The following is a 72,089-nucleotide window of genomic DNA, read 5'->3' on the forward strand; positions in this document are numbered from 1 at the left end:
CTAGCTAGGATTTGCACTTGAAATTTTCTTCTTCTTTTCTTATGTTGGATGAAAATACCCAAGAGAGGAAGAGAGAAAAGTTTACTTGGAAATTATGTGTGTTATGAAAGAATGAAAGAGAAAGACTTGGTTTTATTTAAAGACATCTTTCTCTCCACCAATAATAACCATTGCATGTCTCCACTCACCTTGCATGTCTCCACTCAAACATATAATAATATTACATTTGAAAGAGTTATTATCTTTTTCTTTTATAAAACTTTAAACATATATATATATATATATCCATACATATATACTTTTATAAGTTTATAACTTATAACTTATAAAACCTATTATATGTTAAGAGACATGCTTGGTTATTATTATTCACATATTGTTATTTATCCAACTTAAATAACACTATGTAATGTTCTTTCATAAAACATAAATCATCCATATGATTTGTTTATTACACAAGTACATTTTATTTAGAAACCCCTTTCCAAATAACTCAAGTGTTAATATTCATTTGTTATGATCACATCATATATGAACGAATATTATCGGTGTTTGTCTAGCTTGTTATTGGGTATGACCCGACTTGGATCATAACGTACTAGCCACATCAATTTAATATGTCTCTTGGGCAGACTGAGTCCACAATCTCCCACTTGCACAAGATACATAGAAGATTGATGCAAGTAGCAAATACCGCCTAACTACGGTTTACTACCCCTAATACGTATGACGAAGTGCCATTCAATAACATCATCCCTTTCAAGTCCCATACTTGAAAATTATTTAGGTGAAACTATCATTTATCCTTTTGCCACAAATGTCATGTTAAATCCAGATACACAGAGTGATCATTCTCTGTTGATTTAACTTGTCAGGCCTTAGACATTTAACTCTCAACGAATAAGAGGGACAAATCCCATATTGACTACATACGTCTCTCACTATCACCTTGTACTATACTTGAGCTTAGCCTTATGTATTGACATATTTCAGAGCAGCGAAGAACTAAGTCAAAGCATAATAGTCGATGAATATCAAGACCCAATATGTATCTCAGGTCGGAGGATACTATGAAGTTTGCCTTTACTCAAATTTACTTATGATCACAAATCCCAAGGATTCCATGCAGTAAAATTGAGAGCGGGTCAGTCCAATATTTATCCCATAAATATCTATGAACCTTGGCAGCAACCCTTTGCTATATTCATACTTCATGAATATCTACCAATCCAAGTTCATAATAGTCTTACTTTAACATTTGTTCCCACAAAGATGAACGACTACGGACGTTTAGAATAATTCAAATTATTATCGGATTTAAACATACTAAAATGGAACATAACTCAAGAACATGACCATAACCAAAACCATATGATTGAGTTAAAATAAAATTGTTCCAATATCCAAATACAAATTTTGATCAAATCCAATCACTAGAATATCGAAGTCCTAAGGCGCAAGTATGACTCTCATGCTTCGGCCTTTCAAGGAGTTTCGTGAGTGGGTCCGCAATGTTTTGATCAGTGTGAACTTTGCGAATACATATCTTTCCCTTTTCAACTTCATCCCTTATGTAGTTGAATCTCCGCTCAATGTGCCTAGTCTTTTGATGTGCGCGGGGTTCCTTGATTTGAGAAATCGCACCCTCGTTGTCACAAAAGATCTCTAGAGGGTCCTGAATGGTACGAACCACTCCTAGATCGGCAATGAACTTTCTAATCCATGCAGCTTCTTGAGCTGCCAGGGAGGCGGCGATGTATTCAGATTCAGTGGTGAATAAAGCTACCACGTCTTGTTTTGCACTCTTCCATGAGACAGCACCACCATTGAGAACGAAAACGTATCCCGATTGTGATCGAGAATCATCTCGATCAGTTTGGAAACTCGCATCAGTGTAACCCTTTACAACGAGTTCCTCCTCACCAGAGCCATATATTAGAAACATATCCTTAGTCCTTCTAAGGTATTTCAATATGCTCTTAACAGCCATCCAATGGCTAGTTCCTGGATTTTGTTGGTATCGACTTGTCATGCTCAAGGCGCATGACACATCCGGTCTAGTGCAAATCATGGCATACATGATGGATCCTATAGCAGATGCATATGGGATACCACTCATTTTGTCTTGCTCATCCTTTGAGCTTGGACATTGAGAAGCACTCAACATCGTTCCTCTTTGAATAGGTACCAAACCTTTCTTAGAGTTTTCCATCTTGAACCTTTTCAAGATCTTGTCAATGTATGCACTTTGATTCAAACCTATCAACCGCCTTGATAGCCCTATAGATTCTTATTCCCAGAATATAGGCGGCTTCACCAAGATCCTTTATGGAAAAACAGCTTCCAAGCCAGGCTTTCACACCTTCCAAGGTTGGAATGTCATTTCCAAACAGTAATATGTCATCGACATATAATACCAGAAAGGTTATGATGCTCCCACTAGCTTTCTTATACACACAAGCTTCATCAGCGTTTTTTATGAATCCAAATTTCTTAACTTCATCATCAAAACGGTGATCCCAACTTCTGGATGCTTGTTTCAATCCATAGATTGATTTCTTTAACTTGCATACTTTGTTAGGATGTTGTGGATCGACAAAACCTTCAGGCTGAACCATATAAACATCTTCATTAAGATGCCCATTTAGAAAAGCAGTTTTGACATCCATTTGCCATATTTCATAGTCATAATATGCGGCTATGGCAAACAATATCCTTATAGACTTTAGCATCGCCACGGGCGAGAAAGTTTCATCATAATCAACCCCTTGAGTTTGAGTGAAACCCTTTGCTACAAGTCTAGCTTTATAAGTATCCAAGTTTCCATGCATATTAGTTTTCTTCTTGAAAGCCCACTTACTTCCAACCAGCTTGGAATTTAGAGGTGGAGCAACCAAGTCCCATACTTGATTGTCATGCATGGATTGCATCTCAACATTCATGGCTTCTAGCCATTTGTCACAATCAGATTGCGACATTGCATCTCGGTATGTGGTGGGTTCATCCGAATCAACCACGTAGCATCCATCCATGAAAAATCCATACTCTCAGGTGGGGTGCTAACTCTACCAGATTTGCGAATGTTTTGTGTGTTTTGATCAACCATTTGATCATCCTCAACAACCTCTTGTTGATTGCTAGTGTCAACCAAACGTGTATCGGCTTGTAGTTCTCGATCCTCTTCGAGTTCTACAGTTCTATCAGTTCCTTCCATAAGGAACATTCTTTCCAAGAACTTAGCCTTTCGAGCTATAAACACTTTATGCTCGCTTGGATTGTAGAAATAATATCGCATCGAATCCGTGGGATATCCTACAAATATACACTTAGTGGATCGACATTCAAGTTTGTCAGGGGTGTAGATCTTAACATAAGCCTCACAACCCCATACCTTTAAATATGAAAATTTTGGAGCCTTTCCATGCTATATTTCAAAAGGTTTCCTATCCACTTTCTTGGTTGGTGCCATATTTAAAATACGGGCAGCAGAGATCACAGCGAAACCCTAAAATGATAGAGGTAATGAGCATCTAGCCATCATGGATCGAACCATGTCCAATAAAGTTCGATTCCTCCTTTCCGACACACCATTATGTTGTGGTGTTCCAGGTGGAGTAAGTTGTGAGACAATCCCACAACTCCTAAGATGTTCTAGAAACGCATCATTGAGGTATTCACCTCCTCTATCGGAACGTAGTACTTTGATTGTTTTGTTGAGTTGATTTTGTACTTCATTTTGGAAGACTTTGAACATTTCAAAGGCCTCATTTTTGTGTCTTAACAAGAACACATACCCATAGCGACTATAATCGTTGGTAAAGGTAATGAAGTATCTTTCACCATTTCTTGTCATTGTCCTAAAAGGTCCACATACATCCGAATGTATGATACCTAATAAGTCTTTCGCCCTTTCATTTGTTCCATTAAAGGGTTCTTTGGTCATCTTTCCCAATAAACAAGATTCACATTCATCAAATGAATCAACATTTGATTTCAAAAGACCATTCTTTCGAAGTGTATGAATACGATTCTTGTTTATGTGACCAAGACGACAATGCCAAAGAAAAGTATTACTCAAATCCATTTTGAGTCTTTTGGTGTTAGCTTGGTACAACAAGTTATCAATGTATGAGTCATCATGAATTAATTCATAAATGCCATAAAACGGCATCGCTTTAAAATAAAAGACATTATCCATGAAAACATAAATACCATTATCAACAAACTTAAAGTCATAACCAGATTGTCTTAATACAGAAACAGAGATAATATTCCTAGTCAAACTAAGGGAATATAAAATGTTTTTCAAAACAATTTCCAAACCATTTGGAAGCTTTAAAACATAATCTCCTCGGGCTTGGACGTCAACCTTTGCTCCATCGCCCATGAAGAGACTTATATCTCCTTTCTTCACCTCATTTCTTCTTTTGAACCCCTGCAATGAATTGCATATGTGAGTTCCACATCCGGTATCCAATACCCATGTGTTAGAAGAAATAATATTAAGATCAATGTGAATCATGAAAGTTGTACCTGAGGTTTGCCCCGCATCCCTCTTAGCTTTCAACTCCTTGAGATAGGTCGGACAGTTTCTCATCCAATGACCTATCTCACCACAACCAAAGCACGGATCCTCAGCGCTAACCTTTAGCTTCTTTGGCTTTGGCTCCGCCTTTTTCTTTCCCTTGAACCCCTTCTTGACTTGCCCCTTACCAACGGCAACCTTTGCTTTTGGTTCCGGGTGATGCCTTTTCTTTGAGCCACCCTCATTGATCGCAAGAATGGGTAAAACCTTTTTACCCATGCCGGCCTCGGCTGTCTTAAGCATTGCGTGAAGCTCACCAATGCTTTTGTCCCATCCATTCATGTTGTAGTTCATGACGAATGTCTCAAACCTTTTAATTAAGCCATTTAGGATTAAAATCCGTGGCTAACTCTTTTGAGACGGGCGAGTTAAGCCGTTCAAGCCGATCAATGTGGCTCTTCATCTTAAGTACATAAGATGTAACAGATTGGGTTTCTTCAATATGACATGCATGAAGCGCTGGAACCGTTTCGAATCGCTCAACCTGAGCTTGAGTAAGGAACATTTCTTTAAGTTGGGTTATCATGTCATACGCCCCATGATTCTCGAAATCCTTTTGGATCTCGGGAATCATTGTTCTCAACATGAGGCAAGAAACTTGCACCAAATCCTCGGTGTATTTTAACAAATCCACATAGGCATCCAAGTTATTGACATCGGGTTCATCGGGAATAGGATCGTCTAAAATATAAGACTTATTTTCTTGCTTGAGAACAATTCTCAAGTTTCGATACCAATCCATGAAGTTGTTAAAGTTTAGACGATCCTTATCCAGAATGGATCTTAGTGATAGATTATGCACGTGTGGGATAATTGCGTTCGGTGCGTTGTTTGCGGCCATCTAAAAGAATTTTAACAAAGTTCAAATTAGTATTTTCGATATTAATAAAATTTCAATCTTTAATACCCTTTAAATGTCTCCAAGACAATTATTGATTAAAATCTAGAACCCAACGTTTCATTCAAATAGTAGTTAGGTGACCTTTATCCTACTATTCGAATTAACATGGTAGTCAACGTTTGACAATTGCAACCCTTTGCAACTTCTAGTTTTATGGGATCGGTTAAACATCATATGTTTAGTTGGTATGTTAAATCCCATCAACACCTTTGAACGCCATGTTAAGGTGATCCTATAGTCATGGTTTCAAATCAAGTCGTCCTACTTATACACACGTGTGAGTTTACTCATACAAGTGGTTAGGTGATCCTAATGCCAAAAGTACTTGTAAAATCACCTTAAGATCACAAGTTTTCTTAAAAGTGCTTAGGTGATCCTAACTCACTTTCAAGTCTACAAGTGACTTAAGTGTCGTATAAAAGGATGGTGTTTAACTTGTTTTTAAAAAGGGATTTTAGTTTTCTAAATTCTAGATTGGAAAACTATTTATTGTACCTTTCATTTGCATGCATTCAAATGTATGGTACTTAGTTGAAAAACCCATTTTCAAAGTTCTAATTAATAAAACCCATTTTTATTATGAAATCATTAGTTATTAATAAAACCAGTTTTTATTACCTAACGATTTCTAAGGAACCAATTTTATGCTAGTTGATTTTAAGTTGTTAAGCAAACCATATTGCAAATAATAAGTAAATCAACCATGCAAGCACAAAATATACACAACCACAAGTTCATAACCACAGCCTCCTAATATTGACCACACTTGTTGACCGAAGACAAGTGTGTCAAAAAGTCTCTCCTAAGGGACCCAAAAGAACATGCACTTGTGTCGGTGAACTCCCACTTGATTCCGCATCCATATGCTCCAAGTGTTTACTCCCGATGTGGTCTTCATCATTTTATTTGGGCTTCCATCCATGCATCTTCTTTTACAAAATATATCCTAATACATTTTTCTAGTAAAAGAAATACATATAATCTACTTATTATTACAAGCCATATGAATGAATAAATAGATTACAAACCCAAATAAATATTACAACCAAATCGAATGAACAAACAACCAACACAATCATTCAACCAAACACAAGGCCATGGCTAGGTTATGAACATCTATTACACATCCAAATATGCAATAATACAAGACCAAAATGGTTCCCCTTTTTGCCTCAAAACTTTCGGCCAAAGCTTAAGCAAACCGAAAGTTTCGGGTTTTGTCCAAACAAACTAAACAATCATCCAAATGACTTGGTTTTTCAAGATTACCACATGCATGTAAAGTATAACCTTGAAAAACCATGGGGTAACCAAAACCCCAAAAAGTTTCAGCCAAATGGTGAAACCCACCATAAACCCGAAAAATTTTGGGTCTAATGAAGCATGCATTCGTATAAGCGGCTCTTGATGCCATTGTTGGGTTTTAACAAGATTATCAAAGTGATAAAATCCCTATTTTACCAAAAACGCAGCGGATATAAAAGTTTTAATTCTTGTTAATATGATATGTATAAAACCAATTTTAAACATGCAAAACCCAAACCCGGATCCAAATACGAATTACACACTATCAAATACATGCATGTCACTATAAATCCATGCATGTTACTACTCCCTTTCAATATGACAAAACCGGGTGAAAGAGATGATGATTGAAAGGTAAGAACTTGAATATGGAAGCTCCTCAAGCTAGCATACCCCAAGCTTCAACAACACACCACTTCTAGCTAGGATTTGCAGCGACATCTGTTTGGGCGGTTCCTAAACCGCTGAAAACAAGCAATTTACCGCTGAAAATAACTTCATTTTTGTACTAGTGAAGGTTTGGCTGTTGATGTGGCTGCTTACGATAGTGGTAGTGAAGGCTTGTGGTGATGGTGAAGGCAGTAGAGGCTGGCGGTGGCAGAATCCGGTGGTGGTGGAGGCCGATGTGGTGGTGCAAACAATGGTGTAGGAATGATGTCGGTATATGTAATGGTGTATATATGTTTGTGTGTGTGTGTGTGTATATATATATTATTTGTTTTTTTAGTTAGGTTTTTCTTTTTTTTTTGACAATGTATTTTCTACATGGCATGCCACAAAAGCAAAAAAATGCCACGTCAGCAAAAAAGCTAACGGGGTTATGGTCCGTTAAGTTCGGGAGTGATAAAAGAAAATAAGTTACAAGTTGGGAGTGGTGGGAGACAAATCGTTAGTTAGGAGTGTTATCTACCAACGAGTGAAAGTTAGGAATATTAAAAACCACTATCCCTTAATTTTTCAAACAAAGTATATTAACAAAACATGTCGGACTATTCTAATCTACATGCTACATACAACAACTCTTATAGTTAGTAATGTCTACACAAAAGATAAGTATCCAAGTATGTGACATATTTTTAAAAAGTCGATCTGAACTCGAATCCAATGAGAAAAAAAAATCTAGGACATACACTTAATTTTAGAAAGTCTCATCTAAAAAATTATAAAAAATGAGAAGGTTAAAAATAAGTTGTCAAAAAAAAAATTGAGATACATAAAATTGAAGTTTTAAAAAACTATGAGTAAATGGTCGATCCTTGAATTATTTTATAGAAATGAATCCATTTGATATTTTAACTCGTTTCTAAGGACGTATACTATATTTTAAATTTGGATTCAGCTTATATAACTTCACAAGTTTTTAAGGGCATATGTGAACTTTCATTGTAGGGGCTTGGTCGGTTATATGCTTTGGTTTATGGTTCGGCCGAAGGTTATAAACTTTATAAGTCTCGTTTAACTTAATACTCATCTATGTTTCATTTCTATATTATCCGGTTATTACACTGTATAATATTGATTGCACATTTTCTTATCTTTCTTATCGGTTTCAAAAAGTTAATACATCATCATCATCATCATCATTGTACTCAGTATATCCCACCAATAGCAAAGCTATAGTAGAGTCTGAGGAGGGTAAGATGTAGACAGCCTTACCTCTACCCCGTAGGAATAGAGAGGCTACTTCCGGTGAGACCCCTGGCTCGAACAAAAAATTAATACAAACTAAAACAAATCGGGTAAAACTAGCTAACGGTTTTGAACTTTCAATCGTATTTGGTTAATGCTATTTTAAAAAGTTTGGACTTTATTGGCAAAAGTCATCATGTTTGAATTTTCTATTTTGTATATATTTTCTCTTGACTTTATTATATCAAATCATTGTTTAAAAAGTTATTATACTATTTTCTTTCTGGTTCAATCACATGGGGTGATGGTTAATTTAAAATTAAACTCTAACTTAAAAGAATTTTCTTACAGTGGTGAGTTTCCTTCTTAGTGGTGGCCTCGAGTGAGTCAAAATTAAGATGAAGATTAACATCCCGTCTTATGAAGACACGCTCGGGTATTTGAGGTAGTTTCAAACCCTGTTTAGAAAAGACATTCGAAGATTCTGAATGAATATAAGATGTGTAACAAAAATGCCTTGAAAGATACATAGGTTTCACAAATTGATATTAGAGTATGATTTAAAAGATCTTGAATGATCTTATACCTTTGTTGTGGATTAACGCTAGGGGCGCTACCACCCGCCATATCTTCATTGTTCTACCCCCTTCACTCCTTCGACCGTTAACTCCTCGCCGCCCTCGCCTTTACATCCTCTTTGGCATGGTGTTTGGTGCCCCTCCATCCACAAAAAAGTTGTTGACTCAGACTCATGGTGCCACTATCGTTACCCAGGCCCGACCAGGGGGGGATTGGGCTACGGCTTTGGGACCAACCTTTCGAAGGGACCAAATCTTTTTTTTTTTAATTATATATGTTTATCATAATATATTTGGATTATATATCCAGTTGGTGTACATCAAAGTTTCCTTAGTTCAGTTAGAAAACCATTCTAAGAATTTGTAAAGATCACAAGCTCAAGTCTTGAAACCAACACAACGTATTTTTTATGTGTTTTATTCTTCTTTTCTCTTTTTAAAAGATTGTTCCACAAAAGCTAATAATTGTTTAAACTATTAAACAAAATCTAAAAAAGACACAAAAATCTATATTAGTTGTCCTGCATTTATATTACTTGTCCCAAGCCCAAAACATTTTGAGGATTCTCAAAGCCGGCCATGTGGTTACCCCACAACTATCATTGTTCAAATTGTTTAGAATTAGATGTTGGCGTGCGATCTAGTGCACACTTACAAAAATTACAAAGGGTAAAGAGTAATGAAGCTAGAATAAGGTATGAGTCATGTATATACCGACTTTATAAGTATATATAACCTGAAGTTTTGAGATTTGAAATATGTGACGATGGTTAAAAGTGTGCATGTGTATATTGCATAGGCAACGACATTTTGTATTGAATAGGACAATCAATAGGTATTACGTGGTAGTATCGTATGAATAAGCAAGTTGAACTTATTAAGGCTATACGTAGTGGAGGGGCTATAAATTAGGGGCGAATTGTGACACGTGGCGCCCGGCCAGCAAGGGATGAAAATTTAATTTTGGGGTGTAATGGTGTAGGGTTACAAATAGTAATATTTATATATATATATATATGTGTGTGTGTGTGTATAATACACATAATAATATAATAATAATAAAATCAATCCTCTTCTGGCGACAAAACCCACCCGCCCCCGCCCCTTATCACCCTAAAATCGCCCCGGGGTGGGTGGGGTGTTCCCCTAAAATCGCCCCAATCGGCCATTGAATATCACCCACTACGCTTGACCTAATCGACTTCTCATGCTAAATAAATAATTTTGTTGCTAAAGTGGTTTATGAATTTGATGGGAAGTGTAAAAGAGTGATTAATAAAATAACTACACATATTTTTTATTTTCTTTTATTTTGATGAAGATTACATATAAAACAATAAAAAAATAGCGTTTAGAGGTGGGTTTCACGAGTTCTCAAGTATATTAGTGTTTTTATTTCAACTATCAAGTTAATACAATAACGTTTAAAAGTTATTATTTACGAATTTAAAAAAAATCACTTCAATGTAAACGAGGTTAAAATGGGTATGTGCTAACCACTCATAGCCTAGACATTCAATTATGAATAGATCCTTGTTCTTAATGTTAGGGGCCAGTTTCAAATTAATTATTTTTTCAAGTAATCATATAGAATTGAAGGTATAGATAGCCAGTTAGAATCTATAGTTTCTTATAGCTAATAGGGTGAACACCGTCGTAAAACATAAAGTTAAGAGATTTAATGTGTACCTAAAGATAATTGTTCGTGTGCTAGAAACAATTATGTGTTTCCACATTGACATTGATGGTATGGCCATATGGGCTCGGGTTTGTGGCGATTGACTAAAAATTAAGAAGGAAAATTCTCTAAATAGGCCTTGAGAAGAAAGAGTCTTGAAATAGGCCACAAGTTTCAAAACTTTCCAAAATAGGCCATCGAAATCCATCTCCGCCGTGACATTTGGTTTCCCGCCAAATTCGAGAGATTTCAAAGGAAGTCCATCTGACCTGTGAGATTTCAAACAAAAACAGTCTCCTATGTAAGTTTTAAAAAAAATTGAATCCACCTCATTCCACCATTGATTCACCACCACCACCACTCGTCGGAAATCGGAGAAGATGACAGAACCACTGATTCACCACCACCGCCACTTGCCGTAAACCGTAGAATATGGATGCATATATGTTGATTTTGGAAGATGATGAAATTGATTCACCACGAAATAGAGGCGGTGGTCGGATATGCTGATGTTGGATGGTGAAGGCGGGTGGCTGAATATGGTGATGTTGGATGGTAAAGGCGATGGTGAGAGGATATAGTGATGTTGGATGGTGAATACGACGGTGGCCGGAGATGGTGAGTGCGACGGGGGCCGGAGATAGTGTAGCCAACGGTGGCTGGAGATGGTGATGTTGGATGTTGAAGGACGGAGATGGTGACAAAGATTAATCGGGATTATTTCAAAGAAATGAGGTGGTGGTGGTGAAGGTGAATCAAAAGAAGATGAATTCAAACTTTTTTCAAATCTAACGGAGGAGATGGTTTTCAAGAAAAAGGATTTTGCTTGAAATCTTACGGCTCAAACGGATTTGGCTTGAAATCTCATGGGTTAGACGGAAATCCCACAGGTCAGAGGGATTTGGCTTAAAATCTCACGAATTTGGCACAAACCAAATGTTACGGCGGGAAACCAAATGTCACGACGGAGATGAATTTCGATGGCTTATTGTAAAAAGTTTTGAAACTTGTGACCTATTTTAAGACTCACTCTCCTCAAATGACTATTTTGAGATATGAATAATATGGTACAACTTATATCGACAAAGTATATAGAACTATGTTGATGCATATAACTCTACTCATAAATAATTATACCATATTAACTATTAAATATATCTAATCTATAAAGTGTGTTAGTGTAATTTACCTATGTAATAATTTAAAAGTTGAGTGAAACTAAATTTAATAAAGTACTTGCAAAAATATTACAAATTAGGAAAGTAAATATAGTCAACTTTCCATTTGATAAGTTACGAAACATTCAAAAAATTTAGGGCTGTAAACGAGTCAAGTCGAGTCGAGTTAGGGCGTGCTTAAGCTCGAGCTCGTTTAAAGCTTGAGCTGATCTCTTTAATTTTTTTTTCATTTTTACAAATTTTGATATATAAAAAACAAAAATTATAATTTTAACATACATATTATATAAAATTTATAAACTAAAGTATTTATAACTTAATATGTTTATTTTAGTTATTCTTTTATAATGTTTTATTTATCGAGTGGTATAATATATGTATAATTTTTATTTATTATTACATATAGATATTAAAATTTAAGGTTTAATCTAAACGAGTCGAGCTAACGAGTCAAGCCAAGACATAGCCATGAGCCGAGCTAACCCTGGCTTGTTTAGAAATCGAGCCGAGTCAAGCTGTGCTCATTTAGAATCGAACATTTTCAAGTCGAGGTTTTTTCGAGTGAGCTTTAAGCGAGCGTGGGCTTTAAACAGACCTAAAAGCATCGTTTTCTCAACCAAAATTATAGATAAACCTGCAAGAAAGTAGAAACATTGTGGGTATGTTTGGCGAAGAACTTTTAGGAGCTTTAAGCTACAAGCTTTTAAGAAAAAGCTCATATTTATTGAAAAGTCTTGTTTGGTTAGAGTAGCTTGAAGCTTTTAGATTAGGAAAAAAAGCTTAAAGCTAAAAGCTCCAACTAGTAGCATTTAGAAAAAGCTACAAGCTTTTAATATTTCACATTCTACAATTTTGATACTTGAATTTTCATCATCTTTTGTTAATTCATACAATAATTATATATTTAACCCATATTGAAAACAAACTACCCTCATGAGTTTTTAAAAGACCATAACGTTTTCACATGTTAATATTTTTTTTTAAAAATTGCATCATAAAAACGAGCATTTTATTCTCTTTAATTTGAGTATCATATTGTTATACTTCTTTAACTTTAAAAAATTAACATATTATGTAAATATTGGTTAGGATTGACAACAAGTCGAGTCAGGCAAGTCCGGGTCATGTGTAAGACCAAATTAGGGTCGGAACGAGTCGATGCAAAAAAGGCTAATTTAGTTCGGTTCATGTTGGTACAATTTTGAGTCGAAAGTGTTCAAGTCAGAATAGGTTTCAAATTACAATGGTGCACCGCGCGAACCCCAACTAGTTTTATTAAAAGCTCCAGCTACTCTATCAAACACCTAAATATTTCTAAAAAGCTACAGCTTCTAGCCACCAGCTTACAGCTACCGGCTAACAGCTTCCAGCTACAGCTATCAGCTAGTTTTGCCAAACATACCCTGTGTATTTTCTTTGACAATAATTGTAAAAAATGTAAAATGTTATTTTTCTTTTTAGAACGACTTTTATGTATTTAGGCTACCGCGCTCTTCAAATTTGGAGAGCCCCGCCCAGGGCTGGTCCATAGGGGTGGCAGGGTCGTCGACGGCCACAGGCCCGACACCCTGTTAGGCCCGAAATTTTTTTTTTTAAATTTATATTTATTTTTATTAAAAACAATATGTATATTTAATGTATAAACTTAATTACATGACCACTAGCTTGGTCTAGTAGCAAATGATTATTTCTCTCAAACAAAAGGTTGTGGGTTCAAGTCTCATTTGAGACAAATTAAATTTTTATATAGGTTTACTTGGTTATAATTTGGAACTTGGGTTGTTTAAAATTTTTTGTATAAAATGGGATTAAACAGTTTAAACCAACAAAATATTCCTTTTTAATTAAAGGCCAAAAATAATTTCGCCTTCGGCCGAATTTTATTTTTTTGCTTTTTGGAGCCGGCCTGCTCTGGCTAGACTATGTTGTCTTAACCGGGTCTAAGCCGACGTCAGAGTTTGACTTGGACGCTCCCTCGCGTAACACACGATGGAACAAAAATCCGGGTAAGCTCAGGGTTCAAATAACCCGTCTTTACGTAAGACCTAACTCAAATAATTAATTGCCTATACTCACCCTAATAAACACACAAAAAGTAGTCAACAGTATACGTAACTAACTAATTAACTAACTATATACAAAAAAGTAGAAAAATAGTATGAATTATTAAATGAGGGGACGACAGTTTTGACCAAAACGTCGGCAAGTCTTCGTCAACGGTTAGTCGTCGTCTGACCGGTGGCTCCGGTTAACCATCACCTCTCTCTCTGTACCTACCATTTATATTTATTAATCAACAAACAAACACTCACTCAAATTCATTCTCTTATCTCTAAATAATACATACATATATCCTCCAGCATGGCGGTAAGTTAAACTTTCTTTCTTTTTATTAATTCCATCATACGTTTTCAATGGCAATTTCATAATCAAGGTGATGATGTTCCATACACAGAATTTCAAAGTTCAACCATTGCAGGCTCCAGAGGAAGCTCAGATCAAATACGGTGAATCTGAACCAGAGGGACCAAAGGCTGTTCAAGGTACTTCACCTAGAGCAAAACTGGAGACTCGTGTCAGCCGAGAAGAAGTTGACTTGAGAAAGTCAAGTGATCCTTCTTCGCAGCAGCCTAGAAGAGTCTCGAGGCCGAGCGCTCGTGGTTCCGTTCAGAGTTTTGATAACTCACCGATGCATCCACGTCGAGGCGGGAACAGGGGTAGTGTTTCCTCCGAAAGTAGCTATGGTGCAGATTCTTCGACTCCCAGTAGAACGAAACTGGGACAGGTTACTCGCGGTGATGAAAATGTAAGTTAATTATATAAAAGGTGCATAGTTCATAACATAGAAGAAACACAAAGACATTCACAATAAGATTAACCAAAAACATTTGAAATCGTGTCTAGTCTTGAAGAAACACTAAGTGACCCGGTACAGATTATAGATAATCTGGGGGTTAAGTAATGTTTCCCACGGATGAGGTCTAACTGAGAAGGCTGTTCTTCAGGAGACCTGCAAAACAAACACCGTAAGCTCGTCACTGAGAAGGGGGGAGTTCCTCCTTGTGACCACCCTCCGGCGTGAGAATCAGACTAGGTTGCTCTGAATATAAGTGTATATTAAGAGATTGCTAGATAACTGGATAGCAGATGATCTTACCATTCCAAGATATTGGAGTATTTATAGCCGAAGGTAGGTTTCCAAGAAGGTACAGCCGGCTGAATAGTATTCCTGTTCAACCAACAGTGGACTATGCACAGGCCATACTGGTTGGTGGGTAGGTTACGGCCAACAGTAACAAAGTCGGCTGCACTATTCCACCAACTGTAGATTATGCACGTCCCACTTACTGTGGATTGTACGCAGGCCATGCTGGTTGGTGAATAGGTTACGGCCAACAGTAACACTATTCCACCAACTGTAGGCCGCGCATGCTCCTCAGTAAGGGTTGGTGAGTAGGCAGCGGCTAATAGTGACAAACAGTACTAGAGGGTGCTCCTCGCCCTGTTGTCGATGAGCTGTCACCCTGTGATTGGCTCATGGGCTGTTCTGGTCAGATCGTCTGTCCTGTCCATACCTTGGTAGGCATGGTACAAAAGATCTTTCAGAATCAGACTGGCTCATTTAGGCGGGATTGTTCCCGCCTTGCTCATTCCTTCATGTGACTACTGAAGTAGCTAATGTCTTGTGCGTGTAGCCCTGCTGTCTGCGGGTAGCCTTCCCTGATGGCTTGTATCCGCAACTGCGGGAACAGGCGGGGTACTTCACCATTGGGAGGCTTTCCCTGCGTGTTCAGCTTGTGTATTGCGCGTAAGATCCTATGAGCATGGTGGGTCCTGCGGGAGCAGATGGCCTTTGCGCAGACGTCCCTGTTCAAGGTGAGTCTTGCGGGACCAACTGGTCTCTGCTGGGACCTACCTCTTCAAGTCCCCCCAGTCCAATGTTCTTCTCCTGAATGTTTAATAAAGTGAGGTGAACTTTTGGACTTTAAGCAAGGGGTTTTGAAAAGGGTTTCTAGTTTTAAGGTTCTCCGTGGGGATTCTTCCCGCGGGTTTCCTAATGTCACTTGCAAAAATTCCCGATTTTTTTTTGCTTGATCTTTGGGTATGATGCGGGTAGGTATGTAACCTTCTCGCAAGTCAGGAGCGTTGAGTCTCACTTGTGTGGATTCTCCTTGAGGTTTTAGTGGTTTTGAACATAGTGATCAATTATGTTTAAACCACCAATTCCATCCTGGAGCCTCAAACAATGTATTTCTCGACGTTCCCGCTATGCGGGGATGTTATTTCCGTTTCCACAAGCATTGCCCAGAAGATCCTTCCTGGTTTCAATTCCCTGCCGGGCGCTAGGTATGTGAAGGGTTTTGCCTTAACACTGTACCCGCGCTCGTCTTACGGTTACTTTACTTTCAAGGTACTCCTGGCGTCAATTCCCTGCGGGTGCTAGGTACGTGAAGGGTTTTGCCTTAACACTGTATCCGCACCCGTCTTATAGTTACTTTGTTGCCGGGGTATTCTTGGCTTCAATTCCCTGCGGGTGCTAGGTATGTGGAAGGTTTTGCCTTAACACTGTACCCGCATCCGTCTTATGGTTACTTGGTTGCCAAGGTAAGGGGTATTTTCCCGCTTACCTTTGAATCTTTTTGAATTTTGAAATTCGAAAGGTTGGTGAGGATAAGAACAGTCCAAACATCTGAAACGTCGTGTGACGGTTTCTTCTGACTGTGTCAGGACGTGCAGGAAGTTATGGTGACGTGACAGAACATGGTCATTCCAGTTGCTTTTTCAGGCGCGTGGGCATGATTTTTCGGGCGCGTGGCCGCGAAATTACTGGCACACGTCCTTTCAACAGCTGTTGCCAGCTTGCTTTTTGCCACGTGTCATAGTTTCATTGCACCTTTGATTTCTCTCTCCTCCGCATTAAATTCACCGCATTAATTGCGATTACTATATAAAGGGGGAGAGGGTTATTTGCAATTCACACTTTTCACTCTTCTTCTTCTTCTTAGTGATTTCCGGCAAATACTCCCCTTTTTCAGGCAAGCATTTTCCCGAAATCACTCTTCTTTCTGCAATAATGTCCTCTCGTGATGCTGAAGCTATAGCTGACGACAGGGGTACTGCTGGTGAGTGCCAGTGTGCTCTGCCCGGCGATCAGTACCGGTATGTTGTCAGGAAGTTCATGCTCGATCATCTCGAGCCTGAGTTTCCTGAATCCCACCAGACCGTGTACGATGCCCCCAGTGGCAAGATCGGGGTTTATGCTGCATTTTTTGTCTATGGGAATCTTAGATTCCCATTGACAAAATTTGTTTACCGTGTCCTTGAGAGGCACGGTGTCCATTTGACCGAGCTGCATCCCATGGCGATCGCCAAGATTCGCCATTTTGAGTGGGTGTGCCGGATTTTGGGCATCGAGCCCCATGTGGACCGCCTGATGACCTTCTATACCTGGAGGTGCATCCAAGGGTGGTACACCCTGACGACCCGTATTAAGGGTCTGAAGATTTGCGACACCGAGCGCAGTCTTCGCGCGTGGAAGCAGGAATTCTTCTACATTTCTGCCCGCGCCATCCCCCTTGCCATGAAGTTTAAAAATGGCCAAGCGATACCGAGCCTTCACGCCCCCAACTACCAGGAGGCGGAATGGTTTTCGAAGATATCTCTGATCCAATCTCCGGTTTACCGGTTTGCGGAGTCCGGGATGGTCATGTTAGGGATGAGCCGGGTGTGGAAAGATGCATCTCTGGTTCCCATCCTCCTCGAATACGGTTTGAACTCTATTCCCTATGGTATGTCTTGTTTTTCTTTTTTGATACAAGTTTGTCTTCTAACTGTTTCTTTTCTTTCAGAGGGAAATGATTTGGAGTCGCTTCTGTTTCCGCGGGAAGCCGACGGTCCCGCGCGGATGGGTACTCGTGCTTTGGACGAGGGCGAGTTGCCCATCCTGGAGCAAACAGCGGATCGGTTTGTGGAGGTCTATCCGCTGGGCCACGAGATCCTGAGCCAACGGCGGCCAGGTAAGGCGATATTCCTTCCTCAACCCCTTAATGCTGTACCCGCTGTTGGAATTCTTGACCTGTCTTCTTCTGAGGAATCCTCAGATGCTCCTCCATTGGTGCGGAAGAAGAAAGCTGCTGCCGGCGGGAAAGGGAAGGAGAAGGCCTCCACGGCTGGTCCGGTGGTTCTATCTGACTCGGAGTCAGATAGTGAAGAGGTGGCGGGGAAGCCCGGTGGTGAGAAGACCACTGTTCCGGAGGCTACGACCGTTACCTCCGGAGAACCAACGAAGACGACGGTGACCGGTACCAAGAGGCCGGCTCCATCGGGTTCCTCCCCGCCCGTCCGTACGTTCAGGGTCAAGAAAACCCGTAAGTACAATCATAATATCTTAGCAGATTTATTACTTCTTAAATTTAACACTCTTTGTGCAGGCGTGTATGTTGACGCATTCCGGGGTGAAGCGCAGGGGAGTACCTCCCCGCCAATGACGGTAGGCTCGGTCAGCCTTCCTGAGGCGTCGACCCAGGCGCCTGCGTCTGCATCCACTGGTCCAGTTGCTCGTTCCTTTGAGCCAACTGTTCCGGCCGAGATGACGTCGCCGCCGGCCGTGAGTGCGATTTTTACAGCATCCTTCACGGAGCCGGCGGTTACTGCTGCTGCTGAGGAGGCGGCGACCACGGCGGCGACAACAACGGCGACCACGGCGGCTGCCACCATGCCCGCGCCACCGGCACCTACGGCCGGACCATCAGGTACGCGCAGGGCTTCCCACCGATCTTTGCCCTCTTCCCGTCTGCCTGACCTGTTGGATGGATTTCCTTTAGGTTCAGGTGATGGGTTTGGCGGCTATCGGCCTGTCATTGACCCTACAGGTGCGTAGGGTTCTTTTCTTTTTCCCTTATGTTTTTTATCTTTTCCTTACTGCCTTTGTTTCTTTTGCAGTGTCGGATTCCAATGAAGTGTATGTTCCGCGATGGAACATACGCCGAGGAACAACCCTTCGTACCCCTGTGGAGTGCGTGGACTGGGCTCGCCACGCTGCTCCTCATGGTGCGTTGGGGGAAGCCATGGCTAGCTACCAGGAGGGTAGGCTAACCAATGAGCTTCGGGTTCTCCAAGCCCGGATGCAGCCGCGCGTCGAGCTGCTTTGTCATGAAAACGACAAGTTGAAAGCAGCTCGCGCCAAGGACGTATCTGAGGCGCGTGCTCTTCGGGAGGAGAACCAACAGCTGGCGGCAGCTGCCGCCGACAAGGAGAAGGCCTTCAAGGCCCTCGAGGTTGAAGTTCAGGCGCGACTCGAGGCCCGCTCCAAGGCTGCCCAAGCTGTGAATGAACAGCTTCGGCTGGCCAGGGAGACTGCGCGAAACGCAACCGAGAGGGCTGCCAAGGCTGAAGCCGTTGCTGAGCCTTTGCGTGTGGAGAATGAGGAGCTCAAGGCCAAATTAGAGGCTCTCCAACGCGCTCATGATGCCTTGGCAATGGAAGATGCCAAGAAACTCCAGGAAATCCTGGACCAGAGGGGGGTGCTTGACCACACCGAGCGGAAGCTTAAGGGCGTCGAAGAGGCTGCCGCAAAGGAAGTTTTACTTGCCAACCCTAACAAGAGCGAAGCCGAACGCGCCCATAACGAAGCTCAAGCTGCCCTCCAATGGCTTCTTCGAGAAGGGTTGCCTCAGGTATGTTTAGCTTTATCTTCTCGCTTTTCTTTTGTAAGAAAAGGTTTTAATACTTGTATTTTTTCTTTGTAGGTTGTGCGTCGGGTCTTTTCAGAGACCTCTTACGATGATGCTATGACCGCAGCCCTCAACGCTTCTCATGAGGATGGGGAAAAGGCCGGCTTCCTGCTTGGTCTAGGGTTTGTTGAGAAAGGCGTCCCGCCTTCCAACTTCCCTTTGTTCGATGTGGATACCGAAGCCATTTATGACCAAGCATTGAACCAATACGCCGCCTTCCCGCATCCAGTGGTGGAAAAGGTGGACGAAGTAGCTGCTGCTGATGATGGGTTAGCTGTCCTCAAAGCGTTCCTCGAACCACCCCGTTCTTCTGACGGAGCGGGTCCAAGTGGAAGCGGCCCTGAAGCTTGATCCTGAAGACCCCTTTCCATTGCTAAGATAGACTTGTATAGATTTACTCTTTCAGGCGGGTAGTAACCCGGCCATTCTTGTAATATATCATTGAAATATAAATCTTTTTGCGGATAAGATTGTTATTTCCTTTGGATTCCTTGCTTTATAAGCTCATGACTTAGTTTAAGTTAGCAATTTTCCAAGTTTTTTAGAATAAGTTAACCTGTTGAACGTGGTTGATGATGGGTTAAAGTTTCGCTTCCTCCTTCGTGATTGTGCGGGTAGAACCGTCACTTGCACTTGGTAGAATGGCTAAATTTTAACCGTCATCTGACCTGCGTGTAGGTTTTCCTCATTTTTCCTCGAAATTTCTAAGTATTTAGGATAAGTTAACCTTTGAACGCGGTTGATAGTGGGTTAAAGTTTTGCTTCCTCTTTCGTGATTGTGCGGGTTGAACCGTCACTTGCACTTGGTAGGATGGCTAAACTTTACCCATACCTGACCTGCGTGTAGGTTTTCCTTATCCTTATTTCTAAGTATATATATATATATATATATTTTTTTTTTTTTTTTAGGATAACCTTTGAACGTGGTAGATGATAGTTTGAAGTTTTGCTTCCTTATTTGTGATTGTGCGGATAAGACCGTCACTTGCACTTACAAAGATGGCTAAACTTTACTTACATCATACCTGCGTGTAGGTTTCCCTTATTTTTAACGTTGTGTTTATGCGGGTTTTGCCGCCTTCCACACGCAATGACTTACTTCTCCTCATTTATGCGGTAAATACCGGCACCAGTGGGGAGTTCATAAGGATAAAGGTAAACACATTATGAAAGGAGAATCATTTCCATTAGAAGTGGCTCTTGGCCTTTTCTTTACAAGTTTTGGAATTGATCTACATATAACATTTGCGTAATTGAGCTCCATTCCATGTTCTTGGGATGGGAGTGCCATCGAGCCTTTCGAGCCGGTATGCGCCCTTTCCCAGAACCTGTTTGATAACGTATGGCCCTTCCCAGATCGGGGCCAACTTTCCTGGGCGTTCTTGGTTCGAAGCCTCGTTGTTACGCAGTATGTAGTCTCCTTCCTTGAAGTTGCAGAGTTTTACCCGCGTGTTGTAGTACTTTTGCATTTGTCGTTTGTAGTTCTCTTCACGCACTGCGGCTAAGTTTCTGCGTTCCTCGGTTAGCATAAGATCCAACCGTCTTTCCGCATCATTGTCTTCTGGCTGACTCAAGACCCTTGGTGAGGGTAGACCAATTTCGACCGGGACCATGGCTTCAGTGCCATAAGTGAGGCTGAACGGGGTTTCTCCCGTACTGGCCTTCTTCAACGTTCTGTTTGCCCAAAGGACGTGCGGAAGCTCGTCCACCCAGCCGGATCTGTGTTTCAAGAGTCTTTTCTTTATGCCTTCGACGATGCTTTTATTTGCTCTTTCCACCTCACCATTTCCTTGCGGGTGTGCCACTGAGGTAAAGGTGTGGGTGATTTGAAGTTCTTTTAGCCATTGTTGTAGCTTTTTGTCAGCAAAGTTGGTGCCGTTATCGCTCACCAAATTCTGTGGAAGTCCAAAACGACAAATTATAAATTCCCAAATAAATTTTTTGATATGCTTTGCGGTTGTTTGGGCTAAAGGTTTTGCTTCTATCCACTTGGTGAAGTAGTCGATGGCTACCACTAGGAACTGAACATTTCCTGCTGCTGTAGGAAATGGGCCTGTCACATCGATGGCCCACTTCTGAAATGGCCACGAAGAAGTGACTGGAACCAGTTCGTTTTTCGGGCGATGCGTGTTAGGTGCGTAAAGCTGGCAAGACCTGCATTTTCTGATGTATGCCAGTGCATCCGTATGCATCCCTGGCCAAAAGTATCCCGCGTTGTTTAGCTTGGCTACAACAGCGCGGGGACCTGCGTGTACCCCACAGATGCCTTCGTGTACTTCCCTTAGGAGGTAGTTGGCATCTTGGTTGTCCACGCATCTCAAGAGTGGGCCAAGAAAGTTACGTCTGTAAAGGATGTCATTGACGAGTTGATAATTCAGTGCTTTACAGCGTAGTTTTCTTGCCTGTGTTTTTGACTCTGGTAGTATTCCTGCTGCAAGGTAATTTATTATTGGTGTCATCCACGTTTCTGTACTGGTTTGGATGACACAAATTTCCTTGTGCGGGACTGATGGCGCTTCGAGGAGTTCAATGCGGATGTCCTTTCCCAGGTGGGTGAAGGCTAGTGATGCAAGCTTGCTTAACGCATCCGCAGATTTGTTTTCGCTGCGCTTGACATGTATGACTTTACAATCACTAAAATCACGCATAAGGGTTTTTGCCTGGGCGAGGTACAGGGCCATGGTGTCGTTCACAGCCGTGTATGTTCCATTTATTTGATTGGCCACCAGCATGGAATCCACATGGGCTTCCAAGTTTTTCACTCCCATCTTACGCGCAATTCTCAAACCGGCCAAGAATGCTTCATATTCGGCTTCGTTATTCGTACTTGGAAAGTCCAGCCGAATAGCGTAAGTATATTCTTGGCCCGCTGGGTTGGTTAATTTTAACCCTGCGCCTGAACCCTCGTTACTGGCTGCTCCATCAGTATAGAGTCGCCAGACATCATTGACGTCCTGTGCTGGGGAGGGTTGAGTCTCCTCCTGGCACTCTTTCTCCTGCGAAGCGGGGACTTCTGCAATAAAATCGGCCAGGACCTGGCCTTTTATGGCTGGTCTTGGCTTGTACTTAATTGCATATTCTCCCAATTCAATTGCCCATTTGGCTAGACGTCCCGATAATTCGGGTTTGCCTAGAACGTTTGAGAGTTTGAAGTTGGTGAGAATGGTGATTGGGTGACCCTGGAAATATCGTCTTTACCTGCGTGAAGCATGTATAAGTGCTAAGACTAATTTTTCGAGGGTAGAGTACCGGGTTTCTACGTCTGTTAGTACACGGCTAACATAATAGATTGGCATCTGGACGCCCTTTCGTTCTACTAGCAGGACTGCCCCGGTTGCTCTATCTGTTGCGGAAAGGTATAGGATTAACTCCTCTCCCGCTTGTGGTGCTGTAAGTGTTGGGAGTTCGATCAGGCGTGACCGAATCTCCTGAAAAGCTGCTTCCGCTTCTGGTGTCCAGCGGAAGTGCGTTTTCTTCAAGCAGTTTCTCAATGTTGACACGAAAGGAAACGACTTATCTGCATGGTTTGCCAAGAAGCGATTAAGTGCGACTAGTCGTCCATTCAGTGTCTGAGCCTGTTTGATGGTGGTAGGTGATTCCATTTTAACAATGGCTTCGACCTTTTCAGGGTTCGCTCTAAAGCCATCTTTAGTAACAATGACTCCCAAGAACTTCCCTTCTTCCATCCCAAATGAACACTTGCTCGGGTTGAGCTTCATGTTTATCTTTCGGAGCGTGTTGAAAGTTTCTTCAATGTCTTTCAACATCGCCTCAGGCTCGAGGCTTTTGATGACCAAATCATCCATATAGACTTCCAAGTTTCTCCCGATTTGGGCATGAAACTCTTTGTCCATTAGTCGTTGGTACGTGGACCCTGCATTCTTAAGTCCGAATGGCATCATTTTATAACAAAATGTACCATCGGGCGTCCGAAATGCGGTTTTGTCCTGGTCATCAATGGCCATGTGGATTTGGTGGTACCCCTTATACGCATCCAAGAAGCATTTAAGGCGGAATGGTGCCAACGAATCCACTTTGAGATCAATTTCTGGTAACGGATAACAATCTTTGGGGCATGCTTTGTTCAAATCTTTGAAATCTATGCACATGCGCCATTGTTTGTCATTCTTCGGTACCATTACGGGATTTGCAACCCATGTTTGATATCTACTAACGCGTACGATGCCTGCGTCAAGGAGTTCCTTGACTTGGGTTCTACACGCGTTAGTTTGTTCAGGCCCCATCACTCTGCGCTTTTGTACGATCGGCGTAACAGCCGGATCGCATTTGAGTTTATGCTCCGCCTTACTTCGGAGTACACCAGTCATGTCAGCTGGTGCCCACGCAAAGATGTCAGCGTTTTTCTGCAGTAAGCGTTTGAGTAAGGTGCGGGTGGGATCAACGATTGTTGGTCCAATGGTAACGGCCTGGTCGGGGTATTTGCCATTGAAGGCCCATTTTTCTGGTTCAGTGATGGTTGGTTTAGCCTTTTTCGGTTTGGGTTTAGATGAAACAGATGCAATGCATACCTGGGGAATGCCAGAGATCATTGCTACACCCTCAGCTGTTGGCCATCCCATCATGCCATAGACTGAAGATACCACGGCGTTGAATCTTGCCATCCCGTCTCTTCCGAATAGGATGTCGTACGTATGATGTGGCTTTTTCATTACGACAAAATCCACGTCTTCTGTGCGTGAATGATTCCCATCAGTAAGAGTAACGGGGAAAGATAGGATACCCAGGGGTGTTTCTGTACTTCCGTCAAACCCTTCCATTGAAGCGTAGACCGTTTCCAAGCGTTCTTTGTCTTCATCATCCAGCTTATCAAAGAACTGTCTGTACATCACTGTCGACGAAGCGCCGTTGTCGGCAAGAGTGCGTGAAGTGATGTAGTGCCCCAGCTGGCTTCTGATGACGATGGGGCCTTCTTTGCTGGGGCCTCCTGGCACTCGCGGGAAGCGCACCTCAGCTTCTTTCCACGCGCATGGTTCTGCCACCCGTCTTTTTCTTCCTCTGACCTTGCCATGAACCATGTTGATGCTGATATCGACGGGCTTTCGTCCGTTACCTCTGTACCGGTTGTCATTCCTTCCTCCCTTCCTGATCGATGCCACAAGATGTGCAAGCCTTCCGTCCTTGACAAATGTCTCAATAATATCCTTCAAGGATGTGCACTCTTCAGTACCATGACCCTTTGTCCCGTGGAAATCACAGGATTTGCTTTGATCCGCATTAGGTTTCTGCCGGATCAATGGGGCTTTAGGCCATGGCAATTTTTCCGTGGCAAATATCTCCGTGACGCTCTTCGTGAGTGGCGTCCACCGGTGTTTTCGGTTTGAAGGGTGTGTGTTGTCCCTTCCGCCAACAAGAGGGCGAGAGCTGGATGAGGTGTCAAAGTTTACCCTTGACTGCCAAATACCTAGCCTCCTCTTTTTGTTCTGCCGGGCGATCCGGACATTGTTCTCTCTGGTCCTCTGCGTGTAGAGGTGTGTACTCTGGGGAAGATCTCTTCCCAGTTGCTTTTCCGTCTTGGCAAAGCGCTTTGACGCCGTCATGATGGCATCCCAAGTTGATGGCATGCCATCCTTACCCGTCAATGTGCGGATAAGTTCTGGGTATTCGGCGTCTTGGATGAAGGCGGCGCGAACCAGATCTTCACTTATGTTGCCGAGACTAAGCTTTTTGGAGTTGAAGCGAGTGATGAAGTCTAGTAGAGATTCATCCTCCTCTCTTACGCAGTTAAGGATCGTCCACTGCTCTTCAGTGTACTTCCTCTGTTGGCTGAAATGCTGGCTGAACTTGTTCTGAAAGTCCGCCCAGTCATATATGTGGTGGATCGGTAAACGATCGAACCATGCCCTGGCCGCTCCGACCAGAGTCATCTGGAACATGTAGCACCACGTGGGTTCCGTCCAGTTGCTGACGGTAGCCCCCGCAATGAACCTGTTCAAATGGTCGTCTGGGTCGGATAGACCATCGTAAATGCCAATGTTGGACATTTGTTTGGCACTTCTCGGGGCGATTGCTTCCGCAATGTCCCTTGCGAACTTTGACTTCCCTGCATTTGTAGCAGTTGGTCTAAAGGTTTTGGAAAAGTCACGCGGGTTTCTCTCCACGATTGGTTTAAAGGCTTCCCCAAAATTCCTTTTTGGTTGGACGTCCGTTTCCTTACGCTTCCCTTTCGCCTTATGGCGAGGGTTCGCGTCGGTGTCGGACTCCAACTTGTCGTCTGAGTACTCGCAGTCACTGCTCATATTGAGGTGTTGGCGAGTACTGGCGAATTCGTCAGCCTGTTGAACTGAACGCAAGCGTTCGTCCAATTCGGCTTGGAATTCTCTTTGCCGTGCTTCGGCCCATGCCTTCACTTGATCTAGTGTTTGGCGAGGAACCTTCGTTCGTTTTTCCAGTTGGGTATCGGAGAACCCCAATGGAATATTTACTCCACTTGCCCCGGCTTGGGTAGTCGGGGTAGTGTTCGTAAGGATTGTATAACCGCCGGTGTTTCCCCCAGTTGCTGGGGTTGTTACCGGGGTTTCTTGGTCGGTTACTGGCCTTTGAACCGGAGTAACGTTAACCATTTCTTCAGAAATTGTGAAAAAACTAAAGTAGTTCTAGCTTTTATACACGGATGGCGCCAATGAAGAAACACTAAGTGACCCGGTACAGATTATAGATAATCTGGGGGTTAAGTAATGTTTCCCACGGATGAGGTCTAACTGAGAAGGCTGTTCTTCAGGAGACCTGCAAAACAAACACCGTAAGCTCGTCACTGAGAAGGGGGGAGTTCCTCCTTGTGACCACCCTCCGGCGTGAGAATCAGACTAGGTTGCTCTGAATATAAGTGTATATTAAGAGATTGCTAGATAACTGGATAGCAGATGATCTTACCATTCCAAGATATTGGAGTATTTATAGCCGAAGGTAGGTTTCCAAGAAGGTACAGCCGGCTGAATAGTATTCCTGTTCAACCAACAGTGGACTATGCACAGGCCATACTGGTTGGTGGGTAGGTTACGGCCAACAGTAACAAAGTCGGCTGCACTATTCCACCAACTGTAGATTATGCACGTCCCACTTACTGTGGATTGTACGCAGGCCATGCTGGTTGGTGAATAGGTTACGGCCAACAGTAACACTATTCCACCAACTGTAGGCCGCGCATGCTCCTCAGTAAGGGTTGGTGAGTAGGCAGCGGCTAATAGTGACAAACAGTACTAGAGGGTGCTCCTCGCCCTGTTGTCGATGAGCTGTCACCCTGTGATTGGCTCATGGGCTGTTCTGGTCAGATCGTCTGTCCTGTCCATACCTTGGTAGGCATGGTACAAAAGATCTTTCAGAATCAGACTGGCTCATTTAGGCGGGATTGTTCCCGCCTTGCTCATTCCTTCATGTGACTACTGAAGTAGCTAATGTCTTGTGCGTGTAGCCCTGCTGTCTGCGGGTAGCCTTCCCTGATGGCTTGTATCCGCAACTGCGGGAACAGGCGGGGTACTTCACCATTGGGAGGCTTTCCCTGCGTGTTCAGCTTGTGTACTGCGCGTAAGATCCTATGAGCATGGTGGGTCCTGCGGGAGCAGATGGCCTTTGCGCAGACGTCCCTGTTCAAGGTGAGTCTTGCGGGACCAACTGGTCTCTGCTGGGACCTACCTCTTCAAGTCTGTTGTCACCGCATAATAAAGAAACTCAAAAACACTATAAAACATTGTGAAACATGAACTTTTAAGTAGTTTGGATGGGAATTCTTGATATTAACCTTTTGTTTTGGGCTTTGGCAAATATGATACTATGCGACTTTTTAAAGGCATATATGAAACTGACATGTTACTATGAAATATGTTGGCAGGGTGATGATGGGCCTGCAATCCCGAAATTTGGTGATTGGGATGATAGCGATCCTACATCGGGCGAAGGCTACACTGAACTATTCAACAAAGCCCGGCACGGAGGAGGAGGAGGAAAGTCTCCGATGATAACATCCGAGGATAATAAGTTTTATGGTCAACACAATAAAAAGTCAAAGGTACATATCTAGTCAACACTTGGTTACTAAACCTTAAACCTTGCTCATGGTTTTTCCCTTTCATGCCTCAGGGTTTTGGCTGCTTTTCATGGATTAGAAAATGAATCTTGGATTAAAAAGTATTTTGGAATTGTGGGCGTACAGCGTATACAAAAAGACGGGTATTTGTTACTTAATTTGTTCTATGATTTCTTACTTGGGTTTAAGTTGTATTTATGAAAGTGTGTTGTATATATAGATGCAAAAATACCTATACTTGGAAAAATATGAAGGATTTTGGCATAATTTCTCCCTTCAAATTAGTCATAACAATTTACAATATTATCATAAGATTTTGCAGCATTAGACTTACCTATATCACATGACCTTTGTAGTCTAGCTACAAGGTTGAGGTTTTACTAAACAGCATTAGTTGTACCAAACACAATGCCTAGTGGCACCAACTGATCAGCTCACATCAACGTGTTTCACTCAAAGGGTACTCAACATTTACTTCCTTTGAATGTACCATATATGTCGGGCGCCCAAGATACTTGACCAATTTATAACTCGTAAGTCAATAAATTTACTTCCATACAAGTAGTCGATGAATACAATTTCACCGAAGAGTGATTTGAATTTCTAGAAGAATTGCATTAAGGAGTTAAGTTAAAGCATTATATATTCATATATCTAAAGTTTGTGAAAGCATCAAATTCATCTTTAAAAATTTGGTCAGGGGTTTTTGAACCCTAGCATGATGAAAATAATAGTAGACTCAAACTTTATGTTATGGATCGCTTAGAAATGGCTCTATGATTATTTGAACTTTTTACAAGTTTTTGATTTCAGAATCTAACAATATATTAAAAGCATGTAGTTAAAGTTGGTTGATTAAGAAAAAAAAATCCTAATATAGTTAAATTTGACCATTGTTGATCTAAGTATGATTATAGACTTCATAATCAAACGAACGGTCAATTTGACTAATTATAGTTCTAATTAGTGTAAAAAGCATACCGTGTATGGTTTTTTTGAACGACAAACTAGCCTACTCCTACAAATCACCAATTGGAAGGTTAATTTAGGAGTCGATCTAAAATAGGAGTTTTGGTGAAGACGAGTTAACACATGTTAACACGTTTCAACTCAGAAGAATTAATGATATGGGCTGTTAGCCCGTGAATACGATGCTATATAAGTCGATGTAATTAGAATTAGCCTTTTGACGTTTTATCAATTCATGGGTGAATGTTTATATAACATCGCATTCACGTAGCCATGTTAGAATCATCCTTATAATTTGGTTCTTCCTCACTTTTATCTATTAGTGTAGCCAAATTGTGTTTTACTGATTTACAATTTACATGGCATCATGTAAACGGGTGAAAAATCTTTAATATATATGTAATTGAATGAAAATACTTGTGTTTCGATATTGTGCAGTAAACACACATTGTTTAAGTAACTATGTATTTGATAAAATACTTGGTGAAACATTAACAAAATAAATAACTTTTGATGCACATAATTTGTCAAGTAAACCTAAGAGGGCCTCACAGCTAATGTTGTACACCATTTCTTTCTTTCTTTTTATTATTTTTTTTCCTTAAGGAAAGTTGGATTTGATACATTTGAAATGAAATTATAAACCTCGTTCTATATATATAAATGTTTGTATTGGTAAGCAAGATTGGCAATGGTTTTGATACTAAATTTTGATTTGATAGTCGGTGACTTGGTGTGATATCGAGTATCGACATCTTAAAAGAAAGATATCCACCGTCCCACATAGTGGGAGAAAGGCTCGGTCTTGGGCCTGATGATAATCTGCATTGGGCCTAGAAGTCCATCTGTGTTAAGCCCAACTTTACACGGGAATTAAATCAGTGTATTGCATCATTGGCTCTACACTAGGGCTGTCCAAACCGCTCGTCGCTCGAACTCGCTCGCCGCTCGCTCGGAAATTGCTTGAAAAACGCTCGCTCATTTTTTCGCTCGATTGAAAACGAGCCGCTCTGCTCGGTTCGGTTTGTAAACGAGCCAAGCAACGGGCAAAGGCCTGCTCGGTTCTGTTCGGCTCGAATGTTTTTAATTTATTTTATTTATAACTATATATGAACATATATATAAATATATAGACAAAACACATAAATATAAGCTTACAATCATTCTTACCCTTTTAAATCTTTCTTATTCCGTTAATTTTATAGTTTATTTGTTAGATTCAAGTTTTTAGAATACTAGAAGTTTGTTTACATGATCATTATATCTCACTTCAAACTTATTTTTAATAAAATTTTACAATATTACACGTTTCTCTAAAAACTACTAATTTATTTATAAAATATATCATTAATTTACAACCTTCAAATTTGTTACTTAGTGAAAATTTTAAAGTGAAAAAGAAATAAATAATGCTTGTAATCGCTCGATGTTCGATCGAAAAATGCTCGATTCGATTTTGACTCGTTTTGGTTTTCGCTCGGTTCAAATTTCAGTCGTTTGGTTCGGTTCGGTTGTAAACGAGCCAAGCAACGAGCAAGCCTTTGCTCGGTTCGGCTCGGCTCGGCTCGTGAACAACCCTACTCCACACGCGGGTATGGAGAGTACCTTAGCGGTTCATTCACTCCATGGCTTGATTAAAATCAACTTATTTGAGTCAGACTTTTATGTCCATGATTGGTCAAACTGGTTACCTATTGAAATATATTTCTTCTATTGAAACTCATTTCCACACCGTAAAGTTTATGGATTCGAGTAACAACGAAAGGGGAGCAAGCACCCGCTTTAGATAAGTCCTCATGTTTGATATTGGCATATGCTTCTTTCCACACTTAAGTCACTTTGGTACACACCATTAAATCATATTGTCTATTGTATTGTATGTGTATTTATATTAGTATAGAGAAAAGAGAGCGAGACGAGAATAGAAAACAACGTCCTCGAATAAAGACTTCCTATTTATTAGGAAATATTTGGGTTTAAAACCCAAGAGTATTCCCATCCTATACACCACTCCCTTATCTTTAAATTAAAAAAAAAAAACTCTATCAAAGATTCACTCAATCTCATCCGTCATTTCTTTACCCGAACCATAAATTATAAAAAAGTTTCTACACTAACTTTTTTATATACAAAAACTACTATTCATCTTCCATCAATTTATTGTGAATGCATAAAAACGAAAAAAATAGTTGTTTGTGCGTAAGATAAAGATAAAAACGGTGGATGAGATGTGAAACGTTTTTTTTAAATAAAAGATTAATTTTGAAAATAAAATTTTTAGTTAAATTATAGGTAAAATTGATGAATGTGATGTGTATGCTTTACGCCTTTAGTGTGCCAACCCTGAATTGGACTTTTGGCCTATTTACTTATTTAGTTGGACTGATGTGTTGGGGTTTTGGCCGTTTATAGGTGTGGCCGTTAGGCTCATCATATCTAAATTTTGTTACCATTTTACTTTTTTTTTTCATAGTTCACGTAAAACTTTTGAAATTCAATAAAGCCCGCCGAACCCCTCCTAATATACTTTTGATCCAACGTAACTGACACATCACCTGTAACTCGTAACTTTAATTCAATCTTAATATTTATTATTAAACTAGCTTTAGAATTCGTAATACACGAGACTTGTCAAATGTTAAAAATAAACTAGCATAAGTGCCCGTGCGTTGCGGCGGGATCATATTAAGGTGTTGTCGATGACGTGTTTGTTGATATATCCGTAGGACCAGTTGGATCAGTCGAACCAGAGTCAAGAACCAGATTAGTATATATATTTTTTATATAATTTAGTATATAAATTAATATTGATGAACCGTTAAATTGAATAATACCATAAACTTTGTTTAGAGTAAAACTAACTAAAGTATTATCCTTGACTTCCTTGATCATGAACTAACTTGATAACATTATCTACCATTGTTGGACGCATGAACGTCATACCCAAATATTTTTAGTTACATGAATCAATAATCAATTAAATATACCTTAACAGAATGATTGAGCTACATTTAATATTTTGGTTCAATATTTTCAACCAAATGATAAACCCAAGAAAATGGTTTTCATACACTTAAAAACCAACATATACCTAGACCTTTGTCATTCTCTCTTCTTTATTTTGAGCAAGCGTGACATAAAACGGTTTATTTCCATTATGAATTTCAATGTTACTTGGTTTGATAACAACTATTTTCCTATCCATACCCGTAAATTATATATTAAGTCTAACGTATAGTCAAATTATATTAATTACTTTGCACGATTAAAATGTATATTAATATTACACATTTTAGTTTAAAATGCCACTTAGAGTGTGTTCGTTTCATAGAATTCGTGGAAATTCAAAGAAATTGGAATTAAAATCCTATGACATGGCGTGTTTCTTTCATTGGAATTGGAATCTTAATTTCATTTTGGTGTGTTCGGTTTAAAGAATTGTAATTGGAATTTAATTCCTTCAAATTCCTTTAAATACATGGATTTCAAATCCTTCCAATATGTGGAGGAATTCAAGGAAATTCATTGGAATCTTATCTCGAGTTTTTTTTAACGAGGACAACGAATAAAACATTTTAGCCTTTTTACTTTTTTTGTTTTTAATTTATATTTTGAGTTATGAATTTTTTATTATTATTTTTGAATATTTTTAAGGGGTTTTTGATCTTAATATAAAACCCATAAAAAATTCAAATAAAATTAAAAAAATCATAACGCAAAATATAAATAAAAAACAAAAAATCTAAAAAAACTAAAATATTTTCGTTGTTATCATTGTTAAAAAAAACCTTCTTGATTTCTATTCATTTGTCAAACGAACACACTATAATGTATTTGGATTTCAATTCCCCCCAATTCCAATTCCTATTGGAATGTTCATATTCCAAATCCAATTCCTTTAAATTCAAAATCCTATGCAAATTCCAATTTCATTCCATTCCATTCCGTGAAATGGACGCGCCCTTAGAGTTTGAGAAGCTATTTAAGGAGTTAAATGCAACAACGAAAGACCCTATACTATTTTCATTGTTGTCTAATATTACCTATTTTATTATCTCAACTCATATTAATATAAAATTTAACAAAACCTTAAAAATAATTGAGCAACAAAGCGACAATTGTATCAAACTCAAAAACAATTCTTTACGTAATCCAACCTGCCTTATGTGACATATTATTGTAGAGATTATTTTCAACCGGCGTGTGAAAGGCGTCGTACACCTGATGGGTTTATGCTAATACAAGTCACATTGGGTCCGCCAATTATGTTTCAAATATCAACACCCTAAACTTCAATCTATTTGTTGACTTGTATTCATTTTTATATGTTATTTTACTATTATCTATTAAAAGATTAATGTGTGCAAAATTAAGGAAAATTCAAATCAACTAAACAAATTAACACACTTATAAAATAACTCACTTTGACCCGAACCAGGTTGACAACTTTTTAAAATGGCCCGCTTTGACTTGAACCAAATCGATACATTTTTAAAATAGCCAATCTATTTATCGACTTGTATTCATTTTTATATGTTATTTTACTATTATCTCAGCAGTTGCTCATGGATTAAAAGATTAATGTGTGCAAACTTAAGGAAAATTCAAATCAAAGAAACAAATTAACACACTTATAAAATAACTCGTTTTGACCCGAAGCAGGTTGACAACTTTTTAAAATGGCCCGCTTTGACTTGAACCAAATCGATACCTTTTTAAAATAACCAATTTTGAGCCAAACCAAATCATTAAGATTTCAAAAAGACCCGTAATGACCCGAACCAAATCGATACGTTTTTATATTGATTTGTTTTGAGCCAACCAAATCGACATGTTTTTAAAATGACACCTTTCAAACGAAATTTAAATTGACACCCTTATAAAATGACCCGTTTTATGGTATTCGAATTAACACACTTTTAAAATGACTTTCTTAAACTGGTCGTGTTACGTGGCAGGGATACTAATTGTTTTGTGTAGGCTATCCTTCGTTTGCAGTCGACGTTCCTGCAAAGTATGTCCGTCGACATCTGAATGTTTCGATCTGGTTCGATTCATGGTCTCATCTTATAATACCTAAGGAGCTAATGAATCTGTCTCAATTCCCCGACAGTCGCACCAAAAAATCGACTTCCATTTATTATTATTATTATTATTATTATTATTATATGGTTCACAAGGAATGCATCGAATTCAATGCACATGGTATATTCTAGATTATGAATATAATTGTCCATTCAATCTATTACAACATACGCTGTGTATTTGTGTAATTATCACATAAACCTATCAAATTATATTTTCTAATCATACCCTAAACCCTAACTTCTATTCTAGCTAATACCACCTTTTTAAAGTTGTTAATTTAACTCACAAGACAATTATATAATATACATCTATTTGATTCACGCCCCGTGTATTTGTTGTACTATAGGAATGAAGACATGTAAAAGCTCTTAAAAAAATTCTTAACATGCCCATGCTATATGTTTTATAATATAGTATAGATATAGTAACTATAGATATAGATAATATAGATTATATAGATATTTTTGAGTATTTTTATCTTATATGAACTTAATGTGATAATGTAATTAATAATTATTATATGCACTTAATGTAGTTAGTTAAAAGACCATAAACCTTTTGTATCTTCTAAGGATGCAAGAGTAATTTTACAAAATGTGAAGCTTAATCAACTTGTACCAAACGCTTTGAATACGAATCGAGTGATTGTCAAATTACTTTTCCTACCTGAATTGCCATTTTTGTCCTTGTCATGTAATTATGAAATTACTCAATTGTCCATCACTCTTCCTTTATATATAATATAGAATACAGATATAGATTTTCAACTTGTGTACGACCCAGCCCTACCATAGCTCGTTTCATCAGAAACACCATTATAGGCAACTCTTCTTTGGTTGTTGAGTTACTTGTAGAGCAAGGTGAAAGTTGTTTCATTATTGAGTTATGGATACGGTTAGCTTTTATTTTCAAATTTATAATGAAAAACTATTAAGCCAATTCCCAAAGTTACTTAAATATATTGGCCCAAGTCATAAATAGTTAATGTAAGATGGAAAGAATGAACAACATGTGACATATTAAACTAAAGTGCAATGCAACAATACTAACATGTAACAAATAATTTAAAGTCTCTACAAAAAGCACTTTTTTTAGTACCTAAGACTTTTAGTAACCTAAAAAAATGAGCAACATTTTCTTCTGGTGTGCCTACAACAATCCCATGACCAAGATTCAATATATGTTTACCTTTCCCTGCTTTCTTCACAGTATCATGTATCCTATTGGCGATGAAATCTTTTGACCCGAACAACACACCCGGGTCTATGTTCCCTTGAACCGCTATATCAGAACCTAACCGTTTCCTGCCTTCAGCCATATCCATGGTCCAGTCCAAACTAACCACATCCACCCTGGTCAAAGGTAGCCATTCCAACAACCCACCTGACCCACTTGCATAAAGAATTAAAGGAAGATCCGGATGAGTTTGTTTAACCGTGTCCACGATTCGTTTCAAGTAAGGCAAACTGAATTCTTCAAAGTCAGTCGGGCTCAGCTCGGTGGCCCATGAGTTAAAGATTTGAACTGCTTGTGCACCATTATCGGCTTGGTATTGAATGTATGTAGCCATTGAGGTTGTGAATTTTTCAAGCAGTGCGTGTAGGACCTGCAATAGTGAACCGACTGAGTCACTAACATTTAACTTATGAAATATGAAATTTTGAATTATAATAATATAATGTAATAAATTAATCACCTTAGGCTATGAGAAAGCAAGCCTCTTAATTTTGGAAAAATGCTTGATGATCCGCCTTCGACGCAATATGATGCTAGAGTAAAAGGATCACCAACGAAATCTACAAATTTCCAACACTACCAAAAGTCTTTTTACAAATTTCCAACACTACCAAAAGTGTGCTTAGTTTAGTCCGAACTTTACACTATCATCTTTTTCCTTATCCCAAATCGCCTCAACTTTTCCTTATTACATCCTTCTAACCTTGAGAAATAGTGTATAGATGGTATGAGGTTGTTATTCATTGGTATGTATATATGTTTATGTAATAGAAGCACAAGAATGAACTATATATAGGCTAACAAAGTTAATAGAAACATAATGACATATGGGAGTTAAGAATGTGAATAGTCACAATAATAATGATAATATGTGGATTGTCACCATAATAATGATAATAATAATCTATAATAATAACACATGTAAACCATAACTTTTTGTTTTCTAAAGGATTGAAGAGTAATGTCTCAAAAATTGAAGCTTCATGATGTTGTACTAAGAGCTTAAGAGTTGATGGATACATTGACAAATTACTTTTCTTGCCCTATTATGAAATGACATTTTTGTCCTTGAACTCTAATTGTGAAATTACCATGGATACCCATCACTCTTCCTTTATATATAATATAGATATGATCAATTATTTGAAAATTTAAGGTAAAAGATAATGAAACCTATAATACAATCAATTAAAGTTTAGAATATAAAATTTACATATTTGAGAAAATATCTTATATAGGACATTTGTTGTTGTTGTTTTTTTTTAAAAAATTACACTACCTTTTAAGTCCTAATTGCATGACTATTAGATTCGGGTTATTTTGGTCAGATTTTGATTGTGACCTTGATGTTTATATCATGCATGTATGTATAATGTCCTTATTTTATATTGTGTAAGACCTATTTTACATATATATTTTGATATTTGTATCCATATTGCATGTATCATACCAATTTTATCCGAAAATGTCATCTTTGATTTAATAAGCCAATCTTATTATTATTATTATTATTTAGATCATCCTATGTATTACTCTTCTTGGTATTCTAGTCATTAAACATTGTTATGTTTGATGAAGACATTATCCTGAAAATGAATAAAAATATAACAAATTATTAATCCTAAATATGTATATAAACGAAACCTTTAGGGTGCGTTTGATTCATGGATTTTAATGGAATTGGAATTGAAATTTGTATGGAAACTGGAATTTGAATTGGAATTTGATGAATTCCATTGAAAATCCATATCTTGTTTGGTTATACATTTGTTAAAAGAATTGGAATGCAAAGACACCTAAAATGACAAAATTGCCCTTTCAAATAATCAAATATAACCAACCCAACCCATTTGAAAATGACCAGGCTTACTTTTTCTTTGAAGCTGCAGACCACCACCCCCAGTCACAATCTTCAACCACCACCACCACTGCTCCTCTGTTACTCACCACCATCGGTCGACACCGTCAAATATCATCTCCGATCACCACTAGCAATCAAAACTGTTGAAAAAAGGGCTTCGTTGATTTAAACATGACCGGAAAGCGCGCCTTTAGAATTGGACGGAAGCGCACATTTAGATATGGCCAAAAAACGCGCTGATTAACCGTTGTTCCAGGTCGGAAAAACATGATTTAGATCTCGCCGGAATTGCTTTAGTGGTGGCCGGAAAAAATGGTGGTGGCCGGAAAAAATGGTGGTGGCTGGTTGATGAATTTGCTGGTGACTTTGGTTGCTACTTGCTAGGGTTATTTGAGTAAATTGTGAACATTCCTTGGAAATCCCTTGAAATCCTTTGATATATGAGAGAAATCTAAATTCCATTAAATGATGAATTTGATTGGAAATTAAATCCAATTCCAATTCCTTCTCATACCCAACCAAACAGGTTAAGCAATGGAATTCTAATTCCAATTCCCTTGAAATCCTCCAACCAAACAAGCCCTTAAAAGCTTTCTGGTTGCTTCCCACCTCTTCTTAACATACCAGATTGCTTTATTTGTAAATAAAGGTTTCTGATGCATTTTACCCGAATTCACGGGTATGAGTCTCACCAAACCTAAGTAGCCTTTAAACGAGTTCTAACATCTCATTAAATAAAAATTAATCTCATCAAATATTTGATATGAAAATCCTATAAAACAGTTATATACTAAGAGTTAATATCCAAATTTTAAGAAAAATATATTATGTATAATTAAGAAACATCTTTAATAAGCGGGTCATGGGTCTCACCACACCTAGATAGTTTTTAAACGGGTAATAACATCTCACATGTTTGTGAAACTCTTTCATCATCAAACCCTAAGTATAGTATTAACTTCCTTAAAATAAACAAAATTAAAATTCAAAAAAATATATAAATATTAGTAACGAAATATATAAAACAACCCCGTAATAAGAGGGATAAAAGCTAGTTTCATATAATTTTTTAAAACAATAATTATTTAAAATAACATGAACATTTGTTACAAATAAGAATACAAATTTGATAACATTAAATTAAAGCTTTTAATTTGTATTTTTTTTAAATTTCACCGTAATTTTTTTTTATATTGAACAACAAATTAAAGAAAGATAATTAAAATATAAATTTAGAAAACTCATGGGATTATATTTAGGAAAAAGTATTTTAGTTCACACATATATTTTAAAAATAATTCAAACTTATTTGTAACTTTTTTTTTAGTTTTGGTTCAAACAAACATTAATTTGATATCCATAATATTAAGGATCGAAGATTGAAAATCAGGGAATTATATTTAATATCCTTAACAAAGAAATATTGACCATTAGTTATTAATTTCAAAACCAACAATTTTTGTATTTTGGTAGTATAATTTTATTTGATCAGTGGGTTTACTTACCTAGAATGAATGAGAGAAGAGGTAAAATATTTGGAGGGAAAAAAATGTTAAGAAAGAATATGGGCTTGACATATCATCACCAATATTTTATTTTATTAAAGAGTATTATTATTGTTTAAATGACCCGGGATGTCAAGGTTGTCAAAACTCACAAGTCACAATAACTATGCGTTAACTACGATTTAGAGATAACTAACGATGATAACTTATTGATGCGATTGGGTAAGAAGCTGGCAATGTACTCGTCATGATAAATCAAAGTGTAAAAGTACATGATATGTACAAATAACTGACTCGAGACATACGCAAATTATGTACTATGCTCAACAAACAACTTATATACAACTCTTAACATATCGGGTTTTCAACCACATAGTTTAAATAAAAGGCCAAGGTTAACGCTGCTTGTAATGTAGGGTTAACCAAATGAAAGGGAAAAAAATAAACTTGGCTCCTAGGAGATAATATAGGGTGTGGAGTATTATTTATGCAAAGGTCAATATATGTGGGTTTCTACAGTCCTATTTCTCCATACAAGTGGCGGTATTAAGATCTCGACATGCATATTACAAACAAGTTCTAGATATTGTGAACATACTAATTACACTCTTTATAACACTCATATGACATGTGTATATATCTATATATTATATATGTATTATATATAAAGCAAATCTCTCACACACACAGAAGGAAATTGGCTGCCAATATGAAACATTGTACGCGTTCCCATGACTCGTTATCCCCATCTAAACGGTCCATTTTAATTTCCATTTAAAAAAATTTTGGCAAGAAGAATTTCGAGAATCTTAAAAACTGACCATGACCAAATACCTCTACTTGACATTAATAACAACAATTAACAATTTACAATTCAGCTTTTGCACACAATCAAAGTACTCTAAGGCAAAAAAATTTCAATTTTCCCCCATCCCCACACTTGAGGTGAACATTGTCTTCAATGTTTAAAAATATAACTTTTAAAAGAACAGTACTGAGGACGGGGTTAAAATTGACTCATTATAAATTTTAAAACTGGGCCTAAAGAGAATTATGAAAACGAATCACCTGATATAGGTAACTCGTGTGCACTTGTACTGGCCTAGACGAACCTGTCTCTTCGACTCACTCAACAATATCTGCAAACTCTCACACATGTAGAAGCATGCTTCTCACAATATTAGAATATGTCTTTTAAACTGTTTGCAAAACTGTTGATTTTAATTACCAAGCCGAGTTAAATAAATTTCGTAATTAAATTTGTTAAACGAGAAAATATGTAAAAAAACCTAACTCACTTTCGTAGGAATCGCGATTGCATTTAGCGTATGAAACAAGCCATTTAAATCCCCTGTAGCCCGGGTGGACGATTAAGGTCTCGTGAGGGTTTATAGTTAACTACACCCACAAAGTTCAATTACAAAAAAATTGTACACATACCTAAATTAACCATAGAAAAAGGAACATGGAAGCACTTTGGTTGGATTGACATGAACCTCATTATATTACGAGTCTTTCACCGAAATGCTATAAAAATCCGACCTTTCTCGTGTGGCATCCCCACACTTTTCTTTTGCTACAGTGGTACGCTTGAAATAAAACGGTTAAATAATTACAAAAATAAAATAAAACACCAACAAAAAATAAAATCCTAGTTGTCTCCAGGTTAGCGCTAAGTTTTTGTTAAGGTCTTTAGCCAGACCTTTACCTGATTCAATGGTTAAGGTGGTCTCATTGGACATTTACCTACTGAGTTTCCTATAAAAGCTGGGTAGTTAATACGCCTCAGATCTACTTCCTCCTTCATGTTCGGCATGTTTGATAAAGAAAAATGGGCCGGTGTTAATGCACATGTACCTTCAGAATTTCCAACATATACCTTCTAGTTAACACGTCTAGCCCGCACATTATTCCTTATTTTCGAAGCATCAAATGTTGATCGCGGGCGAACCGAGCATTTTCCCACCGGGTTTCCCGTGTAAGCGCGGTATTTAACTTGCCGTGTCCAGAATTTCTTACTCATGGTTGACATGTATGTAGAACCCCACTTCTTACCATTTTCCCACTATTCTTCACCTTCACCTTCTTTTTATTCTAGTTCAAATCATCATCCCCGACTTTATCAATATGAATAATGTGTAATGGAGGATTATCGGGATGATCTAAAACTATCTTAGTCTCTGCTTCTTCTACTAATATATCTTCATCCGGGTCTAGGCATTCAATTCTATGCTCCAACAAGTCTGGATCATCTTCTTCAACTTCATCATCAACAACTATAACCAGTGCATTCGTCGACTCTTTAGTTACAGGAGGAATTAGTGTGGAATTAGTCTCCACAACCATATCCTCAACTTCATTCCTTGATTGATTAAGATCCTCCTCTTCCAGGTATCACTTATTTTGGGCTAAATCATCAATTAGTTGGCTCATCATTCTTTCTTGAGCAACATTAGCCTTTTCGTGAACTTCCATCCTCTGACTGAGTTCCTTCAGCAGTATCAACACCTCAGATATTTAGAGTCACCCTGACTTTGTTGGTTGTTATTTTTATACCTTTTGTTGAAACCCTATGAATTACCCTGATTGTACCTAACTTGATTATAATAGTGGTGGACTTTTTCGTGTGTCAGTTAAAGGTATACATCAGAATAGTAGTCCTTATCCTCTTGATAATTTAGAAAAGTTGGTGTCTCGGGCTCATCACTATCATACTCATCAGTTGACTTATAATAACCATCAGGTGGAGGTGGTGAATAATTCTCGTACTACCTAATGCAACCCCGTTGGTTAAAATGCCTTGGGTTATAATTATCTGACTCGTAGTAGCTTTGAGGATTTGGTGAAAATGGTTCATGATATGGTGATAAAATGTATGGGTCAACATCTTCCATGACCTCATATACCTCATATGGTTTATAAACCCATCTCTTCGTCATCGGGAGTTACCTACACACATGAAACACAAAGATACCTTTCAATTCTCTAACAGGTCTCATTTCCCATTCTCTCTCGTTACTATGCCCAAATATCCTTTCAATTCACACACTAACACATAGTTAACATAATCAATCCTAAACCTAAATGTATTTATATCAATAAACTAGATCCGTAAAGTAATAAGCTAGTAATCGATCAAATCAAGGCTTCTCATACTATAAGATAATTACTTGTGAAAGAAATTGAAAATTGTGTGGAACAAGAAATACTGCAGCCCACAGATTACAAACACAAAAATCAACTTAGGTCGTGTTAGTTTTGCAAAGTTCAATGGAATTGGACAGAATGGGATTTTAAATCACATGGATTCCTATGTTCGTTTCCCTATTGACTGTTATTGGAATGGAAAGAGAATCTCGTTAAATTCCACTTTCATAAGATTTTAAAACCCCACCAGTTTTGAAAGGAATTTTTCACCACTGTATTATTAAACCCCAAACCACAACAGTTCTTTCACATTATCATTCTTCACCACTATCCACTGTGCTCCACCGCCTCTCTCCACCACCATGCTCCACCGCCGTTCTCCACCACCGTGAACCACAACTTCCTAGTCTACCTCCACCATCATTCTTCTCCATCGTCTTTCTCCTCCACCATAGGTTAGGTTTTCTTGGTTTTTATACTTTAATTTCTAATTTGTGTTTATATTCTTGTTTAATACTTGTCTGATTTATGCTTCTTATTTGATTTATTGTATCTCATGTATGATTTTGTAGCTAATTTTGGCTATTAAGATTGGTCTACCATTGTTGAGTGTTATTATTTTCTATCAAAGTTGATTTCAAAATCCATCTTTTGAAAGGGTTATCCTTCTTATTATTCCCATTTTTGAACATGGGTGTAGGCTAATCTTGGATACTTTTCAAAGGGTTATCAAAAGTTTTTGAAATTTTGAACTAGTTTTAACAAATGTCCATAGCACACCAACTGTTTGATGAAATTCTTCAACCATATTTGTGTTTGATGAAATACTTTGATATAATTTGTTAGATATAAATTATCATAATATAGTTGTTTCAACAAGTTTTAACTCATTGTGTGATGGTAACATGTTAATAGGAAATGGCTCTACTTAGTTTACAAACTCGCAAACGTAATCAAAGGAACACATCCTTGCTTTTGGCATGGTGGAACCAACTTATTACAACGGTTTCTTTGCTTATGCTTTAACTTTCCATGTTGGTAGTCAAATACAAAATAGATAAACCATGTATTCGACACTCCTCAGCAAAACTAGATCGACAACGTGTGTATACCTCAAATTAGGATGAATTGAGCATATTTTATAAAATTACATGACATGCTTAAAACATTTAGAGGATTAAAATCAAATAGGAATATGGACATTGATGAACAAGTAGCCATCGTTCTTCACATAATAGCTCATAATGTTAAGAATCGGGTCATGATATGTCGTTTTCATCGTTCATGAGACACAATTAGTAGATGTGTTTCTCTAGTTTGTAATCCAGTGATTAGATTGCATTCACGTTTTCTTAAGAAGCTCGAACCTATTCCCGAGAATTCCACTGATCACATGTGGAAATGGTTCAAGGTATTATGCAATCATTATACCTTTTTAGGTAACTTGCATTAAGGATTAGATATGTATAGTAACAATTTTTTTGTACTTTTTGATTTTAGAATTGTTTAGGGGCTTTGGATGGAACATACATAAAATGCTTAGCGTCTAGTGAAGAAAAGCCTAAATATAAAACAAGAAAAAGGGAGATTGCTACGAATGTGCTAGGTGTGTGTTCACAAGATATGCAATTTATATTTGTGTTACCCGGTTGGGAAGGGTCAATGGCTGATGGTAGAGTCCTTCGAGATGCTCTTGATAGGCCACATGGATTGAAAGTTTGAAGGCCGGGTGTGTAACAATACACACACCCACACCCACAAATATACATACACATATATCATTCAAGCGCGTAGAATAAATATAGTAAATTGAGGTAGTTTTGGTGTTTATTAACTATAATGTATTTTTAGGTTATTATTTGGTAGATGCGAGATACACAAATGGAGAATGTTCCTTGCCCTTTCTAAAGGTCAAAGATATCATTTAAATGATTGCCCTTTATGGTGTTGTTATGACGTGTTAAAATGCGAAAAACATAAAAAGATATATATGTGTGTGTGTGTGTGTGTGTTTTATTATTTTGTTAAATTTTTTTTGTATTTCTATATTTTTATATTAGTTTTATTTTTTAAATTTTTTTATATTATATATATAGTTATTATATATATATATATATTATATTTTTTATGTTTATTTATTTATTTATTTATTTGATTTTTAAATAAATATTTGATTTTTTAATTAATTTTTTGATATTTATTTTTTGATAGTTTTTAGAATTATTATTATTTTATGTTATTTTATTATTATATGTTAGTAGATTGAAGAAGATGAATAGAATCGAGAAGATTCCAATTACAATAACATATTAACCAACAAAACGCATGATGAAGATTTTCAAACATTCCATTCCAATTCAATTCAAATTCCAATATCTTCAAAAAAATTTCGTGAAACGAACGCGCTCTTAAAATTATAAAATAACATGGTTCACCCGATTAACTCGAACCTGTTGGGCTAATATTCTATATTATTATTAAGATTGTGTATGTTTTTTATTTGCTTGTAGGGCTAATTGTATGTCTATCTGCTTATAATCAGTTTATTACATACTCAGTACATTTATTTTGTACTGACGAAATGTAAAAGTTGGAGAAATGGGGACCCTATAAAAGGGTCATTTTACCCATTTCTTCATAAAAACACTCTCGGAAATAAAACAACCTACTTCACAAAACCCCTCTTTCTTTCTTTTGTGTTTAAAGACTAAGATCCGAGTGTTGTTAGTGAGTTCCGTTAACTAAAAACACTGATTGATCCGAGTAAAGTTGTGAGTTTCATCTAGAGGATCTACAAGTGGCATCGGAGCTTTCGTCTCAACTTTTTATCGTTTTCGGATCATACTTTTCGGGTTTTGATCTTAGTATTTTTTGGATTTAAGGTTGCTTTTCGCGTAATCGACTACTTTTACACGTTAGTTCCACACGAAAATCATCAAATATGAGTATTTGGTGTTTTTGAGGTTTTGTGTCTGGGTTCAGATTTAGTTGAAAAACTCTGATCTTGGCCGATTTATTGTCTTTTAGACTAAAGTCTTTTTGACTTTATTGTTAATTTGGGTGTTATCTTCTAAAAAAAATAATCTGAATTTTTCGCGGAAAACTAAATCGATCCGAACTTTTCTTATCAAATAAAATTTTTGGCCGGATAATATTAAAAAAATCGATTCAAAATTTTTTTGGTCGGATTTTCCAGAAAGTCTTTTGAACTAATGGATGACAAGCTCCGAATTGAATACTACCATCAAGTCTTTTGAATTAAGAAAAAAAGAGAACCACATACCTGAATACCATAACACTCTCAGAGTTGACTACTACCATCAAGTCTTTTGAATTAATGAATGACAAGCTCCGAATGAAATCATTCGAAAGAAAAAAAATACTGGGACAAGTGCTGCAGGTGGAAGCAGTCAAACAAGTCCTATTATTCCTGAGTGTGCTGTAGGTGGAAGCAGTCAAACAAGTCTTATCCTTCCCCGAGCTACACACATACTTGTGCTCTCAAGCATGCATAGATAAATTAGAGAGCTATAGAACTCATAATGCCGCATTGAACAATGAAAATTAGGCACTAAAAGTCAGAACGATGAATACAAAATGGATGAAAATATATTTACTGCTAGAATTAAAACTCATACTAACGACATGACACAATTAAATGAAAAATTGTTTCAGTCTAATAAGCTAGTTGAGTTTCACGAAAGACGAATAGTTGAATTAAATTCTAAAAATTGAAGAATTAGAATTAGACCTTGTCCAAAGAAAAATAACCATGGAAAGGTTTGAAATGGCATCTGATAAACTGAATGGGATCATTGGGGGCACAAATGGGGGTGAAACAAAAGACAGGATTAGGCTATGATCATACTGCAGTCCCTTCGCCATTCAGTGACAACAACACTAGCCTACCTCACTTTTGTTTCAATGCCCCACCCGAGGAAGAAATAGTATATGGAGTTGGTCATGTACCAAAACCAAAGATATTTGTTCCTCCAGTTCCCAAAATTGTTGATCCAATCCCGATGCCAGCTAGTTCTAGTAGTGATTCATTTTGTTCAGCAAGTTGTATAGAAAAAAGTGGGTATGTGGAAACGGACATGAGTTATGATTGTGAAACTGTTCATGATGAAACTCTTGTTGAAAATTGTGTCAATGAGAAAAGGACTATTGAGGTGAACATATCAAGTTGTTCATCATCAAGTTGTAAGCCTGTGGATAATTCAAGTAAAAGCAAAGTTTTTGAAAATGAAAAGGCAAGTACTTCGTGTAAATATGTTCCACTAAGTAAACGATCATTTTCTCAAACAATTAATCAATTAAGAAATCCTCAATCATACAACTTCTGTGATAACAACTGCTATGATCATTATCAACGAAATTTTGTTGATCCATATTACACCAATGTTTTTGATGATCGGGGTTGCATATCAAATGGATTGTATAATCATGTTCATTTCCAAGGATCACCTTTCCCACCGCACCAACCATATTATAGTTTTAATGAGTTCTATGACACTCATAGGAGAAAATGTTGTTTTGTGCGTGGTAATTCTTTTCACTTGTAACATCCCGAAATTTCCAAGAATAATATTTAATATATTATTTATTTAAGGCGTAATGGTTTACTCGGATTAATAGAGAAAGAATAAAATAATAAAGATGGAAGGATAAGTAGGCTATTAGATGGAAATTAATTATGGACCAAAAAAGAAAGATGAGCCTTAGGTCCATGGGCTTAAGGGAGTATAAATACCCCCTTAAAACCCTAATTTTTCCATTTCCATCAATCTCTACACCATAGCCTCCCTACACACTCTAAAACACACACATAACCTTCCATATACGGCCGCGAGCTAGCGGAGTAATCCAAGACCAAAAACCGAGATAAAGATTGATAGATCTTGGATATTTAAGTGAGATACAAGATTAAAGTTCATAAAACAAGCTAACCCATAGCCTAAAAACGAGTAAATGTACGTTCTTTATCTTTAAAGGTTATGTTTTTGTGAACGGTTTGCCTTAAAACTCAACCTAGAGTAGATCGGGTCTAGACGAATCATAAAATTACAAACTTGATGTTTAAAATGGACTTAACGAACTCATGGTTATAAACGACTCATAAATAAACCCTAGATTTAGCTTTGAACGTTTTAGCCACAAAGGTCCAAGCTTTATGGTTGCACGGGTCAAGTTTTGGCCGAAAACGGTTACGGAAACGTTTATGGGATGATAACAAACCATAATAGGGTGTTAAGGTCATGGAACATAATGATAATAGTGAAATAAAGGCCAAACAGATTCAGCTCGTTCGATTACAATATGATGATTCGAATACAATGACTCATTCGATTACAATGGGCAGATTCGAATACATTGTATCATTCGATTACAATGCCCTTGTTCGATTACAATGCCCATGTTCGATAACAATGGACAGACTCAAATACATTGTATCATTCAATTACAATGACTCATTCAATTAAATGAACCATTCAATTACAATGACTCATTCAATTACAATGAATCATTCAATTACAATGAACCATTCAATTACAATGGACTCATTAGAATACATTGAAAGATTCGAATACAATGGACTCATTAGAATACATTGAAAGATTCGAATACTATGGACTCATTAGAATACATTGAAAGATTTGAATACAATGGACTAATTAGAATACATTGAAATATTCGAATACAATGGACTCATTAGAATACATTGAAAGATTCGAATACAATGGACTCATTGGAATACATTGAAAGGTTCGAATACAATGGACTCATTAGAATACATTGAAAGATTCGAATACAATGGACTCATTAGAATACATTGAAAGATTCGAATACAATATGATCATTAGAATACAATATGATCAATAGAATACAAATGTATGCTAACACAAATGTATTCTAATCACATGCCATTAGAATACAAATGTATGCTAACACAAATGTATTCTAATTCCACTCAAATACAAGGTATGCAAATATTATAAGTAAATTGTATTCTAAAACAAGTCCATTAGAATAGACCAGACTTAGCCATTTTGGCTGAAATATGAATAATGTGATTAGGACAAGTATTGATACACGTGATTCATATACAGTTAGCAGAGCTCAGTTAAAGAAAGGAATAACAGTGAACGGAGAACGTAACAGAATCCAGGTGAGTTTCTAGCTCCATTTCCTTGTTATGTTTTCGGGGTTGTGTGCATACTCAATGTGAAATGTTAATACACCTTAAGTGGTAAGTGTATGCCATATATGATTTATGTGATAAATATTATATTAAGGTTATGGATGAATGCTTGTCGGTGCGTGAACGGTCTTCGGACATTGCACGTATCGCCAAGGGAAGTGATTATAGTTGTATGTATGGTATGTGGAAGCAAGTGTATGAACGGTATGCGGGCTCGATGTCTGATATAGTAAGTTAGGATGACAAATCCCTCTAACTTCTATTTGGTATAGACACGGGAAGGGATAGTGTAGATAAGGTCTGTGGATCTTATTAGTGTTCCCTAAATGGATATTTAATTATAAAGTTTATGCTCCTTAAATGTATATTAAATAATAACGTATATAGTGTTCCTTCTATGTATAATATATAGAGTTCCTTCTATGGATAATGTATAGTGTTCCTTTTATGGATAGTATATAGAGTTCCTTCTATGGATAATATATAACGTTTCTTCTATAGATAATGTATAGTGTTCCTTCTATGGAAAATATATATAAATTGTTCCTTCTATGGAGAATATATGGTATGGGCAATAGTAACAGTTCTTTTGTTAGATATTACGTGACGTTTCTCTTATGGATATTTACACAAAGCTAAGGTATTAATACGTGTCTTTGGACATATGAAGGAATGTAGGAGAATGTAATGTATGTTGCCTAATTAACTAGAACTCACTCAGCGTAGCTGACTTTTAGCATGCACGCAGGTGAGTAGAATGAAACGACTGGCTTGAGAGAGGGACACATGGCATGGACTTAAAAGACTGGCATCAGAAGAATAAGTGATGTGATGTTATATGTTATATGTAAAGAAAAGATTTTAAAAGAATTGTAATGAATGATTGATGTTTTATATTCCGAGAAATGTTTTAATTAACTCTGATTTTAAGAACTGTGTTTATGAGTAAATTCAACGTCCAAAGTAGGGCACTGAGATCGGGGCCTTACAACTGTTCAAGCAACAAATTGATATTGAAAGGCCGCTTAGTCAGTCCCCAAAAGGGGCTTTTAGTAGCCCAGATTCAAGGACTGATCAAGCTGATAGTGAAGCCAGTGAAGTGGATGTGAGATCCAAAGTCAATAAAGTAAAATGCAAGAGGAAACCTTTTTGGAAAACTAAGAAGAATAAAATCAAAAATGATCCTGAGACTGTAAGGTCCGAGGATTCACCAAAAACATTTTGAAAATCAAGAAAAGAAAAGTCAAAAATTGCAAAAACCAAGGAACAAGTTTTTCCTTGGATTTTCCAAGGACTATTCTTCATCAAGTGAGGCTTCACCAAGAAATACATTGTTTTTAGAAAAGAAAATCAATTTTTGTCAGTTTATGGTTGACCTTCCCGAGATAAAATTGTCTCGGGAACCCATGCCTAATAAGCGATGAGTACATGCAAGGCCAATCAAGGAGGACTATCAAGAGTATTCAGTACTTAGATAGTGGTTGCCCTTGCCATATGATGGGAGATGAACCCTTGCCATTTGACGCTAAACCATTCGATGGCGGATTCAAGTCTTTCATAAGTGACATGGGAGGACAAACTTCAAGGAATGAGAAATGTTTCATATGGTACTTTGTGCTTCAACAACACCAAACTTGTTCTAATGGCTCAACCACAACTGTTCGAGCATTTCTCAAACTCACATCATCCAACTACTTCTCTCAAGTGATGGATCCAACATCACCTGCTGGGTTTCAGTTTGAATCTCCTCAACTTTGTTATACAATGTGATACTGCATGCTTAGGATAGTCCATTTAACAACAACTTTGCTTATCTTTCACTAAAGCCAACGATCATACCCGATTCGAATTTCTGGTTGAATCGCTCGACATGATCAATTTTGATTAAAACAACCGATTGTATCTTTTTTATATAAAAATTGTAAATATTTTTCAAATATGTCACAATTTTAGAGGGAGAAAATGAGTTAAGTTTAACTCACCAAAAATATTTTCAGTTTATTTTTTAAGAAAAACAAAATTAAGTCACTTGACTTTGCAAAAAATATTTTATATTCTACTCCATATACTTTATCTTTATTTTGTATTTTACCATCTTATTTAAGAAAATTAGAAAATGATTTAAAAAATATATTATATAATATTTTGAGAAATTGATCCGACCTTTGAAAAATGATAAGAAATTGTCTTTAACGATCCCATCATAAGAAAATTGTAGATTAAAAGCCAACAAGATCATTGCTTGATGTGTAGATAGGCTTGAGAAACTAGTAAGTGTCAGAATGATACAAACTAAATTTCCTGCCGTTACTAGTGGTTACAAGTTTATGAAGTAGTTGCATGACTCCATTTTAAGTCATATCGAGGAAGACAAATGTTATTTATCAGTCATACATGAGCACGTTAGTTAGTGATCACCATAAATTTTTCTTGCTTTAAATACATATATTGAAAATCAAAATGATAAAACAAAAATACTGCAAAGTGCTTAAAATAATTTAAATTCAACACAAAATTTTTGAAAATTCTCAACACAAAATGTTGATAATTAACAAACAAAAAGGCTATATTTGAACCACATAACGTGGGACAAACAATTAAGTACTATACACTTTATATGAATGTTTGTAAGTCCGAACTTGGTAAGTAAGTCCATGGTTAAACCTTTATTGTTTGAAAAAGTTTGCAAAAAGTTTAAAATAAGCTAAAAATATTTTGAGCAATCATTAGGGGTCGGAGTCAATTCGGGGTGATCTGATAAACACAAATTATGCCTAAGGTATGATGGAGTCAGTAACATGTCGGGTTAAATCGCGACCATATAAGTAGTGTGCTGAATACTTACCTTAACGAATCATCTTGACATCAAAATACTTGTTAAGTTTAAAGTGGACAAAATATATCTACAATCGACTTTGGGTTCTTGGCATAATAATATTGAAATAAAAGTGTGATCTATGACATTATCGATCAATGTGATTCCATGTTGTGATATTTCTCGCAAAAATATTAAAATCGTTAGAAAATTTTGTAAATATTATAGATATATAATATTAATTTCACATTTACTCCTATCTTATTTTTCTTCTTTTGTTTTATTTATGTTTCAACTTCAATATATTATGTATATATTTTCGTAATATTAACATACATGAAAATGCCAAAAAGATTTATGCTTTTATTGTGTTCGTACATATTTTATTAAACCTTAGTTTTATTCAAAATCATGTGTTTTGTTGTCGAGGATATTCATGCAAAGTTCGTTAGAAACCAGGGATTTAAACAAATCATTTACAAGTTCAGGGACCGAAATTGGTATTTTATTAAAAATCAAGATAAAATAAAATTTCAGAGTTATTCCTCAACACTTCAAACCAATGGCATGTTTTGAAAATCAAAATTCTTCTTTGACCCTCGAAAGGGTCTTTGAACGAATCTTATTTGTTCTTAGTTTTGTACATTTATACATTAACATGTAGATCAAGGTCTATTGGGCTGCTAAGACTGAAGTTGCATATGCTAAAGCGCTTAAAAGAAATCGAGAACGTGAAAGTTGGTGGCTAAACCTAAAAAGGAACTGATCATGTCTGAAGATCAGTCGAAAGACAAAGGAAAGGAACATGTCGGCTCAAGAAGGTCAACAAGAGAAAATTAGATGTCTAGCCTCCTGCATATGATGTTTCTAAAATTTGTTGTTGTCGATCTTTCTCAGAAAATAAGATTGAAATTCAAGTTTACAAGTATGGAAAATAAAGAATTGTCTAAAATCCAATCTCGTTCAAACTCTTGGATCAAGACAAGTGCTAAATTTCAAGAAATAAAGACGAAGCAAAGAACTTGACGAAGGTTCCTCGACATACTCAATCTCAGAGGGATATTGTAAAGCTAATATTCAATATTATTATTAGGATTGTGTATGTCTTTCTATTTGCTTACAGTCGGTGTATTATGTATTCAGTACATTTATTTTGTACGGACGAAATGTAAAAGTTGGAGAAATGGGGACCCTATAAAAGGGTAACTCTACCCATTTCTCCATAACAACACTCTTGGAAATAAAACAACCTACTTCACAAAACCTCTCTTTCTTTCTTTCTTTTGTGTTTGAAAATTAAGATCCGAGATCGGAGTGTTGCTATTGATTTTCGCTAACTAACAATACGGATTGATCCGAGTAAAGTTGTGAGATCCATCTAGAGGACCTACAGAAGCCGATTAACCCGAACCTTAAATGGTTCGGGTCGTGGGTTAGATATCTTTTAAGAAAACCCGACTAACCTGGCCCGATTAACCCAAAACCCGATCGGGTTGACCCGATTAACACCCCTACCTCCAGCCTCCGGGGATTGGGATTTAATGTTGCTTTTTTGCATCATCCAGAGGATTGAGGACGATGACAAGTGCCATTACAACCGTTGGATCAATCTCCTGCTTTATGGACAAACGGAACACATCACTGCCAAACCTCACACCTCTGAACGCCTCCTTCTACTGTCGTTTCTCCGTCGTATACCATCCAATTTTAACTCGTATTAATCATCAAATCGTCATATTGTGTTTATTGGTTTGGTGACAGGTGATGGTGATGGTGATGGTGATGGTGATGGTGATGGTGATGGTGATGGTGATGGTGGGAGTGAAGAAGATGAAGATAGATGAGGTGAAACTATTTTTATTTTAGTTTTTTCTATTTTGTCTTTAAAAGAGGGTAAAACAGACATTTTACACCCACTTAACGAGATATTTAATAACCATCAGAGACAAGAACCACCACAGTTACAAAATTCATACACCTGGATCAACATATTAATACTTTACAACCATCGTGATTAAGTTTGTAATTAATAAACTATAAGAATTAAGCGTGCAATACCTGCAAACCTTAGGAAGCAATCATGGAGTTAAGTCTCAAAACAGTTTGACGACTTTTTGTTTGGCTCGAAACAATATGATTTTTTTTAGATGTAAATTATATCTAAAAATTATTTGTTAGAAAACATACTATAATAAAAATAAAAACAAATTATAAAAAAACCTTTTTTTCTAAAGAAGAACAAGAAACCTTTTTTTAAATAAGGATATTTTTAAATAAGAAAAAAAATCGTTTTCTTAATAATTTTTTTTTTGGTAATTTTTAGAAAGTCCTAAAACGTTTTATAATATGTATATAAACAGGAAAAAGACCTTTCATTAACGGTGGACCTTCTTTTTAAATAATAATGATAATAAAAGATAATAAAACGACACTAAAAAATAGGTTTGAACTGTACTCCATGTTACCAACTCCCTTTACTCCCACGCTGAAAGGCATATGACGTTAGGCAAGGTACACCTAGTTCTAATATAAAAGGGATGTGTTATTCATACACCTTTTATAGGATGTATATAGGGTTTAATTGTGTGTTAAAATGGTGTGTGAATAACAAAAAATGATGTATGAATAACCATTACCATATAAAATTGATATAGTGCAAGATTCAATGCAATGAGCGAGAAGGCTGACATGAAGGATTTAATCAAATGGAAACTAATTAGAACTTTTATTGTGCTAGTGTGACACCCATATTAACAATATTTTCATTAAGAATGTTCATGTACATTTTGATCTTAACATGAGTACGTAGAAAATAATGTCAATTTATTTAAATATGCGAACGTAAGAAACAATACCAACTACAATACCAATCTACACAAACAATGACTTATAATAACAAAGAAAAGAACCTAAAAACTACAACAAAAGAATCAAAATCAAGAACAAAATAATAACAACATATACCAACAAATACTTATAACAGCAAAAGAAAACATCTAATAATAACAACAAAATATAAATAAGCAAATACTTATAACGTCTCATAATCGAAAATTAGCAAATACGAAGAAAAAATAGCAATAAACACTTATAAAAATAAACATAAGCATAACAACAAATTGGTTCTCACCGTTTTCATGTTAAATAAAATGTATTTGATCATGTTTCATATTTTCATTATACTTAACAACACTTAAAGAAATAAACTTTTTCTTATGACATAAGAACATTACAATCTGTATGAAGTAATACATCGATTTTTCTTTTGGCAACGAATTCAACATTTTGAAAACATAACCTAACTTATTGGATATATGTAATGCATCGTTTAGTGTATCAAGTAAGCATCAAAAGTTTGGCGACCATGAACACGAGGGCGAAGCAGTCGGAGAAGGATGAGATGGCGAAGAACAAGATTTGAATGAGTCGATTGGATTTCGTATAAGTAATGGCACCATATCTTCAAGCAATCCTTGGGAAGTTAATTCTACTTGAGGCTCATGTTCTGTCAGAATGGTTGATGCAGGGTGGCCAAGACAATCATGTCTTATGCTTTCCTCAAAGTCTTTGGTTGGTTGACCTTGATCTGTCGCTGGTTCGACATTATGCTTTCTAGATTTCTTAGTAGGCGGGTCAGGATTCTTCGATTGACCAAATATGAAATACGGAAACACATAATGAAGGTGAAGTCCTTCGTAAGTGATGATCAATGTATCAGGGTCATCATTTGATCTCTCGACTTGTTTTTTGGCTCCACAACGAGGGTTGGTACACTTATAATAGTTTCTGCATCGAAAGAAAACTCATTATAAAGCCATCTTTATAAAAGAATTATGAAAATAACACTTATAGTTATTAATTTTAAGAAAAAAAAAAATGATTAAGGTATCTCTTTATTTTGTAAATAGTTATTTTTAAATGTCCATAACTTTTTTATACGATATTTGTTTTTAGAAAATATCATCTTAATAAAGAACGTTTTTTTATTTTTAATATGAGTACTATATTGTTATAAATTTTTTTAACAAATTAGTGGGTTTTTTATATATTGTGTTATAGGTTATAGACATTATGTTTTTTTCTTTATTGTGTTCTATCAAATTATGTTTTAGCATAGTGTTTTTTCCATAGTGTTTTTTACATTGTATTATACAATTGTGTTTTTCGTTGTGTTTTTGCCATTGTGCTTTTTTTCATAGTGTTTTTTTCGGTGGTTGTTTCCGATGACCTTTTCCGGTAATTTTTTCGGCGATTTTACCGGCGAAATTTCTCGAAGATTGTTTACCGGTGACTTTCCGACAACTTTTCTGGCGAAATTTCTGGAGACTTTTCCGGCGAGGTGGTCACGGTGGGTGACGGTGGCCGTGGCCGTGGGCGATGTAGTGGTGGTGGTTGTTGGAGGTGAGTGAAGATGTGGCCCTGTTCTTGAGTTTTTTAAATGAGAGAAACGAAAGGAAAATTAAGGATAATTAAAAAATGGGTGTTCTTGAGTTTTTTTTTGGATGAAAAGGAAATGAGTAGGAGGAGTTAAGAGGAATTAAATTAATGTATTTTTCTAATAAGTTATCCTCCCAAAAATGGGATGATTACTAAGGATAACATAGTTATCATTTCCTTTCCTCTAATTTCCTTCCAACTTAAGAACACACCTAATTAAAAAAAATTTCCTTTCCTTGCCTTCTCTTTCTTATCATTCCCTCTCATTTCCTTTTCTTTCCTTTATTAAAAAACTCAAGAACAAGGCATTAAGTGAGTTTTTGATATTAATGTAAATGAGTTTTCAATATTAAAGTAGTAGACTAAAATACAATTCTTTTAACCCTTTTAAAAAAATCAAACTTTTTATTTGAATCTAATCCGTAATAAAAAAAATATCATAAATTTGGTGAAAAGTCAAATACCTCATAAACTCATATCATATATATCAATATTATTGAAGTTCTTATATGTTATGTTTTAAAGAAAGTTCTAGTTATTGACTTATTGTGGTGTGTCGGTGGTAAGATTTAAAAGAATATGAAGTACGGGTTCAACATAAACAAAACTTGTCGGGAGGTCAAAAACTATATGTTGTTACCTGCGAGAGAAAAAAAAACTTGCATCAAATAGTTATTTGATATACACACAGTTGATCAAAAGAGCTATTCTTATTATTTTTTCCCAGTCAGTCTCAGATTTATATTAAAGCAGTTTAACAAAACACTAACATACACATATTTATTAAATAAATCCGTTAGGGAAAATATATAGAGTTATTAGTTAATTACCTAGGGTTGGCGCTGTTCTTAATAGACTTCTGACCATACTTTCTCCATTTGTAACCATCATCTGCCAATACATTCCCGTTGTTTTTTATCTTCAATATATACTTGTTCTCAACCCTACTTACCCCTCTTTCCATATCCGATATCCTGCATTATATATGCATTTACTATTACACACAAAGTCAAACTATATATAATTATGTGCATATATAATTATATTATATAGCTCCAGGAAGTCAGTAACACCAAGTTTCAAATCGACCAACATGAAGTGTACACAGCACAAGCCAAGATTACTGAATCATATAACTTCTTCTATTTAAAAAAAATCCTATGCATGCATGTATAAATTATTTTACAACACACACACATACTTAGGATACATATATGTATATATAGAGATATATTTATAAATAGATAGACGGATGGAAAGTTATCTTCCAAACCTTGTTTATGGTGAAAAACACATGTAAACTAGTATGCTAAGAAAGTAAGTAATAATTAATTATGAAGGTACAAAACCTGGCTAATGCTGAAAAGTCCTGAGTATGATTAGTATAACTGGAAGCTAATAATGCGGTTTCAATATCCGATATCGTTGGACCGGAGTATAGGTTTGAAAGGAGGTTATTAAGGGAGTTATCAAATGAATCACTAGTGATTTCTTGAGGTTGTGAAAGGAATGGCGAGTTTTCGTCGGTAAGCTCTCTTATTAGATCTTCATATACTTGTGACAAATCACATGCTACTGATTCCTCCATTGTAAAGTTGCTTGAGAACTCTTAAGTACACAAGAATTGATTAGAAAGGGGTGGTTGAAAGCTTATAAAGTGGGTAAGGTAAGGCAAGGTAGAGGTATTATATAGAATGAGAGTGGTTGCTAACCAAAAAAAGAGAAAATATAAAAAAGAAAAAGAAAAAAAGAATGAGAGTGGGGCAGATGAATGAGGATTTTGTAATGTTATGTAGTTGGCGCTTGATTTACATAGCAATGATAGGTTGACTTATTATTTTTGTCAATGGGGTCAATTCTCTTGGCAAGACTCCAGCATTCTATTCATCATGCGTTGGATCATGTGCATCTTGTAGCATGTGAACGTTTATCTAGATATATGTTGCCATATGTATTGTCTCAATAAACTGTTTGTTGCCACATGAAACTATATTGAGGAAGGATGGTGATATAATTGTAATAATATAGTTAAAAATAAATCAAAATCAACATTGAGCACTGCTTTTTATTTGCTACAATTTAGATATCTAGCTATATTTTTAAATTTTAAGTTAGGTAAGTTTAATGTTCCGTTTGGAACTTAAGAAAAAAAGAATATTAATAAGAGCACTTTGCAGGAAGGCATTAACTAATAGACATTTCACTAGAAACAACGTTCGATGATTTGATGTATATCAGCTCTTAGCTACATGTGTACTTAGCTAGTCTATATTAAAAATAAAATAATATATATGTGAATATAGACCCGGATTAGTTTATGTTTAGTTTGATGTAAAGGTGTAAGCTTACTAGGTGGGAGGTCTTAAATTCAAGACAAGTCACGGATTAGTTTATGCTTAATTCGATGTAGTTATGGAGTTAGTAAAGATAAAGTAACACTAGTCGTTAAAAAAGATATTATGCATGTAAAACTTATGTTATATCACTATAATATCTATTTTCTTAATTTTCGAAGGTTAGTTGCTGTATTTTGAGAAAAGAGTTGGGGAAGTTGTGTGTAGCAGGTGGGTTGACTTTTGAATAAAACCAAATAATCCATGGATGGTAGGGAACAGTAACCATTACTTACTAACTTGGCTGTATCCTTTTCTTGGTTCATTTCCCGTGGACTTGTTTCTCATACAAATTTGACATCGATCTATTATTGACACCTAAACCATCATCTTTGTCTTCTTATTCAAAAGTCAACCACTATTTACATAATTCTCAAAACATTGTAGTCCCCTCTTAAATCGTATTCTTTTGAACAATGTTTTAGTTCTGATTTTTAATATATAAATAAATTTACAATTACAATGTTATTTATATTATTGTTGGAAATGAATCATGCAATTGATTCACCTCCAGCTATTATTGATTTTCATATATACTCTTTTATATCATCTATCAATAATAACTAGCTAGTATTTGTTGTTAGAGCATTCTCATCAAATCCTCCATATTATATGAGAAAGTGTTTTTATAATTTAGAGAGTGATTTAAGGTAATGTGAATGAAGAATTTTTATATTTTAGAAAACATAGTGATTTTTCTGTATATTTGGAAAGTTATTGTTCACCCTCTATAATTTTTTAATATATTTTGAAAGTGTTTATGAATGAAGGAAAGAAAAATGGTAATGATAAATGTATAAAAAAGTATTATTTAATTGAAAATGAAAGAGAAAATGTAGTGTGTTTTAGTGTAATTTTGGATTTATGGATAGGGAGTTGGATGGGAATACTCTAACCTTACCATTAGGGACTTAAAACAAAGGGTATTTAAAAAAAATTCCGTACAATCGTATACTAAAAAAACACTGCAATAATATTTCTTTACTGTACAATCGTACAACAAAACGTCTCTACTTATTATAGGTCTTTGAGTGGAATTTTATAACTATATGGTTGAAAAACTATTTAACAAGATATGTTTTTCTTATATCATTTATTTGATTAGGATGCTTCCAAACAATAAGTGGCATATCAAATAGATCCGAAGAAAAGTCATTCAAATCTATTGTCTTTGATAAATAAGGAATTGAAAGTTGAAGGAATACTTGAACCAATATCAACGTTTTCTTGAACATCATTAGCAATATATATGGACTTCTATCAATGCCAATATTTTCTTGGAATTATTTTAAAAAAAATTGCCAATAAGAACTTATTTAGAATGTGATTTCATCCTCCAATTTCAAGTCTCCTACATATTGAAGAAACACAATGTAAACTATAATCAAATACACAATAACAACTAAGAGGGTGTTTGGGATCGTTTATTTAACTTCAAACATGTGTGAGTGTTTCAAAAAGGAGTTTTTAAAAAATGGTTTGGATTAGCATTTATGCCGGGAAACACTAATAAATCAATAAGTTGTTTTTTTAATAAGTGTTTGGCTTAACAACCATTAGCTTGGTCTTATGGCAAATGTGTAGACTTACAACCAAATGGTTGTGGGTTCTAGTCGGTAAAATATATAGAAAATAACTTTAGCTGTTAAAAAAAGTGTTGGCTTAGCAGCTAGTTCATTTAAAATGACAAAACCAATCATTCTTAGCCTACCCACATTCACAAACCAATTCAACCCAATCTAATATTAAAAAAATAGTTTCTCTTTCTTTCATCTACACAACCCAACCAAACCTAATATTTTACTCTCATTCACAATCCAACCCAACCCAACCCAACCCAATCCAACCAAACTTTTTATTAATTAAATATGGTTTATAATTGTTTAAAATATAAATAAAAATAAAATTTTAAGATAATAAGTTTATGCACCAATAATATTTTATGGGAATCATATTATAAAAAATGCATATTTTTGAAAAAACCCTCCATTTTTTATAAAATTTATATCGAAAAGTTCATAATACTTTTTTAAAGAAAGTGTGTTTTTAGTTTCATTCAGAAAATAAATTAAGTTATTAAACAAAGATCAATTTATTTGGTAAACTAATTGTTAGAAAAAAAGTTAAAAGAAAAAGAAATAACCACCAATAATTAGCTGCCATATGGCATGAGAATTCATTGCAAACTAGTTCTTCACAGCGAACGGTTCGTGAAGAAAAATACCAACCCAAAAATGATTTTTACTATTTTTTTATTCACATATGGCAAACCAACCTACCATTAGTTTGTCAATGAGACTAGTTTTATAGGTAGGGCTGGCAAATCGTGTATACCAGTACATGATAAGACACAGACATGATAAGACACGAACACGAAATGTGTATATCTGTACATGACACGAAAACTTATCGTGTACTTGTAACCCAAACACCAACCTGTTACTACCTGGTATACATGATAATACAAGATAGTACACGATAATAGCTGTTTAGAAACACATATTTGACAACCTAGCGGCAGAGAGAGATATGACCGGCGACGGGTGATGGTCGGAGAGAGATAAGGCAATCAACAGGAGGAAGGCCGGGGGTGATGCCAGAGATAGATATGGCCGGCGACTGGAGGAAGGCCGGCGATGGTGGGATGGATGATGAGAGGCGAGTAGGTGACGACTTTGGTTTGATTTGTAAGAATGATTTGGATGAATTTAGGGTAAGGGATGATATAATATAACTATATATTTAATTTTAAAAATAACCATGTATTAACAGGTACCTAATAAGTAAACATGTATTATACCTGTTTTGACACAAAAATTAACAGGTAATTTCGTGTCTACCTGTTTAGTACACGAAACCTTTTAAGGTCTTACCTGTTACCTGTTAAAGTCGTGTAGGTACGTGTCGTGTATTCGTGTCTCGTGTATAAATTTCCAGCCCTACTTATAGGGTAAGGGTGGTGGTAGATTGGTGAGTAATTGTAGGGTAAACGGTGGTTGTAGATTGGTAATTTAATGTTCGAAAAGGCAAAAGCTAAATAGACATGTTTTTGTGGCTTTTAGAAAACGAGTTTTTATCATTCTTCAAAACGTCAAAATAAAAAACACTTTCATCAATGCCAAATACTTTTTTTTTGTAACAACCCTGATATTTGGGCCTAATTGTTTTTATAAACACATGCTTTCAATTGTTTTACTTATCGTGTGAAGTTTATCAAGAATGATTTTCTACTATGTATTTGTCCCATCTTAAGTTACACAATCATTAACTCAAGAAGTGAGCCTATGGCTCGTAGGTTGGGTAAATCACACTGAGGTCTGCGGACCATTGCGGCGTATGACCTAACATTTGATTAATGCTTGGCAGCGTAATAATCGGGGACGTGTTCCGTTCGGTTGTAAGTCAAGGGGAGACTTATGATTGGATTTAGGATTGATCGTGGACTTGATTGATGTGCACCATGCTTTATACTTACACACACAAACTTTCACACTTTTATAACTTAACTCTATTTTGTGTATGTGAGATTAATTCACGAACTCACTAACTTTTTAGTTGACACCTTTAGCATATATTCAGGTACCTTGTGGATATCAATTATGATTGGCATTGTAATGAGCTTACCTAAGGATACAGGCCCAACAAGAAAAATGAAAATTAGATGGCAAGAAGATTTGTAGAACATAGTATGGGATTGCAGCAATGCCGGAGAAGAGATAGTTATGTAGTTACATCCTATATTAAATACATAGTGCAAACATTGTAACATATTATACCAATAATATTCCACTGCTTACATTTGGTACTAACTTTTCTATGAAACGGCCAGGCCCCTTGGCAGTGTGTCACATTTTACCTCGTTGGTTCTTTGAAAAGGCCAGTAAGTAAATAAGTAATTTTCAAAATCAATCTCAAAGACCCTTTAATGTAACAAGGTAAAGATATGAGAAACGGCTTCTTGTTTGATTTGTTCTCACTTATTTGTTTCCATAAGTAACTAATACAGACATAATAATTAGCTAGGGCTGTGCAACGGTTCAGAACCGCGAGAACCGAACCGGAACCGAAAATGGCTGAAAAATAGAACCGGAACCTATTATAATAAACCGGTTCGGTTCCAGAACCGGTAAAGTCGGTTCTCGCTATCGGTTCTAGTTAGAACCGGTTTGGTCGTTTATTTATCAAATGAGTTGTGCAAACTTTGTAAATTGCAAAACAAGTTTATATAATTGTATATCTTCTTTTAAGGTAAAACTAATTTAGATTACAACATGAACATTCGTTATATTTTTGATTAAAACTAATTGTTGAAGTTAAATAAATGATTGGCAACGATAGATTAAAGGAAGATCAAATAATTTTATATCAAATTTCCTTGATAGCTAAAATACAAAAATTGATCAAGGTTACTAGGTCTGGAACGTAAAGAATGAATAATTAAAATAGAGAATTATAGAATGGATGCCAGTTAATAATTTACTCTATAAAAAGTAGGGATTGGTAAATTTAGTCAAAACGTTTTAATATTTCGGTTCTTCGGTTCCAAGTCTAGAACCGCCGGTTTTACCCGTAACCGAACCGGGAACCGTTTAATGCAAATCCGGAGAACCGAGAACCGTAAGGTAACACACGTTAGCGGTTCTGAGGCACCGGTTCGGTTCCGGTTCTAGCGGTTACGAACCGTTTTTTGCTCACCCCTCTAATTAGTACTATTTGGACAGAATGGATAAAACATCCTCGTCTAGTAATGTAATCAGTTGCTCTCAATTTCTAGCGTTTGCTTGTTAAATTTTATATAAAGCTTTTCAAAAAAAAGGAAAAAAGAAAAACAGAAAAAAGGTAACTAGACTGATGGGGTCTAGATTATATATGAAATAAATATTTCTTACAAAATTTAAGTTGATTTTTTATGAAATAATATATTTTATTGGTCTGTATTTAAATTTTTAAGGTTTTAAGAGGCAATAAGCCAAAATTGAATACTATAATTAAACTTAACACCAACGAGTTAATAGTCAAATATATTTTATTATTATGATTATTAGAGTTTGATTTAGTTTAATGTACATAAAATAAAGTCATACTCCAACTAGGAAAATGTTATAATATAAAAGGAAAGAAAAATAAAAAAAGTGTGAGGAAAATTTATGAGTAAAAAATAAATTCTAAAAAACGATTAAAGAAAAATGATAAAAAAATCATAACTCAAAATATATATAAAAAAAGAAAAAAAACCTAAAATGTTTCTCCCATCTTTCTCTTAAAAAAACGCGAAAAAACACAATACTAAAGAAAAAAGACACAATGACGAAAAAAACAAAAACACAATGATAAATAAAAAGACACAATAGATCGCAAAATAACATAATTTTGAGTAATATAACACAATATCAAGGAAAAAAATATAATGTCTAAGAAAAAAAACACAATCAGTGACGAAGATAAATAAACACAATGATAAATAAAAGACACAATGATATATTTTCCTTAACATTGTTTTTTTTGAACGAGGACGCCAGAAGAAACATTTTAGTTTTTGTTATTTTTTTGTTTTAGATTGTTTGATTTATGATTTTTTTCTTATAATTTTTAAAGGTTTTTTTAGGCAACAAATCTTTCTCATCCGTCTAATTTTTTTCCAATTTGTAGAATAACTTTACCCTACCATACTAATGTAATTCAAAACATAAATGAGATGCAATAGTTTGAATCTAAGCCACATGAATTATAGTCTAATACTAAGAGCAATGGAAATGGGTGGGGTGAAACAAGGTAGTGAAACCTTCTCTCTCTGCCACGTTTGCGCCACATCAGCTTTCACATACCCATTTCACATCCACATTTTTCACTGGAAATACCCTGTGTGAAACAGAGTATGTGAAACATCAATTATTTTATTATTATTTTTTTAATCTTTTGTTTTTTATATTAACTAATAAAAATTTAATTGATTAATAAAAATTACAATACATTCAAAGACTAATAAACATAAATAAAACATTACAAGAAAAGTTACAATAATTTTAAAAATAAAAGCATCAATAAAAGTTACATAAATAAACTACTGATTGCTTGAACGAACGTGAATACATTCGATCAAGTCCGCCGTTAATGAGTCATGAATCTCTCGGCTTCGAATTTCTTGATGGTTTCTTCGTTTTTTGTCTTCGTTGATTTCTTCGTACATAGGCGCATCCTCATTTGGGTTATGTTGACAAATCGCTAACCCGTTGTTCTCTAAAATCATATTATGAAGAATAACACAAGCGTACATAATGTTCCTCATTTTCACTTGAGAAAAACACTTGGATGGACGATCCACAATGTGCCACTTAGACTTCAACACCCCGAATGCTCGTTCAATATCCTTTCTTGCCTCGTCATGAGCTTTTTTGTACGTTTGTCGTTTAACGCCGATGGGTTGCGAAAGCGACTTGACAATTGTCGAGTAATCCAGATATATTTCATCGGCAAGGTAATACCCACGCTTGTAAAGCATCCCTCTAAGCTCAAAAGAGGAGTCCGGGCCCGTCTCGTTGATCCAATCGTCAAATACGGGAGATTGATCAAGTACATTTATGTCGTTGTTTGAGCCGGCAACACCAAAAAATGCATGCCAAAACCATAAGTCTTGGGAGGCCACCTCTTCTAGAATAATACTAGGATATGGATGATCACCTCGTGCAAACTGACCATGCCACGCAGTAGGACAATTTTTCCAATCCCAATGCGTGCAATCGATGCTACCAAGCATGCCGACAAAACCGTGTTTTTCGGCATGCTTCGCCTGTAACTGTTCAACCTCACTAGCCGTAGGCTTACGTAAATATCTACTACGATACAACAAAACAATAGCTTTAGCGAATTTGTGGACACATGACCTGATGTGTCGACCCGACATCTTCAAATATTCGTCGAACATATCACTAGCGGTTCCATACACCATATAACGAATCGCGGCGGTACACTTTTGCAAGGTGGAGAAACCGACTCGACCTCTAGCATCAACCCGTTGGGTAAACCAAGGAACTTCTCGTTCGATGTCGTGTAGTATTCTTAAAAACAACTCACGACTCATTCGAAAAATGGTTTTAAACTCTGAGGCCGTGTAAACACACGGAGTGTTAAAATAGTCGTTTCGTAGTGCTTCGTGCGCAGCCGCTCGGTCACGGTTTAAACGTTCACGTCGGGTTTCGTGTCGTATTGACGAACCCGAGTCTTCTTGTTGTTGCCACCACTCATTACACCCCGTTGCGAAAGCACGAAACATAGAAGCGTTTTTTTCTTCGCTCGAAGACGAAGAGGAATAAGATGATGATGACATTTTTAAAAAAATAATAGGGAATTTTTATAGATTATAGAGAGGAAAAGAGTAGTTTTGTGTGTTTGTTTCAATAAAATGAGAAGGTATTTATAGATAAAAAAGGAAATGGAAAAAGTTTATTTTTGTTTTTATTTAATAGCCAATGACTATTTTTTAAAAATATTACTGTTTAAATGGGGCCCACATGCCCGGTTTATGTCTTCACCAACGTTAAAGTAGTCGCGGTGGTATGGTCGCGCCTCCTTCACGGAGGAAGGGGGTGGTGTTTCACGGTTCACGCCGCCAAAACCCCTCTCACGGTGCACCCGTGAAAGGGTATTTCCACTGCTCTTAATATAATCAAGTGTTCATTTGAGCACATAAGTTCAAAAACAAATCACAGTTTTGACATAAGCAATCAGTAATGTAACAACTCGGGTTTTCCAAATTGATATTACCCGACCCATTTTTATTTTTATATATTTGGGAAACTTTATCAATAAAAACATCGCGTTATTCGAGTTAATATTATATTAATATTATTTGTTATTATAATTTATTTAATATAATAAATCAACTTTGAAACATATTCAATTTTAACCCTAAACCTTACTTTAACCTAGTTTTATACCTATCTCCATAGTTGGAGGACCATTTTGCAATTTCTGCCAAAGTTTATATCAAACCCAATAACCCAAACCTGTATCCAAACCCTGACCCGAGACCCATTTGATTTCTTAAGCCGTAATTTACGTGTTATTGTAGGAATTGATCACACTAGATTGTATGTTATGCTTATAGCGGCTCCACCGACGTAAGTAATTAAGAAGCGATGATCAATTTGATACGGATTTCTTATTATAGTAAACCAACATCACCCATTTATGGTTATACATTAACAATACTTTCAATTAATTCTGGCTGCACCATCTCCTACCTATCGACAATGAAACCCATAATCAATTTAGTTATATCGAGCTCCTGGTACCTTGTTCGTCATCGTCCTTGTGCCGTCAACTGTTATAATCATTAAGCCACGTCTGTTAATCATTTGAGGTAATGAATCATATGGGTCTGATCGCTTTGATCCTCTCTACATTAACCCTAACCTTAATTGATCCAATGTATAAAGGTTATTCAGATTGATCGATCTAGGGTTTTTGATTATTTCTGGGTATTTCTTTCTGTATGGTTATACTTAACAGATTCAGATCATTAACAAACAAACCCCCTAGCCCAGTTGGCCAGGGGGTGCGTGTTAAGGTTCAATAGGGCTGGGGGCGCGGGTTAGAGCCACCCTCAGCACCGTTTAAGTGTTTTTTATATAACTCTTTTAATCAATTATAATAATATATTTAATTCTTTAACTTATATTACAAATATTATAAATACAATAACTAGCCAATATATTTATTAAACCGACATATCATCCGATCACTTTTCCTAACTTTGATTTAAAAACCATATATATATGTGTGTGTGTGTGTGTGTGTTAAAATTAAGAAAAGTTTTAATATTTAAAATACATTTAATATAATCTTGTTGATTACTGTGTTCAAATATATACATATATTTAAGTATTTTATAAAAGGTTATAGCTTATTCAGATATTATTTATTAAATAATTATTTACGATATTACTATAACAGAAATCTTTATTAATGTATATAAATATATTAAAAAAGTATTTTTAGTTTAAAATAATTATTTAAAAACAAACCTCTTTATAAAATTTATACGAAAGTCTTATAAGTTTTATTTAGTATTTTTATGTATTTTTTATATAATTAAATCATGTTATTTACGGTACAACTTTGATAATAAATTTATAATAAACATTTAAATTTTGTAAAGATTATACCCGATCATCAAATCACGAACCTCTATCTAGTTATAGATTCGTTGTACCATTCATATTCATTTCCTCAATTATTGTAATTAGGATTCTCGTCGGTAAATCCCGAAGAGCTTGACTTACCGCTTTCTTACTTAATCATTTCTCTTGCTTAATCGCTAAGGTGAGTATTCACTTCCCTTTTTACTTATTTTAAATCTTTTGGGGACATATGCGCACTTTATCTATTTACGTATTATTTAATATTCAACTTGCAGATGTTTGTCTTGTGTGTTTAACGATTTATACCTAACGTTTTATATGCTTATATTCTTTGCTTGAATACATGTCGGAGAGGTCCAACATATTCTTAGTCTAGTATGATTATACGTCCGCCATGTTAGCCACCGTTCAGTTCATCTGACATCAGGGTTACTGATATCATTATTTACTTGCTCATTGGTTAAATTTCTTATCTCACTTGACACAGTTTGCATTTTCTTTATTTATTATATATTATATTATATCTCACTAAACTGGTGTTTTACTCACTCAACATGTGTTGTTGACAAAATTCTATTTTATACGCATATGCAAGTTATCGTAGAAATTTAATGCAGGTTTGTGAAGAATTTAGTTAGAAGAATATTTTAATCAAGATCATTAGAAATATAAAATTTGTATGGTTGTATTTATGGATTATGTACTTGTTTGTATTTTATTTATTTGAAAACGTAATCCAATTAAATAGATATTGTCACTTTTAAATATTGCACGATAGTACCTTGAGAGATGTGAGCAATCAGCTCACGCCCCGACATTTCCGCCTTAGGTTGGGGTGTGACAAGTAACATATTCAAGAATAATAAAAAATGAATGGTATGCATTAACACCATCAAATTAACATAATGTACAATTCTAGACTAATTATGCAAAGTCTATTCTGTCATAAGCATATCATCATTTCAGATCATCCAATCACAACCAAGATATCAAATAACTATGCAGATTCAACATTTCAAAGCATATGTAGACACACTTATCAAGACATCATGATCAAGCACTGAAAACAGACCTAAGCATCATTGATACCTAAGTCAAATATTGTCATTTAAAGCACATATCAGTCAAACAGAATCACATATTCAAACATAGAAACTCAACTCACTCATCAAGACCTAAAAGATAGTCAGTTAGCAAAATGAGCATAAATCATCAATTAGACTTCATCAGAGTTGATCATGCCTAAAATTTTTAATATAAAATGAAATCTTGTTTTATCTAGTGTCTTGGTGATGTGGTGTGTGCGGTGCGGTAAAATTATAACTGATTAGGGTTTTAGCTTTCACACAAGATCGTGTTTTAAATTTATAAAAGTGATTTCTACTAAGACTAAACACACACAAAATAGGCAAGTGTACCTATCGTATATGTAGAATAGTATTGGTAAGAACCAAGTATCGATCTGTGGACACAAATGTTTCTAATAATGACTCTTTGTCTTTACTTTAATCGGAGGGTTTAATCAGTTTTGAGATTGATTATTAAACTTTTTGTATAATAGAAATACTTATATATAATATATATGTGACAAGAAGAGAGATTCTAAGTGAATAATTCAATTATATGAAGGTTTACCATCTAAGATCAAGAATCCACTCCATTATTCCTTGCAGGGGCGGATCCAGTGTATGGTCAGGGGGAGCTGTGACAATCGTCAATTTCAGGTTAACTCCGTTAACTCAACTCCGTCAATTCAAACTTTAAGATCATTGAATCTATAACGCACACATCATTACATTTAAACTAGGGTTTAAATGACGCTTAACACTTACTACATGTGTAGTCTTTCGGGATTTGCACCGAAACGCAAACGAGTTGACGCAAACGATTGATAAATAAACGAAAAACGTCAAAACAATAATTATGTGATAATTATGTGTTAGACTTAGGTGTTATGTGATAACATGATTATAAACGTTAACTCAAGACGAAAACAAGCTAGTTAGGCTAGAAAAACAACACTTGAATGTAGAGGGACTAGAGTGTAACTTGTATATCTATAAATATAACCTTAACACTTAACCCTAACTTATTATTATAAACCTACAAGCTCCGATCGGCCCCTCCCTTGCTCCCTCTTGGCTGCCGTCCACAAGCACACACACATACAAGCCCTAATCAAGTGTTTAATCCAAGAACTAGGTGCTAGGAAGGTATAATTGATCATCCTTTACCTTCTTGTTGTTTAATTTTGATGTTTAATGGGTTAATTAAGAACCCTAGGCAGCCGATTTTTATATGTATGTATGAGTTAACATGATGGTTGTTGAATTCATGATGATTGATAACTAGTATTGATGTTGTTGCTTGATTGATTGTTGTCTTTGATTTGAGTTAAAACACAAACCCTAATCTTATATGTATGGTGTAATTGATATGCATGGATAGTGGTTGTAGTGTCTAGCATGTTATATGATTGATTTATGGTCCATAGATAGTTAAATTGTTGAGTTTTGATGTGAACAGATTCTGGACAGAATGTGTATACGATGTTTAAGTGACTGTAACGAAGTGTAAACGTGAAAATTGGTTGAGATTGTGGGTACTGCAGTAAACTAGGTTGAGTCTAGTTTCTATAAAGTATAAGTTTGTAATTTTTGGACAAGTAGAAGTTTACTTTTATGATTTTACAAAAACGTTGTGCAAAGCTGAGCTGTTAGACCTGCTGTTAGGTTATGTTGTAAATGTTATATCTCATGAACTACGAGACCAATTGGGTTGGTTCCACTTCTGGAAGTTGACTCATTGAGTTAGGAACCAAACCCAAGTGGTCTTGCATTTATTGGATTTTTCGTTTAACGGGAATTGCAAATAACATTCTGTTGCGCATGAATCTGACTGATATGAGTTTACTGTAGTGTTTTGATCATTATGAGAAATCTATATGGAATAAAAATAAGATAAAATATGTTCTGGAAACCTAAGACATGTATGTTTCAGTGGTGATTTTTGGTGAATTAATTGAGATGATATGATCGGTGAAATAGTACAATCTTTCAAGTAGAAATTCTGTCACAGTGAAACTAGCTGCTGAGTTGTGTATAAATGCATGAAATATGATATTTCTTATATAATTGTTATGTTTTGACCAAAATACCCTTGCGGGGAATAGTTGCAAATTGATTGCCATGATTTGACCAAATTGCCCTTATGGGGAATAATGGCTAGTAATTGTTATTTGTTGACCAAAATGCCCTTACGGGGATAATTGCTAGTAAAGTATGTTATTAATACATGACACAAAAGTAATTGTTCACTCACGTATCGTATCACAATTGTACTTGTTTAAGTCACACACGATTCACAAACGAAACACGAAACATGTTACGTGCATAGGTATTATGTGCCGAGTCTAGAGACTCGTTAAACATACCGATACTTAGAAAATCTCTTTGTTATTTAGAACGCTAGAGAGTTTCTACGACGCGCATCACTTGGTGATCTAATTCGGGATATTCTTCGCAAACAGTGAGTTCACTTACCCCACTCTTAAACTGTTTTCAAACGTTTTTCACTTGGGGGAGATAACATACTCCGATAAACGCATTTTTGAGATAAACGCATATTTAAGATTTTGTTATAAATTATATATCACTTGTAAAGACTAAGCGGCAAACGTAACATTTGAAGTCCCACACATCGAACCGGTTAATATTTAGAATAGCGAGTCACTGTTGAGTAGTACTACTGGGTTTGACAAACCCCACCCGACGCTAAGCTCAACTGGAGGTTGAGTGGGTGTAATTTTGGCTAACACTTACCATGGTCTGGATTGACCTGGTGACTGGCACTTGATAAACAGTCAGCTTCGGTGTCGAACCACTTAGTAATACTTGTTGTATAGATTAGCTACCTATCGATATATAATTTGACATAACATTATCTGGTAACGCAAAACGCCGTAACGTGGTTACGCAAAACGCAAAACGCCGTAACGTGGTTACGCAAAACGCTTAAAACGCTGTAACGAGGTTACGCAAAACACTTAACGTAAACGCTGAATGCAAACGCTAAACGATTTATCTTATATAACTTGTGAACTCACCAACCTTGTGTTGACACTTTTAGTATGTTATTCTCAGGTAGCCGAGGCGGGCGCGCGGTTTAGGAGCATGCATTAAATGAAAACACTTTTATTCTGCAAACTTATTTTTAACAGTTATCTTTGGTTTTAAGTCGTCCTGCGTGACGCAACTTTTGAATTAAGGTTTTTACGCTTCCGCACTTATTTGCATTTAAACGTTTTTATGGTTTGATTATAACTGATGATTCCGATTCTGCCAGTTCACACCCTCTGACGGTAAAACTCCGTGAGTGGATTTTGAGGGTGTGACAGATTGGTATCAGAGCCATTGGTTATAGCGAACAAGAAGCTGCATGCATACTAGACTATAACCGCGACGACCTATTAGTTATAATGATACGCACTGCATAGGTTTGTGTAGTCTTGAAATCTTATCTCTTTACCTATTTTCACTCATACGCGCGCGCATACACGGCTTACCTGTAGGAATGTCGACGCCACCCTCATCATCATCCGATTCGATGACGCATGCTCACGGGAAGGAACCTCAGTTACCTACCGCCTCGCCACCCCCGCGTAGTCCCGGAACTCGAAGCTCCCGCACCGAAGAGGTACCGCCTATCCGGAGGCCTTTACGAAAACGACGTTAGCTGGGATTGGTACCCTAACATGATCAGACGTATGGTCTATCGCGAACAAGTTCCCCCGTTGCCTCACCCGAACCGTACTGCTTATCCCAACACCCTACCACCCATAACCGAACCTTTAGAGCGAGTTCTCGCAGCTGTCGTTTCTTGTTTGGAGCGTGATGTGGGTTACATGCGCTACACGAGAGAGAACGTTTCCAGACTGTTTAAAGACGGAACCGAGACTAAGGAGGAGATTGCCCGCATGGCAGCGGCAATGAAAGATATCCAAGAGACTAGTGAGCAACAAATGAAGGTTATGATGAAGATGCAAGCTGAGATGATAGACTTGTAAGAGCAACTCTAAGAAGCAAGGACCCGAACTGAGATAGCGTTAGAGCGTTGCGATGTCTTACAAATGCAACTTGCTCAGAACGCAGCCGAACCTGAGGCAGAGCCTGAGGCCGAGCCTGGGGCAGAGCCTGAAGTAGAACCTGAAGAAGATCCCGAAGAGGAGCCTGAGGAAGATCCCGAGGAAGATCCCGAGGAGGAACCCGAAGAAGAACCTGAAGAAGAACCGGCTGAGGAGGAGGCACACTCAGAGGTGTCCTCAGATGACGACATCTAGTAATGATGACACTTAGATGGAAGGGTTGTCTCCATCCGAACTATTATTTTTCTATGATTTTAAGGATTGATTGGAAATACTTTGTAGCGAATACAATGGTTTTAATCATGAATTTTTTTTTAGACTAATATGTGGTTGTGATGCGATGTTGTTTCTTATTTTCTTTCTTACCTATCTTTTATTACATGTATGGTATGTTGTATATGAAAGAAAAATTCATGTTTAACATTTTATACGGTGATTCTAGGAAATGGCTGGAAGAAACGCTGGACGAGGACGTGGTAACATCAGCATGACTGCAGCTGAACTCCAAACTCTGCTGAATGACCA

At 36.4% G+C, this 72,089-nt stretch overlaps 2 protein-coding genes and 1 pseudogene across 2 annotated transcripts; 1 reads left to right on the forward strand and 2 right to left on the reverse strand.

Annotated features, from left to right (window-relative positions):
• The first annotated feature begins 14,215 nt into the window (after window positions 1-14,215).
• LOC143532368 (uncharacterized) lies at window positions 14,216-27,895 on the forward strand. Its single transcript, XM_077027439.1, has 4 exons — window positions 14,216-14,221; window positions 14,310-14,660; window positions 27,434-27,610; window positions 27,682-27,895. Exons 1-4 carry the CDS (start codon window positions 14,216-14,218, stop codon window positions 27,712-27,714), a joined length of 567 nt encoding a protein of 188 aa, XP_076883554.1. The 3' UTR covers window positions 27,715-27,895.
• Window positions 27,896-34,611: 6,716 nt separating this feature from the next.
• LOC143532379 (uroporphyrinogen decarboxylase pseudogene) lies at window positions 34,612-40,195 on the reverse strand (annotated as a pseudogene).
• A 13,550-nt stretch (window positions 40,196-53,745) lies between these two features.
• On the reverse strand, window positions 53,746-56,745 carry LOC143532771 (putative WRKY transcription factor 49). Its single transcript, XM_077027727.1, has 3 exons — window positions 56,238-56,745; window positions 55,719-55,862; window positions 53,746-54,237 (listed from the first exon to the last, which is right to left on the reverse strand). The coding sequence occupies exons 1-3, from the start codon at window positions 56,474-56,476 to the stop codon at window positions 53,799-53,801; spliced, it is 822 nt and encodes a 273-aa protein (XP_076883842.1). The 5' UTR covers window positions 56,477-56,745; the 3' UTR covers window positions 53,746-53,798.
• Window positions 56,746-72,089: the final 15,344 nt, after the last annotated feature.

Source organism: Bidens hawaiensis, unplaced genomic scaffold (assembly GCF_021521415.1).
Source record: "Bidens hawaiensis isolate Kalapana, Puna unplaced genomic scaffold, B.hawaiensis_p1.1 tig00000702_1, whole genome shotgun sequence".
Lineage (NCBI taxonomy): Eukaryota > Viridiplantae > Streptophyta > Magnoliopsida > Asterales > Asteraceae > Bidens > Bidens hawaiensis.

Coding starts and splice junctions, on each gene's coding strand:
- LOC143532368 (XM_077027439.1), top strand. Junction 14,661..27,433: donor TTACTCGCGGTGATGAAAAT/GTAAGTTAATTA, acceptor ATATGTTGGCAG/GGTGATGATGGGCCTGCAAT. Junction 27,611..27,681: donor AACACAATAAAAAGTCAAAG/GTACATATCTAG, acceptor TTCATGCCTCAG/GGTTTTGGCTGCTTTTCATG.
- LOC143532771 (XM_077027727.1), bottom strand. CDS start 56,476: ATGGAGGAATCAGTAGCATGTGATTTGTCACAAGTATATGAAGATCTA. Junction 55,863..56,237: donor GACTTTTCAGCATTAGCCAG/GTTTTGTACCTT, acceptor TATATAATGCAG/GATATCGGATATGGAAAGAG. Junction 54,238..55,718: donor AAGAACAGCGCCAACCCTAG/GTAATTAACTAA, acceptor CTTTCGATGCAG/AAACTATTATAAGTGTACCA.